The 71,621-nt window shown below is 49.1% G+C and overlaps 1 protein-coding gene across 3 annotated transcripts; it reads right to left on the bottom strand.

The window, feature by feature from the left end:
• Positions 1 to 12,708: 12,708 nt before the first annotated feature.
• DUSP22 (dual specificity phosphatase 22) lies at positions 12,709 to 67,611 on the bottom strand. Of its 3 annotated transcripts, XM_081145644.1 has the most exons (8): positions 67,307 to 67,611; positions 57,796 to 57,829; positions 50,069 to 50,151; positions 28,341 to 28,390; positions 18,015 to 18,089; positions 15,523 to 15,694; positions 15,007 to 15,079; positions 12,709 to 13,181 (listed from the first exon to the last, which is right to left on the bottom strand). In XM_081145644.1, exons 1-8 carry the CDS (start codon positions 67,325 to 67,327, stop codon positions 13,135 to 13,137), a joined length of 555 nt encoding a protein of 184 aa, XP_081001770.1. In that variant the 5' UTR covers positions 67,328 to 67,611; the 3' UTR covers positions 12,709 to 13,134. The 3 variants fall into 3 exon arrangements, with proteins under 3 accessions (XP_081001770.1, XP_081001769.1, XP_081001771.1); XM_081145643.1 differs by lacking the exon at positions 12,709 to 13,181 and having other exon boundaries at positions 13,848 to 15,079; XM_081145645.1 differs by lacking the exons at positions 12,709 to 13,181; positions 50,069 to 50,151 and having other exon boundaries at positions 13,848 to 15,079; positions 67,307 to 67,548.
• Positions 67,612 to 71,621: the final 4,010 nt, after the last annotated feature.

Below are 71,621 nucleotides of genomic sequence, written 5' to 3'. Positions count from 1 at the left end.
GACGTGGTGTGTCCAGGAAAGGGTTTTAAACCACTTGGGACCTCCTATTGCCCTCTCAAACTTCTACCATGGTGAAAACACAAACAAAAGAAAACCCAAACCCTCCTTTGGTGCCCATGAAATGACTCTGTGTGACCAGTCAGAAAAAACCTGGGGCCTCTTACTGAGCACAGGGCTTCTTGGGAAAAGTTTGGCTGCTGCCGGTTTCTGTAACGATGTTTACTGTATCCGCCCTTTGCTTCGAGGCAACTGCAGACTGGGGCTGCGGGCATGAGGGGCTGGGCTGCCACACCCACCAGCGTCCTGGAAAGTGGCCGGCAGGATGCCTGCTTTCCCTGATCAACTCTGGCACGGGCACTGAGAGACCACCAGGGCGGTGTCTGTCCCACGTGTATGTGTGAGATGCACACATCATAATTCTGCACTGACGTGTTGCTGAGCAGGATCCAGGCACCAAACGCTTTATAAGCAGGCATCTCCTGGTGTATGGAAACAAGAACAAGGTGACATCACTAGAGAAGGTCATCCAGAGTGGTTTGGCTTTTTTTTAGATTAAATGTTGCCTACTACCTCTTTTTGGCAAATAAATATAAGCTTCAGAAGTAATTTTGAAATGTTTTCTTTTCACACATTGACAGTCGTCAAGCTCTGTGGTCAAGCTGAGAAGCATATGCTGGGACCAAACAAAATCCTCACTACCTGAGAGGTGCAGGTTAGGCTACTTCCCCAAATACCACGCCGTCTTTTACTTCTAAAGAACATTGTCATCTTCTGCTTTCTGATCTTTGAGTTTTAAACTTACAGAAACCAAAATGGAGGAGAGGACTGGCCCAGCATCCTGACGAGGTTTGCGCCAGCTGAGAAAGTCATGCGTCTTCACCTCACCCCTTAAAATCACGCACTTACTGTCTCTTTAGCATGGTTGTCAGAACTGGTCTTCAACTGCCCCACTGCTTCTTGTCCTACCCAAACTTGTCTTTTGAAAAAGTCATTTTTTTCCATAGACTTGAGGTGGTTTTGTTTGTTTGTTTGTTTGTTTTTTTACCTCTGGGCAAGAGGAGGTGAGCTCTACGGGTAAAAAGTATGTTAACCTATATCTGATGATTTGGTGTGAGACTGAACAGCTCTCATTGATCCAGAGCTGTGTTCCTTAGGCTCTAACTCAGCATTCAACCTGTCAGGCCGCAGAGCCCCAGGAGCACAGGGCACCCCTTCCGCTTGAGGACTTCTTTCTGTCCTGTCCGTCCTGACCTCCCTCCTCCCTCTCCCACAGCTCCTGCCTTGCTCCCACCGCTTCCTGCGCCCGCGCCACCCTCGGTTCCTCTGGCTGGGTTTCTCTTAGCTCTTCCAGCGCTGTCCCTCCCAGGCAGACCTGACTCTACCTGCTGCCCCTCCAAATCCAGATGCCACTCACTGGCTTGTCCAGGCCTCTTCAGTAGATCCCGGACACAACCAATGCAAATCTATGTGCCTCAGAGATGATTTCAGATTCAAAGTCCTCGGGGAGCGCAATTTTCCTGCATAAATGTATCGTGTGAAGACATCACTCTCATAGTTAACTGTGGCCTCTTCATTATTCATTTCCACTTTATTAATTCATAAATTAATCCATCGAGAACCGACTATGGCAAATGATAAAGCTGCCCGACCTTTGTCTCTAAATTATTTGGCAGACTGCTCCCATGAAGGGCTGGTTTTCCATTGGTTCAGCACAGTCCGGGGCAAAGAGTGTGGGGGGCAGGCCCGAGTTCTCCACCTGGCCCTGCTGTCAGCAGCTAAGTGTGGGCGCCAGTGATGCCACGGGTTTGCTGGGAAATGAACAAGTATTTGTGAAGACGCTCTGTAAATGAAAACACTTGATCAAACAAAAGTATAGAACTGACCAAACAAAAATAATTTTCTTAATACCATTGTCAACTTCTTTTATTTGGGGGGGAGACAAATTTTCATAATCTCAGAAAGAAGCGGTTGGACAGAAAATCCAGAGAGTCTGGCCTTTCCCCCGAGAGCCCTGAAGAAGAGATGCTGTAAAGAAAACGTGCGCACTGGCTATGCCTGTGCCAGGACCCAGGGTGCTCGGTGGGACAGGGTCCGCCCGCGGCCTGGCCGCAGCTGCTGGCCGGGCTCCTCGCCGGCGCCGCGAGCCTGTCTTTCTAGGCAGGAGCATCAGTATCAGGAGTCGCATCTCTAAGAGAAAAGCTGCTTTGAGCAGCGCTTTAACTGGTGCCGTGAACTTTGTCCAGAGCTGGTGTCACAGCAAACAATCAGCATCAAACTCTTCTGAGAAGTGAGTGCAGACTGGGAACAGCGGTGAACGGGGAAACCCGGGAAGCGCAGCGAGGCCGTCAGATGGTCAGCGCGTGGACCTGGGTGGAAGGTGACAAGAATAATGACGTTACGAGAAATATCCTCATGAAAAACCCAAGCCACAGGAGGTAGGTAAAGCCAGAAAAGGGGATGAGGGGCTCCAGCTGGGCTGCAGGAGCAGTCCACAGACGACAACCCTTTCCTCTGCACCCGAGCAGCCCCGAGCTCGAGTGGACACGGGGACCCAGCTGCGCAGGGGTCTGGCCCGTTGCTGAGCGCAGGGTGGCGTCACCAAGAAGTTTCATCAGTTGACTTAAACACAGAAAACGTGCTGTGGGCACACAGGGAAAAGGCTGAGCTCCAGGTGGGTCAGACCAGGTCCTGCCTCTTGCACAGCTGCTCCGATGTCTACAGTTCCCAGGGTGCTAATGGCACGGAGCAAGGAGGGTTCCAAGCATAGTTCTAAAAATGGGGTGGGTGGCTAGTGAGGAATTGCTCATCATTAGAAGACTTGGCCCATCTCACTAAGCACAAGAGATGGAGACCATGTGGCTCCTTGAACACGTATGCAAGGAACCAGGAGAGAGGTTGTGGGAGTGAAAAGCATAGACGTGCCCTGGGGTCTAGGTTATGAGCTGGAGGACAAGGATGGAGCCAGGGGCCTTCAGGGGTCCCTGCCCCATGCTTTCTGGACCAACAGCCTGAACCAAGCAAGGCCCCTGGGAGGCACTGCAGCAGGTGAGTCAGCGAGGGCCAGAGAACAGCAGTGCTTTGACAAGAGTTCATGGTAGAACAGGGTGCAAGAACTGTGCTCCAGGCCCACCCTCAGGCCGCCAGTCCACTGGCAGAGGCTTGGAGCTTAAGTCAGAGAACCACAGGTGGTCTCAGCACAGAGCAAGGGCACGGTCAAGACTGGGAGTTATCAAAAATCTACCAATTTTAAATTAGGTCCCATCACCAAAGACAGGTATATTGTGATTTTTGCAATAGAGGAAGTAGTCTTAATAAATTGTCTGCACATAGAATTATTTCGATTCAGACTCTCCGGGAGGCACTGGGGGAGCTGGCAGTTTAAAGATGCACTTCACACTGGCAATTCTTTGACAAGGGGAAAGGGGGAAGCTTCAGCCCCATGTGGAGTGTAGACTGTTGCATACTGAGCCTCACAATGGAGGGGAACCACGGGAGAGCACAGGAAAGCAGCCTTCCCACCAGGGTCCTCAAACATAAACAAAAAACTTGCAATTACCTTTGAAGAAAGAACCGGAAAAATGAAAGGAACCGGTGAAAAGAGAATCCTCCCTGTCCTTTATTTCTGTCTCTAGAGTTGGCCAAGTCTCAGGAGATGTGAGAAAACCAAATGAGAACAGAGGGCAGGGCACCCCGTGGCACTGGCCACAGGAAAATCAGATGGGCTTCCAGGGCCCCCATTTCCTAAGAAAGGGGTGTTGATATACAAAGAAGACAGTGAAGCACATAGAAAAGTTGGTTTTGTTTTCATGAAGGACCTTGTAAACACAGGTGCACACTTACTGAATTTCACCCCAGGTCACCTGTGTATGGAATGAAACAAAGACTAACAAGGGATGGCAAAGCAATACATGCAGTGAAATGTTCTCGTATTGAATTTTATGTTTATTGTGCCAATATACAAATGAGAACAAAAATAAAGTATCACAGTGGAAAGAAGAAAAACTCATGTACTAAGAGTTTTTAATTACAATGACGAATATTTTGAAAAATGAGGAAACATAAACCTGTATGTTGGTCTATCACATTGATGAACACTTACAGTTTGTTTTTCAGCCTTAACTTCTGCAAATTTGTAAGTGATTTTGTCAAAACTGAACTTCTCTTTAGGTCTGATTATCTATCTTCATTCATCATTGATATAGAACACTTTTGCTTTCTTGAATTTTGAAAAATCTCTTTTACGTTAAGAAACAGATATACAAATAGTTAGGGAAAGAGTTAAAGAAAAGGATGAGATTAGGAGAGGTTCATAACAACCTCATGTCACATCAGATTCCATAAACAGCGTGTCTATGTTCCTTCGGGACCACTTCTAGTGGTGTTCAAATATCTCTGCTGTGACGACATTGTACAGACAGGCAAACATGCAGTGGCAGGCAGAACGCGGCCTGAAGCGACTGACCACGCTCCTTCCAGCCCCTCCGCGAGCAGGGCAGAGACGCGGCACTGCGGGAGCTGGCACGGGTGCCCGGGTAGCTCCAACGCCACAGCATGCGGAATGTACTGGAAAGAAGACTGGCTGAGTCCCCATGTGCCGGTCCTGCCTGCTGCCTGGGAATCACCACATTCCCTTCTGCGTAGAATACACTGTTAATGAGAGGAGTGGGGACATTTGGAGTTTACTGTTAACACTCTACAGGTACAGACACAGACACTATTTAGACTTGAAACTTAGATCAGCAGAAGAATTTCTGCAGGGAGGGGTATTTTATCACTGGCTATTTCAGGGGTATTTTAGGATTGCTGGCTCTTGGTAATAAAAAATAGATGAACTTTTAGTTATTTATTAAACATGTTTTTATAATGTTCTACATCTGTACTGGGAGTGGAGGGGCTCTGCTGCAGTCCTGGTGGCCGCTGAGGAGGGGCAGGTGGGATTCCCTAACTCAGGCTGTTGCTTTCCTGCTTCCTTCCTCAAGGCACCCCGCTCTGATGTGAGGGGGGGCAGGGGAGGAGGAGGGAGGGGAAGGGGTGCACTGCAAGGCTCGCAGAGGAGCACTGCAGTTGAGTGAAGCATTTGGAAGTCCTACTGTGAAACTGTGGAGAAGGGTGTGCCAGGTCGCAGGTTGGCACCGGGTGACCAGGAGAATGGCCAGCTGCCCCTCCCTGGCGAGCACCCTAAGCTCTGGCCTCTCTGTGCCACAAACCCCGAATCCCCAGGTCACTCCTCTGGGCCACCAGCCGTGCCCGCCCCCAGGCTTCTCAGGCTCTCTGCCCCGTCAGCCCAGCCCACTGCTGTTGCAGGTGCTACCTGCCAATAACCTTTTGCACCCCTAACTCTGCTTCACTTCTGGAGAACTCAAGACCAGCACCAATCGTCACTACCCCAAAGTGGCCACTACCTGCCTATGCTGGCCACCTCCCTCGGTAGATTCGTCTTTAGACACGTCCCAGGGCATCCAGTGAGGCCCTGATGTCTGCCCCCTCTACCTCCAAACTGCTCTTCCTGCCTCCAGCCTGTCCTGTCCTGCAGGAGCCCAGATCAAACTCAAGTCCTCCCATGGCTGCCCCCAGCTTACAGGACAAGGACTTTCCTCGGCCTACATCGGGCCTCTGCTTCCCCACCTCTAGCTTCCCTCAGTTGCCTTCCCTAGGGCTGGCCCGAGGGCGGCTTCCAAGTCCACTGTATCCACTCCCATCTCTGCTGTGACTGCATGCGACCCTCTGTCCAGATGCCCTTGACCCTGCTCCCAAGGCCTCTACCCCACCAGGGCACTCTCCATCCAACATGCACCTGGTCTCCGCAGAATATCGGGAGTGACTGCCTGCTCCTCCCAACTCAGTTGGAGCGCCTTCAAAGTCAGGGTGCCTGCCCAGCTCTCCCCTTCTCTCCTGGCAGTCTGCCTGGTGCAGCTGGGAAGCACTTCACGAGTGGCTCCCGTGCTGGACACTGGTCTCCCCTGCTGTTCACGGTGAGGGTCTTGTCATGGACACGGATGCCACTGGACCCTGATGGCCTTCCCTTGGCAGGTGGCATCCCTCCAGGCCGCTGTGGGCAAGTATGGCAGGCAGGCTGCTTCTGGAACGCTCTCTAAAGATGAAGCCATGACTTCAGAGAGCAGCTGCTGGGGCGAAGCACCAGAACATTCAGCATTGGCTTGTTGACACTCAGATACTTGGGAGCCGGTGGCACTTCCTCAGTGTATTGCCACACCCATGGCTGAGGGCCAGGGCTGTCTGCAGTAAGGCAGTTGCTCTGTCTTGTCCCCCAGAGGCTCTCCTGCTGGCCAGTGTCCCAACTACTTAATGGAAACAGGACAAGAAGATCTGGGATGGGTCGCTTGTACCCTGCTCCCCCCAGCCCCAGCCTCTCCAACACTTCTCATGGATGCACCCTGTCCTGCTCTACAGGGCAGCCTTGCACATTTCTGCTCTTACTAGGCTCTGGAAACCCCGTCTCCCAGCCCTGCCCCTCAGCCCCAAGCGTTGGGAGGGGTCCTGCCAGTCTCTGGTGGCTTTAGTGTCCACTCTTGCCCCTTTGCTCTGTCCTGGATGAGTGTTTCCATTTGAGTCATTTGAGTTGACAGCAAATCCCTGAGCTTTTTGCAAAAAACTCACCAGATGTCAGAGTTCCTCAATCTGAATAATGGTGGCATGTCAAGGATAGAAGACTGTCTGCCGAAGGGCAAGGCACCATCCAGCACTTCACACACGGGACATCTGGGGTTCCTGCCAAGGGCCTCCTGGGGCCCCGCACAGCCCCGTACTCTGCTCCTCCCCCAGGCTAATCGGAAATGCCGTCGGAGGTGTGCGTGGCAGCCACAGTGTGCACGCGAGGGGGGGCTGGGGTGGAAAAAGAATGGCCTCTCCCTGGTGCCACTCCTACCTTCCACCTTACTCTCCACCCGCAGCCTCCAGTCGACCAGAAGCCCATCTCAGAAAACAACTGACTCGATTGTCCATGGCTGTCAGCCGTCCGTCAGTCCAGCCTTCCGGCGCTGTCGGCGTTCGGAAAGGGGGGCTGAGGTAGAGGCCCCCGAGCCACAGTGCTTGGGTGCCAGTCCTAATCTGGCCACTTTCTGGCCCTGACTGCGTGATGCTCAAGCCCTCTGGAATTTGGTTTCTTCATCTGACAACGGGGGTGATATTAAAACTTACCCCACAGATTGTCCTGAGGGTACAATTTCAGGAGTCTCATGCCGGCTCCTGTCACCAGTGTTCAATTACGGTCGACCAGCATGAGGCTGGGTGTTTTGCTCTCTAGAAGAAGGGCCTCCAGGATTAGAAGGGGCTTCCTAGACACACAGAGTGCCACCAGGAAGGCTGTGCCACCAAACAGGGTGCTGTCCAGCACTGCTCACCCTTTCCAGGGAGTTTCTTTCATGCCAGTCTTGAGAAGAAGTTGCCACATGTGTGGGTTGGCTCCCCTGGGACTTCCCCAAGGTGTTCCAGAGAACCAGACCCAGCCAGGCTGGCCTGCCACGTGACCACCATGCCCGCCTGGCCACTGGTTCAAGACCTTGGCTTCATCCCCTAAACACAACCCCTTCCCCCCGCCTGCTCCACGGGGACCTGTACCTTTGTCTCCCAGGTGCAGCAAGACAGGAAGAGCCCGTCTGCTGTGAGCCAGTGAACAGCAGGCAGGAGGTGGGTTTCGGCCAAGCCCTGCGCACAGCGGGGATGCAGCTCATGTTTGGCGGTGAGAGCCGCGGCAAAGCCAAGCAGGGCTCGCCTCCTCGCCCCTCTCCTTACCCTTCGTCCCCATGTCACTGTGGCTCAGCACAGACCAAGCAGGTGGAACACCTGACCCTGCACATGACAAGCCTCTCTAGGGACTCCTGTTCTGAGGAAGCTCTGGGCCACTCGGGCCTCTTGCTGTGAAGGGCACACCCTTTGCAAAGCAGAAGGTGACATTTGTCTGATGCACATGTAGAAGTCTTTTGATGTTTTATTTTCCAAAAAGGCTCCCCACCAGTGCCTTGGGGAAACCCAGAGCCGAGCAACAAAAGGCAAACCTGCTCATCAGAAAGTACGGTTCCTGTTTGTGCTGGGTTTGGCCACTTCTGGAGGTGGGTGCCTGAGGCAAGGGGAAGGCAATGGATGGTGAGTGCACCTTGAGGGAAGAGGGGCCACACAAGGCTGGTGGCATGCGGCCTCGGCGCATGCTGGCTGGAGGACGGAGCACTCCGGCGGCCACTGCGAGATCACCTGGTCTCCTTGGCTCAGGCTGGGCGAGTGAGCAAACACTGGGGTCAGCATTGTTTCCAAAAGCTGTCTCAGTCCACACTGCTCCTAGAGGGAATCGTTGACCCTAAAAATCCCCCCCTTCCCCAGCCCCCATCTAGTTTTCTTAAACAGGCCTCTGTACAAAAGATCCCACACAAAAAGTCTCCTAAATAAAGTCAACACCACACTCAATTAGAATATCCACGGCCTGCACTTTCAGTCACCCGCTAAAATAGCTCTTTTGACACCAATTCTAATGAACTGAACTAGAAGCTTCAGGAACCACTAACTCTTTATGACCAGCAGTTTGCATAGAGCTCTGTGGCCCAAATGACCCCAACTGCAGATGTTCAGACATGTGCTGGAAATCCTCCCCCAATGGAAAGAGACACAGAGCACTTGTAACCTTTAGTCAGATGCCTGTTAAGGTGGTTAAGCCTAAACTGCAAAACAGACACTAATTTTGATACCAGCTGAAATAATTATGCCCAGTCACAGTCACGGGTCTCCAGCAGGAGTAGGGGAAGAAGAGAGCAAAGCGTCTAGATCTCTGTGGGTGATGAAACAGGGCCGGTGTGCTACCCGATTCCAAGTACGTGACAGGCCCAGCCTGAAGCCCAGGAGCCCCCTGGATCCTAAGAAGGGATGGGCCTGCTCAGGCCTCCAGGACCAGGCAGAGGCAGCTTTTTATTCTCGTTTCTCCCTTGCTCTGGGCAATAAAAAGGGAAGGGAAGAGGAACTTCCCTCCGAAGTCTTGGTGATTTCTGGTTAAATACATATATAAACACAGCGTGTTGAAAGAACATTCTTGATAAAATTATTAATAACTCGAGTCAGGATGGGAGGAGTCGTCTATGGGATCACAGGGTTTGGCAGGGTTCCCCATTTCTGTGACTAGAGGCGGGTCTGCACAGCAGCCTGTATGACCAACTCAGCTCTGACGTTTTCCTGGGAGCCCAGGTACCTGAGCCCCTTGATGTTGCAGACAGGACCCCCCTGAGGGTTAAGAATTTCTCTAAAACAAAATCTAAAAATGATAAACAGCTATTCATGCACACCGATCACTAGATTCACAGGCTGCCTGTGTGTGTGAGTGACGTGCTCTGGAAGCTGCAAGTGGGCTTCCCTGCTGAGGTGGAAACTGGAGAACCGGAACCCGAAACATTTAAAAAGCCGCTAGTGGGAACCACCCTCGTGGAAGAGAAAAATGCTGTTGAGGGTTGTGCGGACAAGCAAAGCTAATGAAGCTATTCCGAAAAACGGGATTTAAGTCAAAGAATCACCAGGGGCAGAGAGAGTATATCAACAGGGTGGTCTGCCTGGCACCCAGGAAAGGCAAGTGCAGGTCAGAATGCTCCCGCCCGGGCTCTCGGCTCCCTGCCCAGGCCCACAGGACAAGGCCTAGTGACTAACCTGGCCTCCAAAAAATCTTTTTTTATACTTTAAAAGATGTTTCATTCCTTTAATTTCAGATTTATTCACACATAACTGACATAACATTGTGTAAGTTCAAGGTGTACAATATGTCGATTTCCAAAAATCTTGATGAGAGACGGCTTGGCTAGGGGATAAGTTAGTCTCCATAAAGCTAATGTTTTATCTTTCGCAATAAATTAAGAAATTGGACATCTGAATTCTACATTAACTGTCGCGAGTCTGGTTCTGGGGAGTCTGTTCTGGTGCATGGACAGACTTGAACACCTGGTCGAAAAGCTGGGCCACACCCAGGGATGAGCACCAGGGAGGCCCAGCCATCCCTCTGACTGACCCGGGCATGGCAGTGACCTCGGCATGGCAGGACCTGCACAGCACTAGCGCAGTGCAGAAGCCGTGTGAACCTGGCCCAAAGCCCTGGGAGGGGTCAAGCCCCAGAGAGCGCCAGGCCACTGGCCCTCACTCCTGTGCCACGGTCGGCACCACAGAGTGCTTTCTTCTCTCTCCCCACCTTCCTCAAGCAGCCTCCATGGCGCTTCTTCATCTCCACACCTGACCCTGTTCAGGGTGCCACCTTCTATCACCTGGCGGGCTCTGCCTGGCCACCTGGTGGACACGCCCATTCTCCACCCACCCACCAGAGGCACCTGCTTGCCTGGCACCTTCAGCAGCCACTCCTCTCCTCGTGCCCCATCTGCAGGGTGACACCCATGCTGCCACGAGGCTCCAAACTAGGGAATGGGAGCTGCAGGAAGCTGGCAGGCACCTGACCTCTGAGCCTGGTGGGCTCCTGGGCTGGTGGAAGGAGTGAAACAGTTGCTGTAGAGCAGGGAGTAAGCAAAAGGCTGACAGTAACAGCTTGGCTGAGCAGCCTTTGCTGTGTCTGCACCATTCGCCAGGCTGCCCACGTGCCATAGCGTTCTCTGTGCCACTGGCCTCTGCCTGGACTCCCCTTCTCCCATTCTGCCCAGCTAATTTCAGCATGTATGCTTCAGGTCTCACACGAGGTATCACTCTGAGATGAATTCCTGAGCACCCTACCCACCCCCCAAACAAATGGAGTTTCTCCATTCCGTGTCCCACACATGGCACTGGGAGTACCTCTCTAGTCCTCACGACCTGCTCTGTAACGTCCAGTCTTCCGAACTGCCAGCCACCAAGTAGTTCTGAGAATCAGGAGTCTCTGTGCATCTGGCAGGTATGCAGTGAGTACAGTGAACCAGCGAACACCTGAGTGGAGTGGAGGTGAGTGCAGTGAGCGAGCAGACACCTGAATGGAGTGGAGGTGAGTGCAGTGAGCGAGCAGACACCTGAATGGAGTGGAGGTGAGTGCAGTGAGGGAGCAGACACCTGAGTGGAGTGGAGGTGAGTGCAGTGAGGGAGCAGAAACCTGAATGGAGTGGAGGTGAGTGCAGTGAGGGAGCAGACACCTGAGTGGAGTGGAGGTGAGTGCAGTGAGGGAGCAGACACCTGAATGGAGTGGAGGTGAGTGCAGTGAGTGAGCAGACACCTGAATGGAGTGGAGGTGAGTGCAGTGAGGGAGCAGACACCTGAATGGAGTGGAGGTGAGTGCAGTGAGGGAGCAGACACCTGAATGGAGTGGAGGTGAGTGCAGTGAGGGAGCAGACACCTGAATGGAGTGGAGGTGAGTGCAGTGAGGGAGCAGAAACCTGAATGGAGTGGAGGTGAGTGCAGTGAGCGAGCAGACACCTGAATGGAGTGGAGGTGAGTGCAGTGAGGGAGCAGACACCTGAGTGGAGTGGAGGTGAGTGCAGTGAGGGAGCAGACACCTGAGTGGAGTGGAGGTGAGTGCAGTGAGGGAGCAGACACCTGAATGGAGTGGAGGTGAGTGCAGTGAGTGAGCAGACACCTGAATGGAGTGGAGGTGAGTGCAGTGAGCGAGCAGACACCTGAATGGAGTGGAGGTGAGTGCAGTGAGTGAGCAGACACCTGAATGGAGTGGAGGTGAGTGCAGTGAGGGAGCAGACACCTGAATGGAGTGGAGGTGAGTGCAGTGAGCGAGCAGACACCTGAATGGAGTGGAGGTGAGTGCAGTGAGCGAGCAGACACCTGAATGGAGTGGAGGTGAGTGCAGTGAGCGAGCAGACACCTGAGTGGAGTGGAGGTGAGTGCAGGTGGCCCAGCTGTCTTCACTGGAGGCCGTGATTCTGAGTTGCAGGCTAGAAAGGATCCATGTGCAAAAGTCAGTCACAGAAAAAACAGCCTAGAAAACTTGCCAGGCCTGGACCAACTCATCTGGAGCGCCCAGGCCCAGGCAGCAGGAGGTTGCTGCTTGCATCTTAAGTGTCACCTGAACACCTGGTCTGGTCACAGCCGGAGAAGGGGCCTCTTCTGCCTCTGACATCTAAGCACAGTTGACACTACCTTAACGGGAGTGAGCATAAACATATATGCCACAAACTAACCATGCCATGGCATCTCACCACCAGGGGCTGCCAGAGCAGCCCACACCTCCCAGCCACCCAGTCCCCTGCCAGGAGCTTCCAGGCAATGGAAGCAGAAACTTGGAACCTATGGCAAGCCTGCCCCTTTTAGTCCAGGGTCCACGGTCACCTGCCTGTAGTTCAGGCCACAGCCTCCCAGGCCCACTCCGGATTTAGACAAGGAAAATGTAGGAAGTCTACTTAAACTGCTCTGAGCCAGTGTGCGGCTTTTCACATTAGAAGATGAGATGGGATCCGAGAAGCTGTGTTCAGCAGCGTGTGGCAGTGCTCCTGGCCCAGGCCAGTCACATGGGAATTGAGGTCACTCCAGGCTGCCGGACACTCAGTTCCCATGCTGTGCAGCCAGCGCACAGCTCAGTCTCCAAACTTCTTCTTGCTCACATGGACGACTGACTTTTCTCCCAGGGAGAAATTAATTCATGTTTCCTAATGTCTGCTGCCCCCCCCCCCTCGGAAAACAGCTCTAAAATAAAGCCAGCATCACTGCTGGGGGAGCAGACCCCGAACCTGCTTTGTGACCCTCCCGGGCAGAAAGGCATGTTGCCCACGCCTCCGCTAAGGAAGGATGCTCTGCACACGGAGCTAATGTGGCTAAGCTGCCTTTTATTAACAAAAATGTGTAGCTGTTGGTAAATGCCACCATGGAGAACACGAACCAGGATAAGACACCAAGAGGTATGCCAGCTGAGAGGTTGGAGCAGCGTTTACGGGGCACAGCTGCCATGAGCAGCAGTCAGGATGACAACAGCAACTGCGGCCTTGCGGCAGGACCCCGAGGCTGCCACACAGGCACTAAGGTCACCGTAATTAAGGCAGAAACATGTCCTCTTGCTACAGAGCATCCTTGGTGCTCAGCAGGTAACAACACGATCACACAGGTGCTCAGTTTAAAACAACAGATAAGCTCACAAATCAGTTCTGGACACTTAAAATAAACTCTGGGTTGCTTTTCTTTTGGCAGCACCAGACTAAACTCCGTGGCTTTGCTTTATCTCAGGCTTCAGGGACCTTACAGTCTTCTGAGAAAGGCCCAGTACTTCAGGACTCCTGGGGTGGCTGTGGAGAAAGAATATCGCTGGCAACAGAGGTTAAAGCAACACTTCAATTCCTACAGGAGTATATTGTGATGTTCACAAGTGTACACATAGTTCACATTCAAGCTGACATCCTAAATACTTTTCTGGTTAACACATTTATACGTCTTTTTGGTTTAAGGGAATAGTGTACTTTACAGGCGAACTGTTTCATCTGCATGTGGGTAAGTCTGTGGCCACATTTCTGTTCCCACTGTGTATCTGGGGCCTGTGCAAGTATGGGGTCAGGAGATGTCCTTCTCCGGAACCCCCTAACATGTGACCCACCCTCTAATGCATGGGAAACCGCTCCTCTTACTCAGGGGCCCTTTGTGTGGTCGAATCAGAGAAACAGAGAGCAGCACCTCTGCAGGGAGAGGGAGGATAGGTTTCTATCCCATGGCTCTGCCATAGCCCATCGGGACCAGTAGGCGGCCAGGGGCACAGAACCGTTGCAGATGCAGGTACTTGGCCACCAGCTGGCCTCAGCCTGAATATGGAATTTTACCCACCAGAAAGCATTATTGGAGCCCAAATCAGAAACTTTAAATAGCTCAATGATACGGGCCCTCTCCCCTTTGGCTTCAAAAGTAGTCACGACCAAACATTTTCAACTACAAGGCAGAGTTGATTGGAACCACGAAAAACACCTTTTCAAAAAACATTTAATGAGGTAGCTGAGATCAAATATCAAATCCACAGCATACACAAGGTGCTTAATAACTGCATTTTTAAATGCATTTTTAAATGCAAACTGCTACAGTGTCTAGTAAGTGCTTTCTTCCCAATACCTACAGGTGCATGCAAGCCTCTGGAGGAGGTCCCTTGCAGAGTGAGACAGCAGTGGCCAGGAGTAAGAGAAGCTGGACTGGAAGTGAAAGGCAGGGCATGCTGGGCACATGGCTGAATTAGTAGTGCTGCCATGGGACTAAAATGCAGTGGGTGCTACAGGGAACAAACACAATGTAGAACTTGGGGACACAATGGGCTGCAAGGGGACCTGACTTGAAGCAGCAGGAGCCCAGGACTGGTGCACCATCAGTAAGTCTAGGTGATGCTCAGAGCACCGTCCGCCACACCGTCCAAGGCCCCAGAGCCACCCTCAGATGGAGTCTGGCCTCCTGCTGCCCTGCCATGGCCCTGTGTTCTGGGGCACCTGTGTTCAGCCACCTGGCCCCTGGTTCCCCGTGAGCTCACAGGCACAGGCTCTGGCTGAGCAGTGTTGCAGGTGCCGACATGAAAGCCTCATCCACAGCGCCCGACAGAGGGCAAGGTGGCGACAGCAGTCCTGGCGGTGTGGACTGTGACAGCCACACTGCTCTCACACCCACACACGCAGACGCAGACGCACACACACACGCAGACGCACACACGCAGACGCACACACACACACGCAGACACAACACATGCACACACTCACACGTGCACACACGCACACACACAGACACACGCATACAGACACAGCACAATGACCCGCACAGAGGCGTGCGGCGGTGTGGGCAGTGGGCAGTGGGCAGCCTCCAGACAGTGCAGCAAGTTTTGGGGGACAGAGTAGAGGGACCTGAGGCAGGGCTGGGGGAGGTCCTGGGTAAGAGCCTGGGTCCACCTTCTTCGCCACCCTCCCTTCCTGTCCTCCGAGGCGAGGTGGCACCCAGCACACAAAGCGCCTGGCAGAAAGGTGGGCACTGGATTGCAGCGTTAGGTCTCTGTAGTATAGTTGCTGTAGGCCAGAGGAGGCAGAGCCTGAAAGCTGCTCCCCCTCCAGGCGCCGGGCAGGGCCTCCGTGCTCCCGTGCTCTTTATATTTACCCAGAATGTTCCTGGCTTCTTCTGCATCCCTCAAAGGGCTCTCTCCATACTCCTCCTTCAGCCACTGCCGGTACTGGAGTTGAAAGAAAGCAAATGTCACACACACACACCTGCATGCACGTAGGCTGACGCATTACATACAAACTGGGAAGTAAATGGGATGGGGGGGTCACGGCTCTGTGGTTGGCTAGCCAGGGTCAAGCAAGAGAAGTCCCTGCTTCTCTAGGGTTTTGACCGGAGGACACAAAAGCCAGCCAAGCCGAGAACACGGCACTTGACCCAGAGGGAAAACGGAGCTCACATGGGGCTTAGAAGATGGTAGGGGGTGATCGGCTGGGGCCAGGGCTGGTGAACTAGGAACCAGGGAGGACTTCAGTGTATGGTGCAGCCCTTGGCCCAGCTGTCCCCTGTGGGCCTGTCCAGCGTTCACCTCCATGCTTCTAGGGGTGCATGAAAAGACTGCAGCACCTTCCTGGGTCCTGCTGCCTACACCATGAGTCCCCGGAGCATGGTTACCTGATGGACTTCATGCTTCTCAAACTCCTGGAGCTGCCTCTGGAAGCCCAGGTTGGGGTTGGCACAGGACCGCCCTGCACGTACGGTGTGCAGGGCATCCTCCCAGCCAAAGTCCGTGACGGTCATGATGTACGCAATCACCAGAGTCACACTCCTGGAGACACCGGCCAGGCTGCAGGGCCAAGAGAACCCACGAGGGAGGGGAAGATTAGGGTCCACAGTCTTTTCCGATCCATTTGGAGGAAGGAACTCTGTGGACCTGATTTTAGAGTCTTCCTGCCTTGGATTGTGAGTGGGCAGCAAGCTTGTTGCTTGGAAATCACTCAGAACACACAAGCTCCTCCTCCCTCTTACACCAGAACCTCAGGCATTCTCATCTGTATTAGCCTCAGTTTTACAGACTTCCTGCTGGCTCTGGCTCTGGCCATTCAGTGCTACGATTTGCTATCACTCCTGAGCTCGTCTTTAGATAGTTCCCATTTCCCCAGACAGATAAAATTACTAAACACATCCACACTGAAGGAACTTGAGGGGTCTGGTATCCAGGCAAGAAGTCCATTTATAACCTGCAGCACTGTAGAAGGCGTTACATTTTTAAAATATCTGACTTTCAGGGATATGGGAGGGCTACATCTATAACTTGAAAACCTATTAAATACAGAGCCTTACCCGATACCTTGTGTCCTTTGGATACAACCAGGCCGAACACCTAGAGCACACGCACACAGGCTCTGACACAACCAGTCAGAGCACCCGGAGCACATGCACACATGCTGACACAACCAGAGCACCGGGAGCACATGTACACGTGCTCTGACACTACCGGGCAGAGCATCACCGAGCACACTCACACACGCTCTGACACCACCCAGCAGAGCTCCTGAACACATAAACACGTCCTGAAATTCAGCCAAGGCGTAGCTCTGCGGGCAGCAAGGGTTACGTGTCTCTGGCAGGCTGAGTAAGGGGACCGATTTTAAATGCATATGCAAATTCAGGTGGTCAAGGCAGGGCTATGCTGTGTCAGACTTGGAGCGTCGTAGCAACGGTTTAGGATGGGGAAGTTTAGCACGTTTCTCATTTTGAGAAAAGCCTCTCTTCAGATTTGCACAACTGTATGAAATAGAAATTCCTAGAATATCAGACCTACAGATAGTTAAATATAAATAACAACAGTTTGGTAATGATGCTAATAAACCACTTTGAAGTGATGGCTCTCCCTAAGGCTTTATCCTAGAACTAATGTGAACTTTGAAGAACTACATCCCCTCTTGAGTGGAACCCTTGAGCCCTAGGAGCCCAGGTAGAGGAAGCTCAACCTGTCTTTATATGGCTCTAACCACACCCCCAAAGTGCTTTAGAGCAAATGGAAATGATGCTGTGAAACCCACTATTTATATTTATAACATATCCCACTCTTTTAAAAGGTAAAATAAATGACCACACTATTTCAAGAACTTTATAAAACTGTAGAACACCCTTTTTAAGCAATCAAACGATCTAGTGTCCCTGCTGCCCCATTAGGGGTTCCTGGTCCTTAGAACAAATGACAATTTCCATGAGTGACCCTCTGGATACCATGCAACGGATCCCCTGCAACCACCAGGCCTGAGCCCAACTCAGCGCGACACTCCCGAAGACACCATTTTGTGTTTCCAGAGCGCTTCACTGGGGACTCAAGACTGCTGGTCAGCATCAGGCCTGGTCAAGGGCAGGGAGGGACCTGTAGGCTGCGCTCTGACGGCCAAGTGCTGGCTCCACACCTGGCTGCTGCCCCCTACGCAGGCAAGTTATGCTATCGGAATGAAGACTAGAGGAAATAAAATGAGAGCCGACACTCTGCGGCTCACCGAGTGCCAGGCTTGGCATGTGCTGCCTTGGCTCCACGTGGTCTGACACCTTCCTCTGCAGTGTGTATACGTATGCATGTACACATACATGTATCCACATCCACATAGAGCACAGCTGACTCCAGGTGGAGAGGTGTATGTAACTGTTTAATTCTCAGTCTATTCAGACAGATCCTTTCAAAGCAAACACATGCAAAGCCCCAGTCTACACGGAGGAAGCAGTCTCTCTGGTGCTACAGTAACCCAGCTTTGCCCACACGCGCAGTCATGGCCCTGCAGGAGGAAGCGCTCCAAGGCACCGAGGCCCAGGCGTGACTCGAGCCTACAGTATATGCCCTTGGTGGGGGCTGCTCTGGCAGACAGCAGAGGTGTGCCAAGAAGGGTCCTGCTGTCCAGGCACCTGACAGCCCACAGAAGTCCTACTGCAAAGATGGGAATCCTAAGTGAAAATGAAGTTTTAGGACTTTTTCCACAAAAGCCAATGGTGTCTAACAAACAGGAGGGTCAGGTGGGGTATGTGCTTGAGGTTCTGAGACTGGAGAAAACATTAGGAGGTAAGATAATTAACCACACAGTAAAGCCCTGAGGAGAGACCCAGCTGAGCAAGCAGCTGAGCTGCTAGCTGGCAAGAGGCATACGTACCAGTGGACAAGACAGCCCTCTCCCCGGAGGCGACACTCGTGAATGAATTTAATACTCTCCTTGAAATGTCTTGTCCTGAGGGGAAAAAAAAGAGAGAAGTGACATACGTCTGTTCAACACATGACGAAAGATAAGTCCACCTGAGGTTTGTGAGAAAGGTCTTCCTGGCCACACTGTGGGGTGGAGCTGCCTCCACATCGGCACAGCAGAGGCCTGGGGGGACTGAGGCCTGAGGGGGCTGAGGCCTAGGAGGACTGAGGCCTGGGGGTGCTGAGGCCTGGGAGGACTGAGGCCTGGGAGGACTGAGGCATGGGGGCCTGAGGCCTGGGGGGGTTGAGGCCTGGGAGCGCAGAGGCCTGGGAGGCTGCCCACCTCTGGGCTGCTCGGAGTTTCTCTGCTACCCCTGACCAGTGGTCAGTCTGGCCCCGATACTCAGCACCACACCAGCAACCCCACAGCCACTCTGATGAGGAAGGTGTCCATGTCATGCAGGCTCCCCAAGTCCTAAAAGCTGGTTTCCTTCTGACCATCTAAAAAACCAGGCAGTCTTCCACACGGGCCTCCTCAACTAGGGCAGGTCCTGTATGCGTGGAAGAGAAGAGTTGCGTGGAAATGACAACTGCAGCTCCAACGCCGACCCGCTCAGCATCTTGGTCTGCGGGGCCTTGGAAAGCCCTTGGCTCCCTTCACCTCAGCAATAAAGTGGGATAGTGTCTTACATGCCGAAATGCTTTAGAGACTCTACAGTCCTTGATGGCGACGGACCATGATCCTTACTTCTGTGCCTTCATGTTGCCGTTGCCCTTTCTCCTGCCACTCCTCAGCTGTGTGCAGCAGCTCCACTTGGGCTCTGGGAGGCTCAGTGGGTTAGGTGCATTCACTCCAAGGGCACCGACAGGGTTAAATGCTTTACAGTGACCTCTACCTTTGAATGGCTCATAAAGCAGCAAAACCCCTAGCGCTGCCCATGGACTGAATTCATCGCCCTGCAAGCTCTGAGTGCCTGCTACTCACCAGGGACTCTGCTGGGCTGCAGCAGACTCGGAGATGAGCAGCCACCCACGAGGTCGCCTGTCTCAGGAGGGTGACAGGGCAAGTGCATTTAGTAGGGTCTGGAAACCCAGCTGCGGCACCATGAGTGCAGCCAGGCACTGACTGCAGAGGAAGCTCTATGAACTAGTGCAGGTGCCCAGATGAGGAGGACAGGTGGGCAGTGCAAGAGCATGCATTCAGGCCCACACCTTTCAGCAAACACAAGCGCGATGTTGCCACCCGAGGAAAGTCCTAGGGCCCAAGTCAAAGGCTCCAGGTTCTCACCTGATCACCAGAGCTGTGCAAGGCATGCTTCTGTTAAATTTCCAGGGACGAATGCTCACAGGTGTAAATCTGCAAAGTGACTCAGGGCATTGCAACTCTACTCCAAAGATCAGCTTGGTGCAAAGCGGGCAAGGAAAGATTCCTGTCAGAATCTTGACATCAAGTGTTGGTACTGAGAGTCCTCAGAGCGGGTATGGAGTCATGACGCTGAGTGGAGGGGGTGTGGGCGTGGGCTGACGGGACCGCAGGATCCCAGCCCGAAGCCAGGCAGCAGGCAGGCGAGGGCTTGGTGCTCAGTTTTCCCAGCCATGGAGAACGGGCAGTGAACCCTCTGGTTCTGCAGGTGGTGGAACATCTTTGGCTGCACTGACCTGACCTGGGCAGCAAAGTGCACAGTCTCAGAACCCCCTTTTCCCTCCAGTTCTGGTCAGAGAAGTGGAGGGAGAACTTGTAGTGGGGACTTCGGGGAAAGTCTCCCCCTCTTAATGAAAGGAAAGTGATCTCTGCGCCAGGTTTCCTGCCCAGGCACTGGATGTAAGAATGTGCTTAGAACTGCATCAAACGCCTGGGACCACAAGGGACGGCTCTCGCGGCGGAAAGGCAGCAAGAGGGACAGGCGGGCACCAGGGTGCTCCTGCCCAGGCCTGGGAGCATCCACCTTCAGGCTTCTTGGTCCAGGAGTTAAGTAAATAAATGTCTTCATAACTTAAAAGTCTGCAGTTGGCTCTGTGGCTTACACAGTGCGCTAGTTCTTCCCTGGAGGTAACTGCATATGGCAGAGAGGCCAGGCGGAGGCAGGTCTGACTAGATCCGGCCCGGACGCGCGGCCCAGGCCCCAGGCCCACCCGACTGGAGGCCAGCGGCTGAGGGTGCAGTGGGAGCACATGTCTGTCACCAAGCCGGCCAGAGGGGGCATCCAGGGGAGCCGGAGAAACCCTCCAGGCTGCAGCCTGAGCTCCCGCCTGTCCTCTGTGGAGAGCCGCATCTGAGACAGGACGGGCGGGGAGAACAAAGCCACCAGAAAGAGAAGAGCACACCGAAGAATAAAGGACAACGGTCTAAGTAAGTGCACAGATCACATCGCCTCGCCTCGGAGCACTGCACGGCCGTCCAGTCACACCGTTAACAGTGCTCCGCCCGGCAGGCAGGCCTTGCTGTCTGGGGACATGGTCGGTGTGGTGGCCATCACTAAGACCTTGCAAAGATTATAAGCGAATCCTTTTACTGAAACTTCGGAGCGGGAGCACCTTCTTATGTCTGGTTTTTACACCTGTGTGTCCCAAACTACAAGCACAATGGAACCTGGGTCTTAAATATCGTGGGGTGCACCTGGGTTCAAGCATCGGCCTGGTCACATCGCAGAGTAAGTGTGTGTGGGGTGTGGGGGTGGTCACAGGGCAAATCTAAGCTTGGGCGAGCCCAGAGACAGGGCGTGAAGTAGCTGAGGGGCCGAGGACGTGCCCCTACTCTGCACCCACCAGACCCCTGCTTCTCCAGCTCTGAGGGCATCTAGTGCAAGTGCAGGGCGAGCCCACGATGGCTCCTGTGCACCCTGCAGAGCCTAGGGCACACGGCCCAGGAGCAAAATGATGCCAACCAAGGGCCACTTGGAGCCCTGCCATGAAACTGGCTCATAACACACTGGGCACGAAGCCAGGCAGGCAGGCATTCCTAGAAATGCCTTTTCCAAGAAAAGCCAGAGGCAGGCGTGCTCACTGTTGGAAGTGGGGTTATTTCCAGGGAAGCCAATGACATAAGCCCAAGCCCTGGCCACTAAACTCCCTCCTCCACAGTGGGAAATACCCACAACTCTGGTCCTGATATTGCTCAACCCTCCGACGTGAAGCAGAAGCACAGCCTGAGGCACCACTGGACCACAAGCTATTTCCATAAGCACAGGTTCCCCATTCCTGCTCCTCACTGTACCTTTGCTTCCATGCAAAGACCCGTGGGAGACATTCTCTCCTAGGCAAGACAGCTGCTGGTCCAGTGGGAAAGCACAGCCTGCATGTGCTCCACACTCACCCAACAATCTTGCTGCTGCTGCTGCTAACCAGGGGCAACATCTGGGCCACATGTGCTCCACACTCACCCAACAACCCTGCTGCTGCTGCTGCTTCTAACCAGGGGCAATACCTGGGCCACATGTGCTCCATACTCACCCAATAGTGCCTGCTGCTGCTGATAACCAGAGGGAACACCTGGGCCACGTGTGCTCCACACTCACCCAATAGTGCCTGCTGCTGCTGCTGACAACCAGAGGAAACCCATGGGGCAGGCAGGGGGGCACTTCAGCCAAGATGTCCCCCATGGGGCTCAGCAAACCACTCTGCAGCTGAGTGGTTCTCACCCCACCAGAAGCAGCAGGAAGGAACATTCCACACCCCTAGACACTGGCAGGGCTTTTCCATCAGTGTCCGGCAAAAGCACACAAAACCACCCACATTTATATTAGCAATTCCCCAACTTCTATATCTCCTATACTGTCAACATTTTAAAAAATGGGGGAATGTATATACCATATTTTTCTTTTTTTTTTTTTTTAAATATATCTTTATTGATTTCAGAGAGAGGAAAGGAGAGGGAGAGATAGAAACATCAATGATGAGAGAGTCATTGATCGAGCCCGCAACACGGGCATGTGCCCTGACCGGGAATCGAACCCAGATCACCTGGATCCTAGGTCGACGCTCAACCACTGAGCGACGCCTGGCTGGGCATATTTTTCTCCTTTTAAAATGATTTTTTTAATTTTAAGTTTCAGGTATACATTACAATTTGACATCTGTATACACTACAAAGTGGTCACGCCCAAAGAGTCTAGTTACCATCTATGACCATATAATTGACCACCCTTCCCCCCCTTCACCCATCCCCCACCCCATTCCCATCTGTAACCACCAATCTGTTCTCTGTGTCTATGAGTTTGTTCTGGTTTAATTTTTTCATTTTGTTTTTTAGATTCCAAATCATGTAGTATTTGTCTTTCTCTGTCTGACTTATTTCACTCAGCACATTACCCTCTAAGTCTAGCCATGTTGTTGCAGATGGCAAGATTTCATTCTTTTTTATGGCTAAGTCATATTCCATTATATATAAATGCCATGTATTCTTTACCTACTCATCTATTGCAAATAATGCTGCAATAAATATAGGGGCGCAGATATCTTTTTGAATTAGTGTTTTCATATTCTTTGAATAAATACCCAGAAGTGGAATTGCTGGTCATAAGGTAGTGTTATTCTTAATTTTTTCAGAAACCTCTATACTGTTTTCCATAATGGTTGTACTAACTTACAATCCCACCAACAGCGTACAAGTGTTCCCTTTCTTCCACAACCTCCCCAGCATTCGTTACTGTCTTGTTGATAATAGCCACTCTAATAGGTGTGAGGTGGTATCTTACTGTGGTTTTGATTCGCATTTCCCTAATAATTAGTGATGTTGAGCATCTCTTCATACGTCTGTTGGACATTTGTATGTCCTCCTTGGAAAGCTGTCTATTCAGATCCTCTGACCATTTTTAAATCAGGTTGTTTGTACCTTACTTTTTCATTCTGGAAGATAAGGTTACTTTAAAAACAAACTATTTTTAAAAACAAACACACAAAACAAAACAGACAGCCTCTGTACCATCTAGTACAAAATCACTTCACCAAGAATAGTTCGACACTACAGACACTAGGAAGACAGTCTAAGACTAAACAATAGTTCAAGCTGCTAAATATGGTGAGCCTTATGAAAAAGATGCCACACATACTTCCCACATATGCCTCATTTCTATAGGCTGCGAAGTCCTTAGGAGCTATGTGTGAGCAGGTGTGTATATGTTCTCCCGTGTGCATGCACACATGTGCATATGTTTGGAAGGGCTACCAAGGGCCACATAGGTCTGATCTTGCAAAACTGATTTTTAAATAATGAAAATTAAGAAAAATGTAAATAAGAGAGAGTACAGAGGATATCAGCTGAACTAAAGAAAAATACACAAAAAGAGACGTAGAATAAGGTCAGAAAGTTTTGCTGAATTTTTAAATATGAGATCTCTGTACTGCTAATGCCTATTCTGCTAACAGAAACCTCAAGCAATTCAGAGACCTGCTTGGATTCTCCACCCTGCAGACGCCACAAAGGCTCTAGGGTCACAAGGCAATGCTGCCGACTCCACAGCACTTGACAGGAGGAGAAAATGAAAAACCAGAGTTACCCCCTTAATGATGTCTACATACAAAGTGCCAATTTAATGAACATTAAAATAAGAACGAAGCCCTAGCCGGTTTGGCTTACAGGTTGGAGTGTCAGCCTGCAGACTGAAGGGTCACGGGTTCGATTCTGGTCAAGGGCATGCGCCTCGTTTGCAAGCTCGGTCCCTGGCCCCGGATGTCAGGGTGGGTGCAGAAGGCAACCAATCAATGTGTCTCTCTCACACTGATGCTTCTCTCTCTCTCCCCCTTCCACTCTTTCTGCAAAGCCATGGGAAAAATACCCTCAGATGAGATTAAAAAGAAAGAGTGAACAAAACAGGCCACCACGCATCCAGCCACTCTCTCAAAGAGCATCAACATTCCTCACTCCAATACACAGCAAACATAATCTTATTTCTGGAGATGCTTAGTGTTCGTAAAGAACACATTTACTTATCTCACCTAACATAAAAACTGTGTGAGAGTTATTTTATAGTGAGAAATAAGGTTAAAATAGCTTGCCTAAGAAAGCACAGAGAGAAAGCAAAGGCAAGTACTTCCAAAGCCTTAACTCACCCACCCACCTCCAACGGCCGCCTGGAGAACACACAGTATGTGCACTTGGTATAAGCTCCAGGATGTCTCCAATTGTGACCAGTCATGCAGAACAGGCAGCCTGGATCTGGCAGTTATTACGAGGACGAGAACTTGAACTTTCATGTGTCTTGACTTCGCAAGGCAAGGTGGTTGGGGAAACAGCTAAAATCTTAATGTGTTAATGTTATCTCAAACCAGGTTTCTGCATGTCAAAGCCCTGGAAGACATAGGGAATCTGTGAGCACTGAGGCAAAGACAGAACACTGACCTTTCTGGGCAGTGGGTTTGCAGCAATTGAATCCCAGGTGACAGCAATTAGTCTCAAAAGGTCACAATCCTCTAACTAATTAAGCACATTAGCTAGAATTCCTGTGGGTCTAGAAATTTGTGGGTAAAGAGTCAGGTTATAGCCCGGCCAGTCGTGGCTGAGCATCAACCTAGGATCCAGGAGATGGCAGTTCGAAGTTCGATTCCCAGTCAGGGCACATGCCTGGGTTGTGGGCTTAATCCCCAGTTGGGGGCGTGCAGGAAGCAGCCGATCAATGATGACTCTACTCTCTCATCATTGATGTTTCTCTCTCCCTCCCTCCTGTTCCCTCCCTCTCTCTGAAATCAATTAAGATATATTTTAAAAAAAAGTTTTAATTATATCCAAAGTTGGAAATAATTTTAAAAATCTATAAGTTTAAAACAATAAACAATACAGTTTTCTAGAATTTATTTTGTCATTAAATATAGGAACTCTTGCCCTGGTCGGTGTGGCTCAACTGGTTGAGAAATCATCCCATGTAATAGGTTGCCACTTTGATTCCTGGTCCAGGGCACATGCCCAGGTTGTGGGTTCGATCCCCAGGTGGGGTGAATACAGGAGTCAATGGATCGATGTTTCTCACATTGATGTTTCTCTCTCTCTCCCTTCCTCTCTCTCTAAAAACAATAAAAAAATATTTAAAAATCTTACCAGTCTTGGCCATTAGCCATTATTATTATTACAATATCCTCTACAGAAAAGAAAAAAAAATAGGAACTCTCAGGCATCAGAATTACAAGGGGCTGGATTACAGAACTACCAGCTCTAACTGGGTTACCCAGAGAACATTTTCCAAGGGAGGGACGTGACACCTCTCGCTTTTGTTCGCAAGAGCATAAGAGTATTTTGTCTCCTGATCACCCACACTGGTTGATGATACAGATATGAAGGTCCACTTCAGTCTTCATATGTTCCTAATACTTACAGGCCACAGGAAATGAGGCAGGTCACATCGACTGAGTTGCAACATTAAGTTAGCAGTCTGATTGTATTATGAAAGCATGCTCCATGAGATGCGGTCCAATAAAATGTAACAGGTAAAGAGAAAAGCTACCTTCTAGGCTGTCTCAGCATACAAAGTGCACCCACAGTTCAACTTAACTCCACAATCTTCACCTAACTTCAGTAGTGCAAGAAATACTTACAGAATCATGGACATTGACATGCCCCAAGCCTTACTTATGCATAAGCTTTGCTATTACTAAGGATTTAAAAAGAAAAGTTTCCCCAAAGAGTCACAGGAATGCCTGTGTGCACAACTCCCAACAGCAGGGCACCCGTTTCTCTGCCTTTTGATGAGCTATGGTCTTGACCTCCATTTCCACCTGAAACAGAGGGGCTCTTCTAAGACTTCACTCCGAACAGCAGCAATGGTGCCTTCTCTGCACAGGTCTATCATCAGCCCCAACCATGGAATCCCCCCCGGAAACTCGCACCCCACACTACACACTGCACTTCCACCCAGATGGAAGCAGAGGGTTAAAGGCAAACCACACCTTGTAACAACACCCTTGTACATATCTGGGGCGCATGAGAACTAATTCAAATCTTATGGGTTAGTCCTCTGGCCCAAGGTAACTATGACTGGGCTGATGCTGCCAGAAGCAGCTGCACCCTCCTGTCACCTGGTCTCTCCACACAAGCACACCCTCCAAGTAAATGAAGCAGGCTTCCTGAACCCCAAAACTTATTTTCAACTGCCTTTTCTGTAACTCCCAAGCCATGGAAATACACTCTTATTTTCAAAAGTGCTTCGAGTTCACGGAAACATTTTCACATACATGATCTGACTCCAAAAATCCTAATGGTAGTCCCTTTCAGATGAACGAACTGACTCTCCCATGGCAGATGGAATGGGCTTTAAACTTGAGATGTCTAATTCTAGGTCCACTGCTTCCTTGTCTACACAGCCCAGGAACACTCACTGCTCCACCTCCATGTGGTGAGTCAGGTCACGGTCCTGGAAAGCCCAGCACTGGGCGTCTGCTATGCTGAGAGCCCTGGGGGCAGTGCAAGTGCAGGTGGTCACTTGCCCTGACAACAAGTGCCCAGAATGTGTGACAGCTTGATTCTTCCAAGGAGTCAGCTGGCCAATCAGGTACTGACAAATTCACCAGTATGTCAGAACCTCAGTTTGAGATAAGAGCAAAGCAACTGTTCTAAAAATAGCCACCATAACACAGGCAGAAGACTGCTGTGGCGTTCAGAGAAAGGCAGTACTCACTTCCTTCCGTACACACATGCCCTCCAAACCACTTCTGTTTCTTGACACGACTCGTAACCACGGAAGTTCTCTAAAGCTTCTTCCCCTCCTTCCAGACTTAAGCTACTACTGTTTTCCTAGTGATCTTAGTAAAATCCTTCCTCCACCCATCTTAAAGAATGACTTTTCCTGGGAAATATGGAGTCACTTTGAAAACATGAGCCCTGGATAGAACATATTTGCCCTACTTCCAACCTGCCCCTGCCCTCTCCTGGTTTAAGTCTATACCACCTGTGCCCTGACCTAGCCCTCTCACCCTTCCTTCCCCACACCAGTCCATCTGACTCTAGCCCCTTTTGTCTTTTTTGGTCAAATAGGTAGATCGCACAAAATTATTGCATAACCTATGATTTCTCTTCTCTGCAGCAGTGAAAAGTCAAGGTTGGCTAATGGTCCAATTTGATAACTTTCCGAGGATGGATACTCGGGATCCCACATGTAAGATTCCGTGGTCTACACTTCTGGTGTGTAGGATTTGCAGGCAACAGAACGTGGGAAGCATGAGGAATGTATCCCAACAAGCCTACAGACTCCCAAATTCACAGCCACCACCAAACCTTTTAACTTCCCTGATAAAAAGCAGTAACATGTAATTCTAAGAGGGTCAGCACAAGGCCAGCCTGAGAGGCAGAGGCTGGGGCCTGTGGGTGCAGTGAATGGCGAAGTACTTTATTCCTGCCCCCAGCCTCTCAAGTCCATGCTTCAGCAAAACTTTAATCCATGTCATGGCCTTTCTGGGTCATTTCTGGAAACTGAAGAGTATGAATGTTAGAGCCATAACTGCTGTTGGTCTCCAGAGACCTGTCCCCCATTCTGTCAAAGCCCAATCTTATGGTCTCCATGCGAGTGCTTGCTGGAAAAGATAGCAATGGCACATTTCTCTTTATAGGGACAAAGTGGTGTCAAAGATGTATAAGCTGTGAAGAGAGAGAGGGCTGGACTTTCCTAAACCAGAAAGATCCATCACTCGACTCAGACTTTACAAGTACACTGAAGCACAGAGTGGCCACTAGCCACATGTGGTAAGAGTACTTGAAATGAAGCTGGTGCGACTGAGACGCACTGCCGGCGTAAAGAAAGCCTGCCTGGTGCTGAAGACTTAGCATAAAGAAAGGATGTAAGGTATCTCATGAAAAAAAAATTAAGCACCTGGTTGAAATGACAGCATTTTGAATATATTGGGGTAAATAAAACATATTACTAAAATTGTCATCTACTTCTTTTTTACTTTTTTAATGTGCCTCCCAGCAAATTTAAAATTACAGGTGTGACCTGCATTGTGCTCAGTCTATTTCAGGTGGACAGAGCTGCTAGACAAAACCTACCAGGGTCTGCTTCTAGAGAAAGGATGGACATGCTAATGGTTTGGTATGAGGTCTTCTTTTTAAAAACCAGACTCTTTTCTAGGCCTCCCGTCAGTGAGTGTTGTACAGAGAGACCGGCAACAGCAGCCCGCCTCCAGCTCCAGGCTGCCAACTTGGCAGGGCAGGCAGCATACACCAACGCAGGCCTTAGTCCCTCCGGTGAGGCAGAGGCTCTGCACAGCAGCAAGGGGCTCAGGGCTCCCACACTTCACGCTCCTTTAGTTATCTGACATCTTTACAGTCCTTTAATCATTTTTAATACCCCTCAATAATACAGAAAACACAACTTACAGGTTTTGAGATGGTGAATCCGCTGCTGGAATGCACAGGTATTTAACCCCCTGCAGGATGATAAAAAATAAATTAAAAAGATGATACCCAGTATAGAAAAATACTTAAAGGAACTATCCACTGAGGTCAACAAATAAAAAATAAAAAGGAGAAGTTTTTCACTCATCTTTTGTTGCCAAGGAACTGGGGGAACTCTCTAATTAACGCGCCTGGTTACGTTCCATGACTGTACAAATGTTCATGCTCTGGCTGGGAAGCGGCGTGTAGACCGGGGCATCAAAAAGCCAAACCACTGGGCACCTCCTTCCCGGTAAGTGGTACAAGTTCCAGACCTCTCCCCTTAGATGCCTGTTCACACGTCCACACTGTTGTCTATTCTATGCAGGACCCACTGTTAGTAAAAACCTTCACATGATAACTAGAAGTGATAACATATGGTACAGTTCTATCAGATCTCAGTATGAGGGGATTCAGTTTCACTGATGCACCCGATAGGAGCTGTTACACACCATAAATAATGTGATTTATTTTGCTCCCTTTCCAGAAAAGTAAAAACTTATTTACAAAACTAATAGGTTTTTAAAAAGAATAAAAACAACCTTCATATAAAAAAACTATTAAAAAAATCTTAAAAATGTTTATGTAAATTCATGCTGCATAAAAATCAGGCTCACTTTCAGTTTTATTAAGAATCTGGTTGTTTCTTCTTCAAAGGGACTTAAAGTATAGTTTCAAATGTCTTCAGTGTCAAGTGAAAATACAAAGTCTAGACATCTCAGCAACCCTTGCAAAAGACTACAGCTGGATAAAGACTTAGCTGGACCACTGTGAGGCCCTCCTCTCCTGGTAGCCTGATCTCATGTAGTCTACGTATATAGGACACATCAGAAACTAAACAATAACCAACCGAAGGGAGCAAATGACAGACAGACATGTAGGACAGTGGTGTAGACAACCATAGGTCCCTCAACAGACAAAGTTATAAAATAAGGTCTTCTAGATTTTTGAAAATTTTGCAGTTGATCATTAAAATTTTACTATTAATTCCTGTCATTAGGAATATCTGCTAATGTAGTTTTGTAACAAACATCTAAATTTGTGGCTGCCCCAAACCCTGTCACAGCTCCATATTTTTTAATTCCCACCTGAGTATATGTTTCTTGATTTGAGAGAGAGAGAGAGAGAGAGAGAGATATCAACCAGTTCCCTCCCTTACACATCCTGACCAGGAATCGAACCAGCAATCTAGGTATGTACCCTGACTGGGAATCAAACCCACCAACTTTTTGGTGTACAGGACAACGCTCCAACCGACTGAGCCCCCGGCCAGGGCACAGCTCCACATTTTGATGCTCTCCCACATAGTGAACCCCACTTTCCCAATATAGAGTTCACACCAACGACACTTCTCAACCTCCTTTGCTATTAGGTTGCAGACTCAGGGCTGAGTTTCGTCCTCTGACACACTTACACCACACAGATTTGGAAATGGGACATGGGGAAGTAAGACAGGTACATAGCACCTGCCTGGCAGGTGCAGATGGCGGCAGAGGCACTGGCAGAGCTCACTGGCCAGTTGTATGATGTGGTCTGGAGGCTGTTCCCAGAACTTCAGCTGAAATCCTGTTTCTCCAGCCCCTCTGAGACCATCGCTCTTGACAAACCCCTTCCTGCTGAAATGGCTCAGAGTGAAATATGTTTTCTGCGATGAAGACACGAGTGATACAATTCCCCTTCCTGTCTCCCAGTGTTATGAGCAGCCAGAAAAAACCATTTCCCTACTTAGTTCCCACACATTTTTTCCAGCTCTGAGTCAATCACTACATCTCCCAGCAGAAGCTCCTTTGGTCTTGAAGATGTGCTTCCCTCTGCTTGTCTGGATGGAAATGCTTCACAGGAGCCACAGGCTTTAAAGCGCAAGGATAAGAGGGAAGGATCATCTGCTGGAAGAACGCGGAGCTGCAGGCTCTCCTGCATCGGGCCTGCTCCGCCCTCCAGGCCTCCCGGGCTCTGCCCTCATTCCCCACTGGGTGCTGCGCTTCCTGCAAGGACCCAAGCAGCTGCCTGAAGTTCCCAAGCCCCGCCCGACTCAGCCAGCAGAATGGAAAAGGAAAGTACGCTGTAAAAGTCATTTCACTCCTTCCGTCCACAGAGGCCACTCAAGCTTGTTGTGTGGACCACACTGACCACTTCACACGTCTGTCACTGAAGTGACTTCTTTCTCTTACTCCTAAGTGAGACCTGGCCACAGACCAGGCCCAGAGGCTGTGGAGCGCTTCCTCCCAGCCTCTGCCCCAGCCTCTTGCAGAACCTCACTTCGGCTGGAAGGACTTCCAGGTTCCCGCCTTCCTTCCCTCACCGTGATCTTCAGTCCCGGAGTCTCCCCACGGAGGCGGACCCCTCACAGTGAAAATGCCTGCCCGCCACTCTTGCTGGTCTGAAGTCAGCCCAGCCATGTAGTGCAGGAGAGAGAAGGAAAGGAAGAAAGAGGAGAGTGCAAGGAGGGAAGGCTAAGAAACTTAGCTGATTAAGAGCAATAAATGCCAACAGCAGTGTGGTTAGAATCACTGTTTCCTTTAGGCGTCCATGGGACCCCAAACGTGTCACATTCCCCATTGTGGTGCCTGATGCACAAGGAAAGGGGCAAACTGCAGAGATGACAAAGGGGATCCCTCCCCTTCTGAGCTAGATGACTAGGGGCAACTGCGGTCCGTGGTAGGCTCCCCCCTTCACTGGCTGGGATTGCGTGCGGCATGTACAGCTTCCCATCTGAGAAACTTCACGGGGAACAAAGTAGCTCCTGGCCACAAGTTTAGGCAGGACAGAGAAAATATAAAAGATCATGTTGTCTCCCTGGAATGGTGCCTGGCACACAGTAGGCAGGCAGTCACTAAATGTCTGCTAGATGGTGAGAACAAGGTGAAAACTAGTAACACGATCACACTGTAAGAATACTGCACAGGAAGGAAAACGCTGTCAAGCACCCATGCCTATCCCTCGAGCACGGGAACAAGGCAAGCCCTACGGCCTCGCCGGTGAGGGCACGCTGCATGGACCCCCAGACTCCAGCCTCCTGCCTGCTCCACTGGGATGTGCTCAGAGTCCCCTCACTATGATCTACAACGAGAAGGGAACAACCTATGCAAATGCAGTAAAGAAAGGAGTCAAAACTGTCGAAATGCTCAGCTGCTCGCTGCCCAAGAACATCTATTTATTTTGGCTTAGTCATTAACAAAGCATGAGAAGTATCTTTCTTGGAGGCCCAGACTGCAGAACATCAGGTACCTGCAAAGGCCTCGGATGCCTGCACACGCGGACAGTTCACGGCCGTTACTTACTAATTCAGAGAGCAACAGGACTGCTGGCAGCATGGAGGACCACAGGGCTACGAGAAGTCTGGATGACCCTAAAATTAGCCCAGTAGTAACAGACCGGCTCTGCAAGTGTTTCACTGTGACTGAATTGACTTTTCATTTTTGGACCCAAACGAAAGACCATTCCCTAGTGCTGAGGTTTGAAGAGACAGATAGGGGAAAGGATGTCTATGTCTTCAGCCAAATCATGGAAAGTATAACAAACTTAATTTAAAACAAAAGAACATAAACATTCTAGAACAACCTGAAAATTTCACAAGTTATAAAATAGCAGCAGCGTTTCCATTAGCACAGCATTTGTGGTATTAACTACTTCATATTACCTCTAATATTTAAAAAATCCATAAAACTAAAATCGGTTATCTTCTTTTTAAAATAAGTCTTACTAAATAAATAAAAATTCAGTACTTTCCATGATGTTTCAAAAAGTGATTGGTGGGCAGCCAATTAATATTAAACTTTTATGTAGCTAGTAAAAAAAACCACACACAAAAAAAACCCCAAACTGAGTCTAAGCTTTAAGACTGTCATGATTTCTATGAAGGAAAAGGAAGAGCAGCTAATTTTGTTTGACTACATGGCAATTTAAATGGCCTGACATGTTCAGAGAATGGAGTAAGAGGGGGCCAGAGGGAGGAAAAGGCAGGGAGTTCTAGAAAAGCCTCTCACACACACTGACCACATGCACAGTGAATATTCACAATACCAAGCAGTACATCAGCTAGTAGATACGATGTGGGAAAGAACAGGAAAACACAGAAAGTAGGAGTTACATGAGATCTGCTGAGGAAACCTCTTGGATGAAGTTTTTGCATCAGGGTTTGAAAGAAACAACAGCCATCACTGGCTGAGAGGACAGTTTAGAAAGTATTCCAGAGACTCTTCTTGAACAAAAGTTAAAGCTCTCTAAGTGCATATTCTCAAAAGTTCTCATATGTTCCGTTCTCTGTTTCAACAAGCATAGTAACCACCAAAAGCAAGTTTTGGCCTTTGTTTGGGCCTGAAACTAAAGAATACACCTAAAATGGTACGCAGGCCAGGACTTAAAAGTAGGGGAAGATTCTGATTTCAGGACAAGTAAAAAGATCAAACTCTCGCTTGTTTCAAGTACAATTTCTAAAATTCACTTGTCTTTTCTTTCTGAAACATCGTAAGAGTCATCTCAAGAATCTCGTTGACATTCTACTTTTGAAAAGAAAGATAAAGCCCTTCAGAATCTGTGTTCTCTCTTTCAGGAAAGCTAACAAAAGCAAGTTAGAGAATATACTTATATTCCCTGCAATGACCCATCAAAACCTAAGGGAGAATGTAAGCAGAAGGAGAGGGAGTTTGCTGAGGGCCAGAATCGGGAAGTCTTAGCAATGGAAGGTCACTTCAGTTGCTAATAAAAGTGACATGATTAGAAAACTTGGTTTTTCATCCTATCTCATCAAATACCAGAGCAGCATGGGTGTGTACACAGGAGAGATCCTCCTAGAGAGGTGGCACTACTTCTTTGACAATCACATTTACGACATATCAGGGTAGTATGCTGAATTGGACTTTGCAGTTCCCAAACACAGAACTCTTTATTAACACTGATCATCTAACACCCATTAGCGAGTTGAGCAAAATAAACTGGGGACCCTATTAAGAACTAATTTCACAATACTCTCAAAAAATCTGACTCCAAAAAAGAAACAAAAAATTAAAACAAATTTAAATTTGGACTATCCCACACCTGACCAGAAGCAAGACCACAGCTTATAGAGTAGTCCCTCCTTATCTGAGGTTTTGTTTTCTGTGGTTTCAGTTACCTATGGTCAACCACAGTTCAAAAATATTAAATGGAAGATTCCAGAAGTAAACAATTCATGAGCTTAAAACTTGCTTAAACTGCACACCCTCCTGAGTAACGTGATGAAATCGTGTGCTGTCCTGCTCCATCCCACTTGGGATGTGAATCATCCTTCATCCAGCATGTCCATGCTGTAGACACTCCCTGTCACCAGTCACCTGGTAGCCGTCTAGGTTTATTAGATCATCTGTCAAGGTATCGCAGTGCTTGTGTGCAGGTCACCCATATTTTACTTCATAATGGCCCCAAAGTGCAAGAGGAGTGATGCTGGCAATTTGAATACACTGAGAAGAAGCCATCAAGTGTATGTATGTATAGGACAAAACATATTTTATGTATATATGTGTGTCTGTCTATCTATCTATCTATCTATCTATCTATCTATCTATCTATCTATCTATCTATCATCTATCTATATGTATATATAGGGTTCAGTACTATCCCTGGTTTCAGGCATCCACTGGGGGATCTTGGAACATATCTCCCTAGGATACGTGTGTTAATACAAAAAAAAGGCTCCCCCACCCTTGAGACAACCACTCTTTGCACTTCATTTTATTATCAACCTAAAGGTAATTTGACCCTGAAAATATCAGTCTGGCCACACTTGTGAAGACCAAGAGATGGCCATCACTGGCTTGAACTTGTTTTCGCTGCAGATGCTGGATCTGACAACCTGTCTCCTTCCCCAGGCCCCTTTGCAGAGTGCTGCGCTACAGAGAAAGCAGGCAGAAACTCCCACCTAGTTGTGCATGTGGAAGCCAAACCCAGTACTGGCATGTCCGTTCTATTATTCCCGAATTTAAGAATTTTCACACAGCCAACATTTTAAGAGGAAACGGTAGAATACAAAAATATGCCCATAGTAAGATTACGTCTGCAAAAACTTAGGTATGTCTGTGGACTAAGAACTGGAAGTCAGAGTAAAAAACACAAACGGTAAGGTCCTGGGGGTGAGATTTTTGGCCATCCCTCTTTTTAACTATTTGTACTGTAACAAAAATCTCACATAAATAACTGTGGAAAATGAACAGAGGATAGACACAGTCCTTTATCTGTGCAACATAATTCATGTTTTAAGTCTACGTTCTAAGTTGAAGATCAATTTTCCTAAGGCACCTATTTGCCACTGATTCTTCTTGCACCTGCTAAATTTAGGAAACACTGCCACAAATAACAACTTCCAGGAACTCTGTGGTGCCTGATGGGCCGGAGAGGGGGAGTAAGGGCAGAGTGGAGAGACAAGATTTAGCCCTGGTTTGATTTTGTGCGAAAAAAATGCAAATGAGAAACCTCTAACACCTGTTGACTTCTTTCAGGTTAGTCAAAAAATGACATACATCTGACTTGTCGGATCACCAGATGAGGACCCGAATGCTTATTTTTGCTCGAGCTATTTCAATGAAAGGCTAAAGCAGGCACAGTCAGCACATCGGATTTCCTCGAGGCAATAGGGTGGGTTATGGGAAGAGAGCGAGGGAGGTGCAGGCCAGCTCAAACTCACCACCGAAAGCCCTCTTCTGTGATTTCAGTTCTGTCTGAGGACTTGCTGATGTACTCAGTGTGACTCATGAAGAAAGCAGGGCCAGTTTCAGCAACGTCTCCAAACCAAGTAATGGCACAGTACCACTTAATAAATGTTAATGCTAGATGACCATATACAAAATTACTGTGAATAAAAACCGATGCTTAGGAGTTATCAGGAGAAATCAGCAGTAGAAACCTCAGGAGCCTTCTACAGGTACAAATGTAAATTTTCATCCAGTCATGTCTGGGATGCTAAAAAAAAGTCCAGCAGGTTCTTCCTGTCTGCAAAGTGAAGATGACCCTCCCCAAAGTCCTGTAATACCTGTCGGCAGCGGCTTATCTCCTCATCACCCCTCATGGTCTCTCCCTGACACTTCCCCTAGCTCACCAAACTCTAGGAGTCCTGGCCTGCTTGTGAGTCTCCCCAAATGCCTTGTGCCTTCCTGTGCACTCCCCTCCGGGTTCCTGTGGTGCTTCTCTCTGGAACACCCTTCTGCAGGACTCCTCCCAGCAGCACTTCCTCAGGGAAACCTCTCAGATATAAACATCCCGGGCCTCTGCACAGAGCCTTCCCTGCCCTCCCCTCCTCAGATGTGCTCCAGCTCCCTGTTCTAAGTGCCCACAGCACCCACCACACACGAAGACAGCATGAAGGCACTCGAGGCCCAGCACAGAGGAAACAATGGCTTGTTAATGGTGTCTCTCCCCTCAGACCCCCAAATCCTTCAATGCGTAGATCCTGTCTTAGTGATCTTTCTTTCAATATTCTAGCACTCTTCTCTTCAAACACCATCAATAAATGTCTCAAAGGAAGGAATACATGAGAAGGGAGACCCACTTTTAGAACTTTAAAGCACAGGGCCACCAATCCAATGTGCCCTCGGAGCATTGTTCCCAGGCTGCACAGAGACACCTGCAGCTGGCTCCAGGGTCATGGTCAGGTGGGCAGGCCAGGTGCAAGTGGTCTTAAAGGGCTAGGCCTCCATCTTTAGTTTTCTATGTGCTCCAAATGGTCTCAGCAGGATATTGTGAGTGGTCTCAGTAACAATGGAAAATTATAACTAAGGTGAAGGCAGCAAAATGCTCCGAAATTTTCAGGTCTTGCATTAAATTGTGGACTAAATGGCTCCAAGCTTTGGACCCAACACAGGCTCCTGGAAGACGCTGGCCCAGGCATTAAGGTCTATCCCAGCTATGCCCTGGTCCCCTGGCGGTGAAGACCAGAGCTGGCAAACTGAGACCCATATTTACTGGGACACAGCCACATCCGCTCACTGACATTGTCTCAAGCCCTTTTGCACTGCAGGGGACAAGAGTAAGGGTGCCACCACAGAAACCGCAGGGCCCACAAAGCCCAACAATTACTGCCCTTGATAGAAAAAGTATGCCAAGTCCTGGTCTAGACAGTGACATTTCACAGTCATTCTGCTGACTGGAGTCGTTCTGTGCATCATATTTTCCCTCAGTGTTTAAACATCTGATACAGCACGCCACCTTCTTAGAACTGTAACCTTCGACCATCAGCTGTCCTCAATTCTCTGTGAGTGAAAGGGACAGAGGGGTTTCCCTAGGACATAGGACTTGTTAACAAGGACATTAGATGCAGTATACTGAGTGCAGTTCTAGGTGCGAAGGAAGTTGTGGAAGGCGAGTTGTCAGTGACCTCCACCTTGATGGCAGTCCTCGGTTACCGGCAAACGTGGCACCGCACACGCCAGGCACAGAATGTGGACAGCAGGCGAGCCAGGAGAACCAGTTCAGAGCCACGTGCACTCTCCTGTTGGTCTCTGAGACCTGGACCAGTGCACCTGCCAGAGCCGGCTCACCTCGGCAAGGTGATGGTTTTCCTTCTTCAATACAGCTCTCCACTCAGGGAGCAACACAGAGCTGTTTGAAACAGTGTTCGTAATCTCTTTCACAGGTTAGAAACCAATGAGGTGGCCGACTCCCTCACTGTCACAGAATGATTGATCACTGAAGGCGAGTTGTCGACTTCACAGACTGCCACTTATCCTCAGACTTGTACATAATCCACAGCACTTAAGATTTTTCTAAATAGCATTTATGATCCCTTGGGCTGAATGTCACATCCTCCATGCGGGATCAGACCCTAGAAATGGTTTCGAGAAAGAAGCAAACACTGATACAGAGCAGGGAGCTGCCAGAGAGAGCTGGTCAGTCCTCCATGGGTGGGCGAACAACGTGCAAAGGGTGGACATGGCAGAGGCCAGAGCTGCCAGGAAGGGCTACGGAGCTCAGAGCTGGGGTACAGAGAAGCAAAGCAGAGAAGAGTAACATCCCATTTCTCCTGAATGTGAGGAAGCTCAGCCTCTATATGCAGGTGAGGTAGCTCATTAGAGACTGCACTCAATCCCCATAGTCCACGGTGCACTCACACACAGCAGGTAAGGTGGGCCACTAGACTGCACTCAATCCCCACGGTCCATGGTTCACTCACACTCAGCAGGTGAGATGGGTCACTAGACTGCACTCAATCCCCATGGTCCATGGTGCACTCACACACAGCAGGTGAGGTGGGCCACTAGACTGCACTCAATCCCCATAGTCCACGGTGCACTCACACACAGCAGGTGAGGTGGGCCACTAGACTGCACTCAATCCCCACGGTCCACAATGCACTCACACACAGGAGACGAGGTGGGTCATGAGACTGCACTCAATCCCCACAGTCCATGGTGCACTCATATATAGTAGGTGAGATAGGTCATTAGACTGCACTCAATCCCCACAGTCCATGGTGTACTCACACATAGCAGGTGTGACGTCTTCTATTTCCCTGCTCTGCTCTAAATGTTGGCTGGTCAGTGTTCCAGGTCCTTCCTTCAAAGAGGCAGCACTTCACCAAGTTCTCTCTCCCCATGGCTGCCACTGAAAACAATCCAATGGGCTATTTTTACTCTGACAGCTGCATCCTCTTACACTGGGCACAGAAGGAATCCCCAGGCCACCTTGGTTTAGAGCCTGTGCGAGGGGAACTCATAGGTGACAGCAAGCACGGGCCACCAAGGAAGCTGGAGGCCTCTCATTGAGGCCAGCAGGACCTCGAGGTGAGTAGGTGAGGCCATTCACAATGCCACTGCAATGCAGAAGCAGCAGTAAGAGAGGCCTCCATCAGAAGAGGGGAGAAGCCTTGGCCTAAAGGAATATTTTAAAAAATCCAACTCCAACACTTTGTTAGCTAGGAGATTTATTCTGTCTTTAGAGCACAGGTTCAGGGCGTTCTATAATGCAGTTTAAATGAGCAATCATTCCCAGTAGATTTTAAACTGCCTTCTGCTGGGGTGCGGTGAGGTGTTCTCTATGACAATGTATTTCATTAAATAGGTAAATTCAAGTCAGACCAGTCTCACCACTGCTAGGCCCTGACCGCTTGCTCTCAAGGCCAGAGCACCTGGACATGCTCTCTAAGATATTCTGCTTAGAGAAGTTTCCAAGACCAGGGGCTCAAGCCAAGGTGAGGACTTCGGACACCTCACCCCATTCACACAATGTCAGAAAAGCAGTCCCTTTGCAGCCATTAAAATGCTAAAGAGATGGCCAGTGGCAGCTTTCCCACCTGTCCTCTCTCTCTGGCAGGTGGCTGTGTTTCTTGTTGAAGAAGACTTATAGGGATGCTGAAATTTAACACCTGTAGCTGTGGTGATAACTGAGAGGAGAGAAGTAATTTCTCAATCCAAACCTGGGTTCAACACCAAACTCTGCCCCAGCACACACACAAAGTTCTCTGAACACCCAAGAGTCAGACACAGCAAGGGGCACACTGTACCCAGCAATGTGGGCAGGACCTGCTCATGCAGGAGCACCGCAGTGACAACAATAGCCTGGTGCCGCTGCTTCACTCCTGGCTCTTAAACTCAGGCTGATCACTTCCCTTGCAGGTGGCAACCACGGTCCACCTGCAGTCCCTGCCAGCAATGCATTATTATGAGCACCTGAAAAACGACAAATTTGCTTAAACCAGACTTCAGGAAACCAGGCCACCTTTAAGTCATTATTTTTCTTGTAGCTACAAACAATGATGGCACTGAGAGTGCCATGAACCTGCTTTGGGTTTTAATCAACCAACCACTTGTTACTTCTCAAATGTCTGACTGCAAATGGGAGGCCTTTCACAAGGAGACTGCCAGCAACCCTCCGCCACGCTGCCAGGACACCCAGGGCCACTGAGGCTCTGCAGTCACACACTGAGCTGTCCAGCCCTGGCACCAGGACACACTGCCCTCCAAGGATACTCGCCTTGGTTCTTTCCTCAGCACTAAGCTGCTTCTTTCTTGTAAACTCCTTGGAAAACTGCACCCCTATTAAAGCTTTCAGATTTGCTCCAATGTCACTTCCTCTGCCCCATCATTTCCTCTGTCCATAGCACCTAATGTGGCCAGGCACTGGAGCCTTCCTATTAAGGGTTAATGTCCAAAGAACTGCAGAATATCTGCCCAGAGCTAATCCTCTCCAACCCCTCTGTGCCCTGGGGTGCCCCTGCAGGAAATCCCCATGACTAGACTCAACAGAGTTGAGACAAACTAGAACCCATCAAGGGGTGTGGCCTTAGGAATAATAATCCAGATGTCTCCGCCTCACAACATGTGGTGGCTGATGGGATCCATGTTTATGTGCTCTAAGTGTTACACCACCACTCAAAGCTAGATGCTTCCACCTCCAACATGCTGTTCATCTCCTAGCCTCCCAGACACACTGCAGGAGCATTTCTTTCATGGCTTTGTTCAACCTCATGGGTGGGCGTAGCTGAGGATGCTGAAGTCTTCATCTCCAGCCTGGATCTCTCTCCTGAGCCCTGCACACACATTTCCATCTCACTGGGAATATCACATGGGCATCTCACCCAGAGCCAAGCTTGGTCCTTCTTCAACTCCGTCTCCGCCTCTGGAGCTCTCCACTGGTGGCAGAGCTGTCCTTCCAGTCCCCCAGCTGTGACCTCAGGCACCCGTAACTCCTCCCCTGCTTCACCCCCACATCTCACCGCAAATAGACCCTCTTCTCCATTTCAGAAATGGTTCTCTATATTTTGAAGCTGTTTTATAAGGTATCCCCAAGTTCATGGCTGGTATAACTTCTTAATGAACTCTTCCCCTTATTCCAATTCTTTTCTTTTGCTTTCAATTCTGTTCGTCTGATAAAACTACTGCTATGCCCCCTTCCCTTGGGTTCATGCATGCTACAGAACACTTTCCCATCCCTCAATTTTTCAACCTTGCTGTGTCACTTTGTGGAAATGACTTCTAGGAAAAAAAACCTATGCCCCAGGACCGCAGTTCAAACCCTCATCCCTTCTGACCAGGATCACTACACTAAGTTCGCAACAGCTTGCTAATACTAACATCCCTCACTCTCTCTCTTTCCCTAGTCAAATCCTGGAGGAGAAATCTGAATGTGTCACCTGACTTTGTTCAAAAATCTTTGAAAAGTCTCTGCTTTGCACAAGATACAGCTTAGACTCAACCTGACAGAGGAAACCCTTCTGAGTCCGCTGTGGGCCTACCTTCCCAGCCAGCCACCCTATGGACCTGCTCCTCTGGGCGCCCACTAGTCCCAGAACACACCTGGTCTCTGCACGCCTGCCCTTGCTCAAGTCCGCCGCCTGTGCATGCCCTGTGCCCACCATGCGTGCTTCCTTACCCAGGAGCCCCACTCCAAGGGTGTCTTCACAGCATTACTACCTACAAACCTCTTAGCGTTTAGGCTGCACCAAAGTGCCACTCCCTGACAAAGCCTGATGGCCTGCAGGGTTAGCGGTTCTCTCCTGGGCCCCCTAGGGATCCTCCGTCTGTGATGTGTTTGCAACTCTGCAAGGTTGTTGTAAGGATTTCTGTGCCTGTCCCATCTTACTGCTGGGCCCATCTTATCCCTCTTTGTATTTTATCCCAAATCCTTGCTATAAGGTAGTTACTCAATAAAAGTGCTGAATCTGAGGGAGTGACTCCCAACTTAGCTAAAAGGAGGACTGAAGATGTCACCACTGTCACCCCGCCAGGCTGAATACCTCCTTCTCGCTATGAGCAGTTGACTTGCATGTCCCCAGTGGCTCTGGGCTTACTTCCCCGTTCCTGACTGGCCTGGAAGGGCTCCAGAGGAACAGCTCCCCACTGAACCAAACCATACTAGTCCTAGGAGGCTGCTTCAACAAGTCTCCTTACCAAGCCTTTCCCAACCCCAAGCCCAGGGCATGAGGACCTTGTAAAACAGACAGTGCCTCTCCCACACCACCCACACCATGCAGTCCAGCACTCGCGGCAGCCCAGTTGCCGCTGCGTCAGTGTCCACTGCTACTTCCGCTGCACCCAGAGGAGAGCCCATGTGCTACCTGCTCTCCTGGGACCTGGGGTTGGAAGTCCTGGCAGATCCTGCCACTGGAATATTCTCTGGTGAGGACAGGAGGGATGCAAACTAGGCAAGCCCATTGTGGGAACACAGCACTTGGCACATAGGGAGTCAAAAAAAGTGGGACCAGAGGGGGCTCAGCAGGAAACGCTCCAAAAACTTGGACTCAACTTAGAGAAAGAGTCTGCGGAGAGTGTTTTGAGGGAGTCTTCAGGTATGTGGAGATGCTGGCCAGCAAGTGTGAGTACTATAGAGCAGGTCCACAGCTGAAGTATAGAGGGCTCTGGGAAGCCAGGCACAGGAAGATCTGCACAGGCCTCTGCCATTCAGAGAGCAACAATTCCTCTCTAGAACCAAGGGAGAACTAGAAAATTTCAAGCCCCTTTCGGCCCACTTGCGTCACCATTCTGGCTTTGGAGCTCCACTTTAAGTGAGCTTGTCTGAGGGTCAGCAGCCAGGGGGAGCAGCCTTCTGCACTTCACTGCCCCACACAGGAGCTCAGGCACCGCTTGACTCGAGAAAGAGCAATTACTAGACAGTTTTCGATACCTACCATAATCATTTCTATTTGAGTCATTTCTATTTAAGTCTGAGGTTGGCTTCAAACAAATTTACCTCAACCCAGGATATTCAGCGGCATCAAAGAGGATTTCCTAGAGAGGCAAAGACAACGGAGGCTGACTGGAAACAACTGTTGATCTGAAAACCATTCCAGGTCAGACAATGGTTTGTCTTCAAAGGCCCTGTACCTCATCAGTGATCTGACAGTGCAGTCTTTTTTGCGATGCCAGTAAAATAACTGAAATCATCCACACTGGAAACACCGGCCAGTCCAAATAGGAAATCTTGCCCAATGTTTCGAGCTACATAACTAGGAGAACTATGAATCCCAGAAAAGGTTATAAACTCATTCAACTGAAACAACCAAGTAGAAGCAGAACATAACTGATACTGAAAATGAAATCTATACATCTGAAATCTGTGTTCTGGGCTATCTTCTCCTTTTAATGATGAAGATGACTGATATGAATGCTTTGTACCTACTGACCATGAGCAACAAGGATGTAGCTTGTCTATGTCACGCATTCACATGTGAATCTGTGGGAAACACTGTTATTAAACACAGAACCCACTCTAGCCAAGCTGAACACCCAACCTACCTGTCATCATCACAACACCAAGAGTGTGGCCACCAACTTGCCTGTGTTCCTGCCTTACCTTTCTTCATTCAAAAACATACTATGAAGATATCCCATTATAAAAAATAAATAACAGAAAAAATGAAACTCATCCTTCCTATCTTCCTCTCCTACCCCACTTCTTTTCACCATTCTTAGGGGTTTGACATGGTCCTCTCAAACCCTTATGTGTGTGCATTTACACATCTATATGACATTGGAAATATATTATTGATACTTAATTTTCCTTAAATGGGGTCATATTAGAGATATTCTACAACTTGCTTCTTTTGCATAAAATTGCTCTTTTTCTGTGCACAATATAAACTTTCCTCTTCTTTTTGAATTGCTGTCATAACTGACCACTACCCTCTGCTGACCATGTGGGTGGGCTCCAATCTGTTGCTATTACAAACAGAGCTGCAGTGAACAGCCTGGCCCATACCTGTGTGTACAAGACAAGATACCTGGCTTTTGACAATTATATTTCTTGTGCCAGGGGAAGCATGGCTACAGCTCCTGTGATGTGAAGGTCATGGACAGGATGGACCCATGGGTTCTGAGAGCTGAGGACTGACATGGTCACCAGGTAGAAAGGCACAGCTGGGGGTGAGGTTCTGCAGTCTGACTGTGTGGCCACCAGAGGAGGACCACAGGTGACAAGGCTCTCCCTCAGGAGCCAGATAACGTGCCCCTGTGCCTGGAATGTTCTGTCAGCTTTTCATGACCTGGCCATAAATTCCCTGAAATCTGAGGCATGTCAACCAACTCTGCCCCTATCTTGAGCATGCTGTCTTGGCTGTGGCAAACCTTGGACTTTATTATTCACTGACTGTGTCTTTGATGGACTGACCTCCTTGTACGACCAAGCTTCTAACGCAATCCAAAGTAGCTGAAGGATCTTAAGAGATGAATCAGAAGGTCATAGGAGCTTCACAGGGGAGTCTCAATTGTAATAACTTAGAAGAGGTGATCCTGAACTATAGGCCCCAACAGTTCCATAGAACAGGACATCTACACCTGCCAATGCTTACAAGCGAGAACCTACACAGACAACCCACAGAGATAAAGCTGCACTGAACTGACCAGGCCCTCTGGCTTCACAGGTTACTATGATTAAATCATTCTTGCACAGCTCTTCTTTCAACCCTCACTCCCACCCCAGTGACCACCAAAGACATGATATCTCACTTTGGAGTGGAGCTGAAAGTGCATGTGACCCTTCTTCTCAGCAAGCATCTGCAGAGGGCCCTGTGAAGCAGCCAGGCCGAGTGCTGGAGGAGAGCAAACAAGTCCAGTGTGGCCCCTGCTGCAGCTGGCCTGAGACCAGCTCAGGGGCCCGGCAGAGGTGGTAAGGAGCTTGATCAGCAGACAGAGCTAGGCAGCCATTTGACACACCATAAGAAGCTGTCACAGAGCATACACAATTCACAACCCAATCAACAGTACAAACGCAAATACTGCAGAGAAAAGGGAAGGAGCCTGAGGTTGGAGGGCACTGGGAGTGTCCTTAGAAGGAGAGCTGGAAACAACATTCAAAACATACTAGGGGAGGGGAGCACTTGCGTGAGCAAGACCAGGGTGGGAGAAAAAGTGCACAAAGAAGCACAGTTCTTTATACTTCAATGCCATTTAAAAGCCGGGTTTTGGTTTGTTTTACATTTGGGAAGCCAAAAAAACTTCTGAGGGAGAGAGAGGGGGTTGGTCATCAGGCAGACACGTAGCAGGGGCACAAGGTCCTTCCAGGAGCCCCTCAGTCCCTTGGCACCGCTGTCTAGGAAGACTGAACATCTGGCCTTGAGTCATCTGGCTTATGAATGTCCTCATAAGCAGGTCAGCGCAAGAGCAGTACAGACATGTAGATAACAGCAAATATCAGAGCCAGGAGAAGGGGCTAACTGCAAACAAACAATCAAAGGAAGCTCTGGGCCTGGACACTTCAGAAAAGAATGTCTTTAATGTCAAAGGAAAGATAAAACAGAACCACCAGGAATAAATGCCTGCCTGCGAAAACATCTTATTCTTAAAAAATGATAATAAAAGGCTGCAACTTATAATATAAAAGTCACGCTTGAAACTGCAAAGAATATCCAAGCTGAATTCAAGCTGAAAAGACCTACCTGAGGGACCTACAGTGCTCTGATTTGAATATACAGGATAAACCATTTCATACGTGAATGCATGGAAAGCAGTTACCAAACAATACTTCTCCTATTTCAATCCTAAAACACACACTACTTAAAAATTAAAAGTCTTTGGGTTATTAGCCCAGCGAAGGAATGAGAGAGCTTTTTAAAGCACTTGTTAATAGTGAAAAATGGTCGTTTCCTGCAGGTGTTCTGGTTAAAGACCCAGAATGAAAAATGAAACAAACTGAAATCTTTTACATGAGAAAGACAGTTCTGCTCCTTTCCTCAGGGGAAGGGAGAGACCTTTCATTACTCAACATTACTTCCTCAGCACCTAGAAACAGTGGAAGGGTTCTGATTTGAACTCACCGTCTCTGGCAGGAGTTTTTACCACCACTCAAGTCTGAGGCCATCAGTAGGCACCAAAGACACAGCTCACAAATGAGAAAACACTTTGGACCAAATGCAAGCGACCCCCTAACCAAGCCATACATATGCAAACAGAGGAGGGTCTCCCACTCATATCTTATGATTACAGGGCTGGGCTTCATCCCTGTTAAAACCATATATGTGGCAACCATTTCTTTCCTCCTGGCTCTGCCACTTGCTGGGATGTGACGTGAGCCAGTTGTCACTGGATGATGCTATCTGCTTGCTGGCTCACTAGTTCTGGCAGTGGACGTGACAGGTGTGGCCTGTGGTGTCAGGGCACCACTAGAAGTGTATGTCTTGTCACTCTGCCAGCTTCCCCTGGCTAGAATGCTACCAACCAGATTTCCCAAATTTCCAAGGCCTAGTCAATTGCCTGGTCACTACAAATGCCCCCAGACTCACATGGCAAAAGAGGAGCCTTGTTCTCAGAGCCCCACAGCCTCTTTTCCTACTCTGCCAGAGCCAGGGTCTTTTTCACTAACTGTGATTATTATTAGTATTTCTAAAATAACCACAGTACATATCTTGTTCATACACTAAGGGTTTTGCCAGGGTAGATACTGAGATTTACTTCTGTTATCTCCATCACCAGCCCTGGGCCTGGCATGTAGGAGGAGCTCAAGAAATGAACACATCATTAACTCCCTGCCTCCAAAGGGAAGAAATGTCTGGACAAGAGACTCAGCAGTGTGAGGAAGGCACCTGAGGCAATAAAACAAAACAAATATATTGCTAATAAAAAGTAAATAATAATAAAACTCAGTGGTGGTGATGGTCTGGCAAACACACTTTCCTACACTGCTGATCAAGGCACAAATGGTACACCCTTTCCAGGGCTGATGTGGCAACATCTACTCATACTGTTGGCAAAATCAGGGCACCAGCCGCGCTATCAGAGGACCTCGGCAGGAGGCACACAGGAAAACCTCTAGCCCGAGAGAAGATCCGAGTTCCTACAAAGCCATACACCAGCCATGGGATTAAAAGCGAGTCCCTGAACGTCTCCAATCTTCATCTTCCTCATGCACAGTGATGGGGACAAGCAGGTCATCCTCCCTAGGACCCTGCTCAGCTGGCATGAGAAGGGAGTCCAAGGTCTTCAGAATTTCCTGTTAGTTTAGGGCTGACTCGAGTGAGTACAAAGGTGCCCAAGTTTCTAAGAGCCTTCATTCTGGAAGATCTATTCCTCAGACTCTTCAGAAGAGACAATAATGGAAGCCTCAGGCCTCCCTCCCTTAGCTGACCACCTTCCTTTACAGTTCAGAGCATGAAGAACTCGTTTCATCCACCACAGGAGCATTGGAGACCACCTGGCCGCATGTGATGACCAGGGGCCACCAGGCACTGCAGAGGTGAGAACAGCATCATTCATTGTCTTCCGCCTGTCAGGTTGCTGGGAATAGTGGGAGGCTCTGCTAATGCGACGTTGGAAACCCCCAATAATTACCCAAATGATGGAAAATCAGATCTACTCTAACTAAAATCAACCAAGTTCCTTAGTCTTTCCTAAATAAAAACGTTAAGTGCATAACAACTAAAGACGTCGTCAACATATTCACAAGGACTTTCATGGTGGGTGTACTTTACAATATTGTTACTGACCAGGTACTGCAACAGGTGACACCTAAGAGGATATAACAGCATGAAACCTGTGTAATCTTCCTTTCTTCCCATCCCAACCACACCAAGATGTCACAGAAACCCATCCTAAGACAGACTCCATTGGTAATGAGGTCAGGTTTGGCACTACCTCCTCGACTAGTGCCCTTGGCTTCTCAGGTGTCTGAACGTTCCTCTGAGCACGCACCTACTCAGGAGACTCGCCCAGATGCTATGGGGTAGCAGGTCCTTTCCAGGGTCCTCCTTACTCCTTACTCTGGATCCCTACGACCGCACACAGCAGAACACAGTCCCACAGAGGCTGTTAGGTGGTGTGTCACACAGCATTCACACACGCACGCTGGTCCCTGCTTAGACTGGCCAATTCTTTCGTGCAGAACCTGTCAATCTTATTCTGTCAACACGACTGTGAATCTTCCAGAGGGGTGTTAAATTCCCTAAACTCATTTATCTTTTGCAAAGCATCACATTCCAGGCCTACTGTCTGACAGGCTATCCTTTGAGAATCCTAGGTAAGTCCCTGACCTCTGAGCTCTGTTTTAGAAACTACACTGAACAATACGACCCGTCCTCTCTCATAGCTTCCATCACAATAAGAACTGACCCAAAGATCCCCAAGTCCTTTGCTAACTGATGCTAAGCACCCAGTCCTTTTATTTTTTTATTTTTATTTTTATTGTTAAAAGTGTTACACATGTTCCCCTTTTTCTCTCCCATTGGGACCCAGTGCTTTTTAAAAATTTTTAAAAATATTATCTTTATTGATTTCAGAGAGAGGAAAGGAGAGGGAGAGAGATAGAAACATCAATGATGAGAGTCACTGAATGAGCCCACAACCTGGGCATGTGCCCTGACCGGGAATCGAACCCCGATCACCTGGATCCTAGGTCGACGCTCAACCGCAGAGCCACGCCCGGCCGGGCGGTACCCAGTGCTTTTAAACCCAATCAGATGTTTGTTGGAAACAAACCAAAGAAGTACCCACAGTGCACTGCCCAATCCACAGACAGCTACAGGAGCCCAGGACTCACATAAACTCCCTCCCTCTTCCAGCCCCACCCCAGACCAGGGCAACAAAGAGTAAGTCAGGGGTCATAAGATAAATACACGTGGTTTTAAAGCTCTTAGAAAACGGAGCAGGTCCAGCTCTCTGCTCCCCCATTTCTTCCGCCTCCACTCTTTACTAGGGCCCCTCACTTCAGCCCTGAACACAGTCTACCCTCTCACCTTCATCCCTGCCTCACTTCACTCTGGGCCAGCAGGACACGGGGCCGATGTAGAATGAAATCCACCTGTTAATTCCCTGACCTATCAGGCTGGTGAGAGCCTGGCCTCTGAAACTGGAGCTGCCATGTAAGACAGAGGCTGCCATAGACCTGAGGCAGGGGCTAAACAAAGGTCTGAGCCGCCTGGTCCCCGCCTGGTGAATCTCCTCCATTCCAACAACTCGGTGTGAGTGTGTCAGTTCAAGTAACTTTTGGTGCCTCAGTTTCCCCTAATTGTCACACCAGAGAGGCTATTTTTACATTTTTTATAAGAATGTATTCATGAATTACTTGTGAAGTTAAAAATGAACACAACCAAAGGGCAACACTATACTGTGTTATGCTATAAAACTGGTCTAAGGCTTAATAAATATGCAATCACAGGAAAGTACGTTTATCACGCTGAGGGAGTAATAGCTACAAAGACTACAAGAGGATGTCACCAAGTACGAGGTCCTGTGAAGAAAGGGACAGTTTCTCTTTCTTTTTCCAAGGTGTAATCTGTTCTTGTAGACTGAGATATACAGGGAATAAGAAATGCGCATTGTATGCCGACGGGAACACGGCTGTCCCCAGCTGTGAGGGCTTTAGGCAAACAGTGGTCCCCGCACGGGGCTACAATCCCCCGTTTCACTTCCCAGCCCTCGTTTCCCATGTGTACAGTGAGGGGCGGGCAGATCGGGGCAGGAGCTCCTTTATTTCTCATACTTGAAGATCTTGTATCTAGCAGGGTTACAACGGGACAGATTAAGGGCCATGTTCCATGGAGTACAGAGTCAGAAGGTGGGCTTGGAGGGCGGGGGTGGGAAGGACATCTATGTCATTCATGAAAATAAAGGAAACCTCAAGCCTCATGTTATGATTTAAAAGGAAATCAATCATGACCAGTTTATGTTTAACTGTTTATGTTTAACTTATTGTGGCCATAGCTTGGCTATGTTTTACATACAAACTATCTTCTACAGATGAAAAGACGGAGTGGCTATCTTCAAAGAAATCTTCACGCTCCAAAAAATGATGTGCTTTTTGTTGTGTGGTTTTCAATGAAATCTTGCTGCAACACAGATTATAGCACCTTAACAAAAACCTGTGAGCTAGAACAACAGAGGGAAGCACCAGTTTACAGATCTCAAGAAATCAGCTGAGCTCTGTTTACCGCCCATGGTTCTCTGGTTCTATAATATTTAATAAAATCACTTACTATTCCACATCCTCATTTGTTTTATACTAACTAAAATCTGGCAGCTCTAATGGCTAAGGAAAATAGATTTACAATAAGAAATATTATCTATTCTTGTATAATATGAATTTAAGTGGAAACAGCTTGAAGTAGGATTATTTCTTTCAGAACAAATCACTCCACTCTCCAACACACCACTCTACAATAGAAAAACACAATATGTATTACAACCATACATTCACTATTTCTGAAAAAGAGGTAACTTGGGCTCTGCCAGGTCTAATGAACAGAAATGGATTTGGCTCCTGGACAACTCCAACAGTCCATTAGGGTAACGCTGAAGGCAGTTTGGGAATTAGTGGACAGGAACACACACTTGTTTACCCGAAAAACGAAAACACAGCAGCTTCTACACTGACAGTCGCTGGACCAGAGGAGCCTTGGAAAACGTCCAGTGACAACTTGTCTCCCATTGTTTTTTATTCCTAAATGGAAATGGTATATAACAGCTTACATGGAAGAAAGAAAATCAGGAAATGAGTAGCCGGATTCTTTTGGATTCTAAAACCAGAGATAATTTTGAAAGGAATGAAATGGGTTTGAAATGTCCCTAATACCCAGAGGGCAATAACCAGTGCCAGCTTATTCTTTGGCACAGAGGCAAGAAAGCCAAACCGGCAACGCAGCAGGAGAGTCAGAACACCGCACCCTCCACATTCCACAGGCAGGCGTGAAGCTAAGTCGGCCCAGCCCAGCAATGGGCAGCAATCACCGGAGCGTGGGGGCGGCATGTGGCTGGGGCCCTGCACCCTGGCACACGCCCTCTTACCTCTAACATGGGTCTGGCACTGTCATGGACGGATAGGATATGGGTCACCTTGTTCCTGCTCAACTGCTCTGCATCTCTGGCATCTGTCAGAGAAAGAGGACAGACGTGTCAATACTCCGCAAGCGACTCCTCCTGAAGTCGAGCCAGAAACCCCACAGAATGACCTACATGTTTCTTCCTTGAAACTTCATAACTGACCATGCCCAGGATAGTCTAGCTCTAGGGAATTCAGGGCTATCTCTTCCATGTGTTTCGCAGTTAATGTAGCTCCTTTCTGACAGGTACATCTTTTGATGCACAGCCGTGGTCTAAAACTTGAAAGGTACTTAGATTTATAAACAATGTAATGATTACTGCTGTTTAAAGGAAGTGAACCTATGAATCATTTTGTAGTTGGCATTTGTTAAATTGTAGACACAACAAAACACACAACACTAAAGTCATTTAAAATATATTAAAAATTGCTTCTTAATGATTAATAATTCAAGTTAAAATCAAGCATAAAAGACCCACTTACTGTGTAAGAAATAGGAACCTGCCAGAAATGACTCTACCCTGATGTCAAAAGCAGGGATGGGTCTGGAAATGCAAGCAAGACTATGGTTTACACAAATTCACTTTGGGCAAAAGTAAAAATGGAGCATTTTCTAAAAATGCCAAACAGAACTGCCCATAAGTTATGAGTCAGCTATTAAATTATCTGCATATGAAACTAAGGAGACACCCAGTTACATTCCTTTCCCACATGCCCACGTGCAGAGGGAAGGCTGAATAAATCTCCCCACAGTGGAACCCATCTCTGATCTACAAAACAGGGTCCAGTGAGAAACACGGCGTCACGTGGCCTGTCCCGGCCTGGGCTGAGCTTTTTAAAATGATAGAGGGTAAAACAGACCAAAGGTCAACTGCTTAATTTTCATGTTTCTGGAGAACATTTAATGACATGGGAAAATGCTCAGGATATAATGTTACGCAGATGGTAAAACAGGTACAAAACAATAGATACAATTTGTAAAAATACATAAAGAGACACACACGGGGATAAAACTGCTCTAAGGAATTAGCCCCAGACGTGATCATCTTTAAGAGAGGAAATTACAAGTGTTTTCAATTTTTTTATTTTTTATACATTTTTGTGTATATTCAACATAAGTGGTTCTAAAAGTTTAACATGCTTATTAACTATCTGGGGGACTTGTTAAAAAGGCAGAATCCTGGCTGCAACTTAGGTCAAGGCCTATGACAAGGCCGAGGAATGTGCATTTATTTTATTTTCTTTTTAATCCTCACCCAAGGATATTTTTATCAGTGCTTTTCAGAGAGTGGAAGGGACAGAGAGAGGGAGGGGGGAAGGGGAGGGAGAAGGAGAGGGAGAGGGAGAGAGGGGGAGGGGAGGGGGAGGGAGAGAGGGGGAGGGGGAGGGAAGGAGAGGGATGAGGGGAGGGGGAGGGAGGGAGGGGAGGGGGAGGGGGGAGGGGGGAGGGAGAGAGGGGGAAGGGGAGGGGGAGGGGAGGGGGTGAGGGAGAGAGGGGGAAGGGGAGGGGGAGGGGAGGGGGGAAGAGGGGGAGGGGGAGGGGGAGGGAGAGAGGGGGAAGGGGAGGGGGAGGGAGGGGAGGAAAGGAGAGAGGAGGAGGGAGAGGAAGAGAGGGGGGAAGGGGAGGGGGTAGAGTGGAGGAGAGAGGGGAAGGGAGAGGGGGAAGGGGGGAGGGAGAGAGGGGGAAAGGGGAGAGGGAGAGAGGGGGGAAGGGGAGAGTGGAGAGGGGAGAGGGAAGAATACCCATGTGAGAAAGACATATTGACTGGCTGCCTCCTGCATGGGCCCCAACCAGGACCAGGGATCTGGATCGAGCCTGCAACTGAGGTACACGCCCTTGGCCAGAAATCAAACCCCCCCTTTGGTGGAGGGTTGACGCTCTGACCACTGAACCACAAGGCCCAGGGCAGCATCAGTGAGCTCTGAATTAGGCAGGAACTGGAATCATTTAGGATCCCACAGGCAGCCAGCCTCCACACTGTCACCAAAATGTGATTTTCCAATTACTGCCAGTGTGTATGGGAATTCACAAGTGAAACAAGAGCAGCTAGCGCTTCCAGGGTTCAGGATGAGACAGAGGGGGGGCAGGAGGCGGGAGAGACAGAGCAGCAGTGAGCTCTCCAAAGCTGGCTTGGGACACTGGAGGGCAGGAGCTTCCAGATTCCGATCCTGCCCAGGATTTAGATTCAACGGTCAATATCTGTTTAAATATATTTTATTCTTTTCTCAAAAACAGCTTTACTAGGATAATTCATATGCCATAAAATTCACCCTTTAACAGTGTACAATTCAAGGGTTTTAGCATATTCAGAGTTGTTTAACCATCACCACAATCTACCTTTAGAATATTTTCATCACCCCATAAATATGCTTTTGTAACAATGATTAAGATAAACAACACAAAGAGTGGTTTGGGAATAAGATGGCATTTGTGCACACAGAAGACCACTCTATACCACAAATGAGACACTGACTGCTAGACTCCACAGAAAATGGCAGCCCCTGGTGGACCACGCTCCTGTGTCCTTATAGCACCATCCACACTGATGCGGCACTTTGGGCTACTCTTTCCATAAGCACAGGCTCCTCCCACAGATTTGAGAGTGCATAAAATGCTTCATCACAGCTACTGATGACACTGGGCTCTGCAGGACTCTGCACTGTTGATGGTTTTGGGTGGCTGCCTACAACCACGGGCACCGTGGGAATGAGCTATGAATGCAGCTGTGAGATTCTGGCCATGGTTTACCAGCTTGCTGACGTGCACACGCGTGAGCCTGGAGATGTCACACTGCTCTATGAGCACAGAACCATAGCACAGGACTCAGTCCTGTGCTGCTCAACCCGGGCTCCGTCAAGCAGAAGCTGGGCATCGCCTGGAAGCACACTGGAAATGCAGGCCCACTACACACCTGCAGTGAGAACCTGCACTGGAGTAAGAGCCCTGGAAGGCTGTGCGCAAGGTACATGGGACCCCGCCCACCAGAACGTTAGCGCTGTTTCTAGGCTAGAAAACAATTCACAGCCACTTGTATCACAAATGCAACAAGTCGATATTAATGTCATCAATGGGAAGACTACAGGTTAGAATTCAAATGGAAAAAACTCTACAGGAAAATTTGCTGACCATGGTTATCGCGGGATATGAGGTTTTGGGAATTTTTCGCTCTAACATATTTACATCATGTTTGGATTTTTATTTTATTTTTTATTTTCATTTTATTGACCTGAGAGATGGGAAGGGGGAGAGAGGGAGAGAGAAAGAAAAAGAAAGAAAGAAAGAAAGAAAGAAAGAAAGAAAGAAAGAAAGAAAGAAAGAAAGAAAGAAAGGAAAGAAAGAAAGATCGATTTGTTGTTCCACTTATTTATGTAGTCATTAATTGCTTCTTGTATGTGCCCTGATGTGGGATCGAACCCTCAACCTTATCCAGAGGACACTCTAACCAACTGAGCTACCGGGCCAGGGCTCAGGTTTGGATTCTTGAAATTTTAAGTTTATTTTAGTTGATGAGTTCACACTTCTAACAAGGGAAAATTCAATAGAAACTGCATTAATAAGTAAAACGAGCAGATAACCCCTTACTGGTAAAAACAGCTAACCATGTTCTGTTCCTCTCTGCCAGCATCTCCCTTGGCCCCTGGACCCTTGTCGCCTGTCCCCTTTTACTCTCCAATCTCCAACACCCTCCCCTCACCCCTGACATCAAAATGACTTTGAGTTACAAATTACTATGCCTTGTAATCACTTCTAGTTATAAACTAGCTGTTATTGGGTCCAATCTTTAAGTGGATACATCTTCAACTGGTGGTGGGGGCCAGAATGGGACAGTTCCCACCTCTTCCCTTCTCTATCAAATCCTGGCTCTGACATTTATTTGTCTTGAGCTTGGGCAAAAGTTTCTGTGCTTCACTTTTCTCACCTATGACATGGGAAAATGGCGAGAGTACCACCTCAAAGGGTTGCTGGAATTACTAAATGATACACAAAGCTGAGAGCAGTGCCTGGCTGGCATGTGGTAAGTGGTATTGTTGCCATCATCATCATCATCATCACGACCAGATTCAGTCCCAAGGCTGTGGTATGGGTCTCAGTCTCCATCACAGCTGAATGTTTCCACACGCATGCTTACTTCCAAGACATCTGATTCTCAGCTCTCACTGCACACCCAGCTCTCCCAGGCTACGCTGGTAGCGCCCACCACAGATAACACTGACAGCAGGTAATGTTCAGAAGCTCACCATCTCAGCCTCATCTGACAACCAGGAACCATAGCCATTCTCACTGAACAAAAGCTCTGGGACCTCCAATGTGTCCCCGCATACATCACCTGCACACACAGCCTGAGCCGTTTCCTACTTTTCTAGATTTCTAGACGGCTTCCTGTGTCTGCTCACAGCCACTTTTGAACTTGCCAAGCTGTGAAGAAGCAGCTAACCCCACCCTCTTGGCCTAGGGAGTAGTTGACCTTTGAGTTTCCACTCCCTGCCTTTGCTCCTTGTGTCTGGGCAGACCCAGCTGTCACTTACAGGCTTCTCAAATGAGAGGATCTCCTCAAAGATAGGAATCCAGAAGTCAGGTTTGTCTGTGGGTTTTCTCTAGGTGGAAAAATCCCCAGGTGTGGGAAGACTGTCTGTGATTCATTGCAAAGTTAAAGTGTAGAGGATTTCTGATGACGGGATAGAGGAGATCTAGGCCTGAGGCGCAGTGCAGTGAAAAATAAAGGTCTCTCAGAGAGTAAAAGAATTCCATTAATTTTTCTGTATACATTTCTATACTGGTGGTTGTGTTACAGTAGGCATGCATTATTTGTAATTTAAAAAGAGAAGAAATGACTAAATGAGACATCATTTAGCCAAAGCACAGATGGCAATTGGACTCACTGTCCAGGAGAAGCCATAGTCCTCTCACCTCGGGTTGTATACCTGCTGTCTAACGCTTATCTGCACCTACTGCACCCCTGGCACCCAGTAGGTGCTTTATGAGCCCACAGGAGGTGCAGGTCCAGTTTCACAGATGGGGAGGGTGAGCAGGGTCGGATCCTGGCTGAACTGCCGCATTCCAGGCATGAAGCGGGTGCTCTGGCTGCACCGTCTGGCACAGGCCTCACTGGCCCCAGGGTGGAGGTGCTCATCCCCTCACGCACAGGCTGCTTAAAGTGTAGAGGGCAAACATCTGGTTTGTGGGCTGTGCGGTGGATGAATTTCAAGACAAGGCCCCCCATAGCTTCTCTCCACTCTGCAGGACCTGCTCCCTGTGATTGAACCAATGAGGCCCAGGACCCGTGTCCATGTCAGACTCAGCACAGTGCCCTGCACACTGGGCACTTGCAACAAGTTTGTGGAACAGAGGAATTAATTCACAGGCAACTATATGGACACAACACCCTCTCCCAGCTTCTTATGTAGATAAGTCTGACATTTGATGATTGTTTAAGAAATGCTTGGTGGCCTGGCCAGGCGTGGCTCAGCGGTTGAGCATCGACCTAGGATCCAGGTGATCGGGGTTTGATTCCCGGTCAGGGCACATGCCCAGGTTGTGGGCTCGATCAATGACTCTCTCACCATTGATGTTTCTGTCTCTCTCTCTCCCTCTCCTTTCCTCTCTCTGAAATCAATACAGATATATTAAAAAAAAAAAAAAAGAAATGCTTGGTGAATTAATATGTGAATAAAACACAACCACATACTAATGTAAGAATAACTAGAGGCAAAGACAAAACATCACCACCTGAGCAAAGACAGGTATGGGTTGCTGCAGGACTCTAACGGGCGAAGCCTACGAAGCAAGCATCCTGGGGTTGTGAAGGATTCCTGTCACTGAACATTTAGAAAATAGGTACAGATTTTAGTACAAGAAGAGTTAAGTATTTCCTTAAGCTGTGCATAATGCCACTCTATAAGAAAGTAACCTATGTATAAGGATAGAACTCTCACAAATTGTTGGCAGAAGTATTTCATTTGGTTGGTATTTATTACAACTTTTAAGTTTAAAGTTGTAAAACTTCACCTAGTAATTCTACTTCTAAGAATTTATCCTAAACTCTGTTTCAAACATGCAGACATTTCCTTCTCCCCATGAAAGTGGTTAATATTACCTCACTAAATAAATTGCTAAAGATATTGCTCCTGAATGTGTTCCAGCTGCACGGGGCACCTACCGCACTGCACTCGGGGCTTTTTCAGAACTACAAAGCTCACTGACTTAGGAACCCCAGCACTATTTTTAACGCTTTTAGTAGCAATTAGCAAGCAGCCAGCTGTCAGCTACCTGTGCTTAATTCTCTTTGAGGGGACTAGCAGCGCTGGAGCCTTCTGGGGAAAGGGAAGCAAACATTATGAAGAGAAATCACACAGCTTGTTTCTACAATCAACTTGATTCTGAACTCACAAATTTAGGCAACAACCAGAAATTGACAGCAGTGTGTTCTGGCCAGCTCGAGGGCGGAGTTTCAGATGCCTATGAGGAAGGTTGGCTCTCACAGCCCGACGAGGCTGCTTGTTTCTGCAGGTTTCCTCCATGCTTTCCCTCCTATTGAGTACACCCTGTCTCCACGCTCAGGAGCCAGCCTTTTCATTAAACTCAGAGCGTCCACAGCATGGGCAGCCTGCCCTCCTTGGAAGTCAAAAGCCTGTTTGCCACCATGTACGTGGCTCCTTCGGTTTCTACTCACCTCTATGACCACAGAGCATTTTGAGACAGATAAGCTAAAAATAAAAAGTCAACAGCTGACAGCAAATCAATAAATACATACTGAATAAGCCTCAGAGAAATGCGTAAAAAGAAAAGTCAACACAAGATGAGAAGAATCTGCTAAAGATAAAACTGTCTCTTATTTTTCCCAGGTGATTAAAAAAAAAGGTTCTAAAAATTTATTAATAATAACTACAAAAAAAGTGATAAAAGATTATAAATAAATTGCATGGCTGCTACATGTATCTTTCAGCCATCTTCTTTAGATCACGTTCCCACGTGTGCAGGATTAAAATGAAGGTCAGAGATCGAACTGGAACCTGCAAGCTCCGTACCACTCAGTCAGCACTGGCCAAGGGGTCGAGCATGAGAACCAGGGTCCAGTCCAGCAAGGGCCTGGCACAAGTGGTGGTCACGTCCAGCCCAGACTTTGAATAAACTGAGTTTACAGCTTGGCTCAATCACGTGTGAGAAGGCTAACACTGACCTTTTAAAAAGTAAACTTACCTTTGGGTGGAAGCAACCCAAATGCCCATCAACAGATAAGTGGATAAATAAAATGTATCATATACACATACAATGGAATATGACTCAGCCTTAAAAAGGAAGGAAATTCAGACATATGCTACAGCATGGATGCACCTTGAGGGCACTGTGCTGAGTGAAACCAGCCAGACACAAAAGGACAAACACTGCATGATTCTGCTTATATGAGGCTCCTAAAGGAGTCAGTCATAGACATGGAGAGTAGAATGGTGGTTTCCAGGGGCTGGAGTGGCAGTGTTTAATGGGCACTGTCATGTAGTAAATGGGTGTTGAAAGTACTAACTTCCAGTTGGGGAAATGAAAAGGTTCTGTGGGTGGATGGTGGTGATGCTTACACAGCAATGCGAATGTAGTTAATGCCCTGAACTGTACACTTACAAATGGTTAAAATGGCATATTTCATATTATACATATTTTACCACAATAATACAAAAAGAAAAGAAAGAGAGAACTCACCTTTGAAGTTGCCAATATACAGGCCAGGCAGGATCTAGGGAAGACACAGACCAGAGGTGAGTGTTTCAGACCTGAAACTGACAGTGCTTTGCACATAGAGGCTGGGCCCTCACCAGAATAGCTGGAGCACAGCTCAGGCTTGTCTCCTGCCACATCCACTCCCAGCACCTCCCTAGATGGACAGCACGCACAAGCGGGCATCCTATCTCCGGGCACTGGCCTGCCCAAGTAACCTACAGATGATGGCATGCTGGTGCCCACTGACTCATGGAACTTTAAATACTCAGAAATCTAGGCATATACATTCTTTTTTACAGGCAAAAGGAAAGAAACCATTATTTGTACAGTTGATCCTGGAAAATATATGGAGTTTGTATGATGCTGTCTTTTAAATGCCGTCTTTTAAAGGTTAAAGACCAAGATCCCCCACAACTCCTCCTTTTCTCACTACACCCTGTACATGCCCTGCACCTCCCTACGCACCTGCACATTCCAGGCTTCTCTCACAGCTTCCCAAACCCGCCCGCTACTGTCTGAGGCCTTTGTGCAAACTGTTGCCGCTGTTAGGCAGCTCTGACTCCTGCCCAGAGGTCTGTCCTGCTTCAGTGCCTGTGCTACCCTTATAGTGATGCTGTAACGGGGGCACCACTAGGTGAAGGTCTGTGCCCACTGCTGGGCAGGAAAACTCTCTGGGCAGCAAACAGTCTGTCACTCACAGCTAAATACCCAGCTCTGACCCAGGGCTTGTGCCATGAGTATCACTGAATAAAGAATTGCTAAATGAATAAATGGACTGTCTAAGTGGGCAAGTTAATTAAGAACATACATTTTCTCCTAAAAGTCTACTTCCCCTAAGACAGTGGTTTTCAAACCAAACTATCCATCAGAATCACCAGAATCTGTTAAAAATTCAAATTTTTGGACAATCCCCCAGCCCCAGCTCCCATATAAAATGATTCAGTAGATCTGAGAACTGGGGATTGTATTTTTCACAAGCACCCCCCACCTTACAAAATATGAAACTAGAAACTAATTTGTCTTGCCAAATTAGAAACTCTGAAGTCCAATTAGGGACACAGCTTTGGAAGCTACCAACGTGATAGATTTCTCAGTGCACACAGCACACGAGCCTTGATGAAACTTCCCTGCAGACCCCCATGGCCCAGGCAACACCTTCATGTCAGCTCTGCCACCTGCAACCCTCTCTGCTCCACCGTCCCCATTCTTTGTGCACTCCTACCAAGAGATCTGAAAGCACCATGCAGTGAGGCTCTCAGGGCGTGCATTTCATCAGGTGTCTTTGTCTTGCTAAAAACTGCTGGCACTGGTACAAACCATTGCAGGGCCCTGACATACTCTACCCAAAACAGCCACATTTGGGTTCTGTTTTTGAGACCACAGACCCTGATGAAGGCCTTTCAATCCAGAAAAAATACACAAATGCAAATAAGCATCACAGACCACCAGGCAAGTCTGAGACTAGCAAAGTCCTACCCACTCTGAAAGCAGCAGCCCCATGGGCACTCCAAGGACCAGCTGGAGGTCACTGACAGGGGACTCCTCCCTCCTTTGGAGTCCACTTATGCCTCATTGAGCACTTCCTTCAACTCCTCAATAGCCTTCTTCGCCCCAATTTATTTGCTTCTTGTGGAACTTGAGTGCAGTTCCTGTGCTCAGCTTCTTCCGCCCGCCCCTCTGATTTACTGCCACAACTTCCTGGATATCTCCCTACCTCTGGAATTGACAGTTTCAAAGATTCCTCAACAAGGCCTCCAAGGTGCAAAGTTGATCATGTGATATTTCAGATTAAAATCTTAGGGCTCGAAGTAGTTATCAAGATGTCGCCTAAACTCGACACCTCAGCAGATGAGACCAAGGACTGAGGTTGCTATGTCTACAGCCTCTGCCCTATGCCTAGCACCTTCCCCAATCTTCCTCAAGGACACAGAGACACTGGCAGGCCCCCCACCCCAGCATCCAGGTTTTATGGGAAACTGCCCAATTTTCAAATACTGTCAACTACATTAAGAAAAACCACCTTAGCCCAGCCGGGCGTGGCCCAGCAGTTGAGCGTCGACCTGGGATCCAGGCGATTGGGGTTCGATTCCTGGTCAGGGCACATGCCTGGGTTGCAGGCTCGATCAATGACTCCCATCATTGATGTTTCTATCTCTCTCTCTCCCGCTCCTTTCCTCTCTATGAAATCAATAAAGATATATTTAAAAAAAGAAAAAAAGAAAGAAAACCCACCTTACATGCTGTGTCAGATAAGTAAAACGTGCAGGCTGGCTATGGCCCACGACAGTCTAATTTACTTGCTGCCTGCATATGTGTGAATATGTCTTCTCTAAACTCAAATGGTTTTCCTTGATTGTAGGTACTCAAGTAAATGTTTTTTCAATGAACAAATAAACAATGTGGGGTGAGAGGAGGGGAGCAGGGGAAGGAGAGATATGAAGACAACAGTGAATGAGGCCACGGGCATCAAACTTGCCCTTTTCCGCCCTGGCGGGCTTCCCTGTGCAGTCAGTGAGCCAGGCTGGGCTGGGCCGGGCTGGGGGAAAGCAGCACCCTGAGGGATGCCCGGGCAGAGAGCTGGCAAAGGCAGGGGTCTGAACTTACTAAAATCAAGGAGCCAACTTACTAAAAGTCATTTAAGATGCACATTCTGCATGCAGTTAAAATATTTTAAAGTAATATAAGGAGTGGACAGAGCTGTGTCAGTGAACTTTTAACTCCATTTTCCAGACCAGAAGAGTAAGCTAGAGTTTCAAGGGCTAGAAATAAAAAGCAAATTGCTCAATCTCAGTTTCTGTAGTTTCTGCCACATAAAATTACAAAACAAGATCAAGGAAGGCTAGAGGACTGACCATAGGCAGGGAGAAAAATCACATTTTTATTTTCAAAGAGAATAAAAAGCCCATGAATATTTAAATTTCTATACCAATCAGCTTTGTAATTCAAACTTAAAACTCAAAAAATTTTACTCCTACTTCCCCAATATTATTATTGCTAGCAATCTCTAAGTACAGAAAAGGAGAAAATGAAATGAAACAATTTTCTAGCAGAGAGCTGCTCACAGAGGAGCCCAGGAAGAGGAACACACTGCCCAGTGAGTTCACACCTGGTAGGAAGTAGGGACAGACAGGGAAAAAAGTCTGTAAATGCAACTTGGGATGCTTTATGACGCTAGAGGAACAAGTTCAGAACTGGTCCTAATCACCTTCAGGCCTTAGAAGCAACGGTCCCTTCCCTCTGCAAAGGGTGTTCTTCCCCCATCGCTCACACAGGTGGTTCCTTGTCACTTAGGTCTCCCATGAGATGACAGCTCCTAAGGAGGGCTTTCCTGACCACTGAAATCCCTAACACTCTCTATCACATCACCCTGCTTTATTTTCTGCGTCGCATTTGTCAGTACCTAAAATTATTTTATTTGCTTACTTTTTTGATTGACCTTGAAGCAGGGGACATATCTGTCTTGTGCCCTACTGTGTCCCAAAAGCCTGCCACCGAATCTGGCACACAAAGAGATAATCAATGAAGGAAGATGCTCTCTGGCAATGCTGGTCAAAAAATATTCTTGTTTTCTGTTAAAAGACTGTCTGGAGGTAGATGATGGAGGTAGATTCCTTCTGTAGTAATACTGAGACCATGCTACACATGTTCCATGGCTGATGGCTCATCTTAGTCAGTATTGTTCACATCCACACTTTACTAACACTTAGGTCACACAGAAATGCATAAAATGAGACCCTTAGCCACAATAAAAGATCTTAAGCACAAAAGAATACTGTTTCTAAGGCAGGATATATTCTGAGTTTACTTTTTAAACATTTCTCTTAGACTTCACAATGCCATGGAATCTAAGAATACCACCCAAACAGATGTAAGGGAGAAGATTCCTGATTAAGCAGCAGTACAAGGTAATGAGGGTGAGAAGACTTATAATTCTCCCTAGATCAGAAAGGACTTTCTGAATTTTGAAGCCAGTGGTGAGGGGGAGAACCCTGGGGGATTCCTGAGGGGTTAAATGTCATAGACTTTCTTTTTTTTTAAAATATATCTTTATTGATTTTAGAGAGAGGAAAGGAGAGGGGGAAAGAGAGAGAGAGAAACATCAATGATGAGAGAGTCATTGATCGGCTGGCTCCTGCACGCCCCCAACTGGGGATCGAGCCCACAACCCGGGCATGTGCCCTGACCAGGAATCGAACCCCGATCGCTTGGATCCTAGGTCGACGCTCAACCGCTGAACCACGCCCAGCCGGGCTCATAGACTTTCTCAATGCCACTCAGCTATGGACTTAATCAGTTTGTACTTATAAAAGGAAGAATCTGAGAATACTGTTGTGTGCAGTTATATGTCTTAAGCATTTGTTCCTTCAACATGAAATAAAACTACCATGTTGAAAAGAGAAAATGTCCAAGGGGTGGTGGAAAGAGGACAGAAAGACCACTATGATGGCATCACCTGTCCATCAGCCCCACATTCGCCTCCCACAGAGGGAGTGCCCTGTAACCTGCCTAGGACCAACCTGGGTGGCAGGATCTTCTTGTCCTTCACATTTATTTCCCACTACAGGGTCTAGTATAGTTTCTCAACAATAGCAGGTGTGCAACAACTTAATTTGATGAGTGGGTAAATGGACAAACAAATGAATTATGAAGTTAGCCAAGTCACGTGGGAATGGCAGCATCTAACAGCACAGAGATGTCTGACCTTCCCATAGCTCCTTCCCATACTAAACAGTGCTGTCAACCTCTTAGGCCCTCTTCTGCCTTCTCAGAATAATTCAGTTCCAGATCACACAGGCCTCAGGAGATTCTGGGTGAAAAACCCTAAGCCAGTGGTTCTCAATGGGGGATGATTTTGCCCTCCAGGGGACATCTAGCAGTAATACCTGGACATATTTTTGGTTGTCACATGGAGGGAGGGGGCTACTGGCATCTAATGGGTGGAAGCCTGGGATACTGCTAAACCTCCTACAATGCACAGAACAGTTCCCCATGACAAAAAGTTATGCAGCACAAACTCTCAACACTGCAGGGGCTGAGAAACCCGGGTCTACCCCTTGGGGGGGGGTTGCTCTTTTCCCCTTGAACTCTACTCCTTTTGCAAAGATATTCCCTTATCTTCCTACGGAGAAAAGAGCCATCCTACAGCAGGTATCAGCCATACCCCAAGGCAGATGCTATCACACTGTAACTACTGATGCGCCAAATCCAAGTGCAGATTTGCAATTTACAGTTTGCAACAATAACTTCTAATAAATTCTCATTTGCTTCTCTTAAGAATCTGAGCAGAAACTGGGGGAAGTAACATTAAACTCACTTTAGAGCAGGTAAGGAGACTAGATGAGCTACCCACCACCCCTATGAGTCGAGGGAGATAAAGAAATTGAAGCTCAGAAACATTAAGAGACTTGTTCAAGACCACAGCATGAAGCAGCAGAGTGGGAGACACTCCAAGTCAGGCTTTCTGATACCCAGTCCCTTTTTCTTTTACAATAGTGGCCTTATCATCAAAAAGTGACTTACTAATTGAAGTGCTTGACTCCCGCTACCGTAAGCAAGCTTCCCATGAAATACTGGGACAGCACCTTTTTCCATCAGGAAGGATGCTTTCAGAGTACATGGAAGCGAGGAGGAAGGAAGGGGCCAACAGATTGGGCAGCTGGGTGCTGGATGAATTGAGCCAACCCTGTAGTCAGTGGGGGAAAAGACACCAGAGCCAGAAGGTCCTCAGATCCTACCCTAGAATGGTAACACTTCAGCCCACTTTTAGGTCACTAGTTCAGGTTGATCAAGATAAAAACATGAACATGGAGAAGCACCTGGGGCCTATTTCTCTGACATAACACATGAGGGAATGGTAGTGCTACTTCAGACAAATAAGATGACAATGAGGAAAGTCGTTTTCTTTATAGGTCTTCCCCAAAAGATTTGGGGGTTTAGACACTTGAGAGAACTCTGAGTCAATTAGGAGTCTGTAAAGGCTCCACAGCAACATGACATTTGCATGCAATAGCCTGTTTAGTTTAACCCTAATCCTCACAGACATTTATTGGACTGATCCCTTTAGCAGCACAGAGAGCCACTTTGTGTTACCCCTGTGAAACCAATCATCTGCTTAGAGTCCAGGCTCTGCCACTCACCATGTGGGTAACTTTGGGCCAGTCACTTAATCTCTGTGTACTTCATCTGTAAAATAGGAATACAAATAACAGTACCTACTTTACAGGGTTGTGGTGAGGATCAGGGGAATTCTATGTGGTAAAATCTCAAGACACGGCCTGGCACACAATAAGTTCATTATTAGTGATTATAATTTTGGCCAGTTCAGAGAATCTATTTGGGAATTGAACAAAAGGCAATGAAATGATAGTTTTAGTTGCCTGCCTTTCTCTCCTCTGCTTTATCAATGTCAAACATGAAGAAAGAGAGGAGGTGGCTTTCCTATTTTGCAATTCATTTGGAATTCTGGGAGCTTTCTCAAATTATTTTTCAGAATTCTGGTGGCCTAGCTCAAAGGAAAGACTTCTAGTGACCTTCAAAATCAGTGGGAACTGGTTCCAAACCCAGTTCTGCTGTTTCCTAGTGCTAGGCAGGACCTTAGTCATACCACTTCATCTCTTCAAGTCTCCATCTCCCATCTGTATCAAAAGGATATGACAGGCTGACCTCCCAGGACTGCAGTGAGGCTTAGATTTTACAAACTGCAGGCACATGATATGAAGCTCAAGAAATGATAGATCACAACTGCTGTGTTCTTTCTGTATTTTCTCAGCATCTTCAACTGGCCAGAACACAGAAGCCTCTCTTCCTTATACTCTGTGTAACATGCTGTGTATACTGAACTGAGATGGGCATGACACTCTCCCACAGAGACTGGAACACATACATGCATAAGATCCTCCCTGAGGGCATGGAAAAGAAAGAAAAACTGCTACACTCAGAACAGTCACAATGGAATCTGCACTGTTTAGTTCATAAGTTTTCTTTGGTCAAGGATGACCAACTTTATTGAGACTGGAAAGAAATCTTGTCCCAGTAACTTTAGGACACACACACTATAAATGATGTTTCCAGTTCTAAGGGCATTGTACGTTCCTTATCAATGTCCTTAGAAAAGCATTTCTTTGGTTAGCACCTTATAATAATTCCACTGATCCTGGAAATCAACCATTTGTTTTTTACAGATAGGGAAAATACGAAGCCTAGTTCCAAGTCACACAGTAAGAAATAAACAAATTCTAGCTAAGGCTTTTAATTTCTGGCTTCTAGCAACCTACTTTCCACTAGCTAACCTTGTAACTTTGAGCAATTCATTCTGATCTAAGCTTAACCATCTCTACCCCAGCAGGATCCTTGGCCTGGCTTGAACGACACTTCAAGCTTTCTCTCATCACATCCTATCTGGAGCCTGTATTCCTCCCTAACCTCCCTCCTCCGCCACACACACACACACACACACACACACACACACACCCATGTTGTGTAATACAGTAGCCATTAGCCACAGTGGCTGAGTACCTACAATGTGGCTAATCCCAAATGAGATGTGATTTAAGTATAAAATATATACCAGACTTTAAGACTTAGTACAAAAAATTGTAAACCATTCTATGAGTAACTTTACATATTAAATACATGCTGAAATGATAATATTCTGAATGTATTTCAGTTAAATAAAATATATTACTAAAATTAACTTGACCTGTTTACTTTTTTAATGTGGCTACTAAAAAAAATTAAATATTTGGCTCACATATTTCTATTGGGCAATCACTGGTCTATAATGAAGGTTCTGTGAAGGACCTTGGTCTATGTCATTACCTTTATACTTTCACCCACCCCCTCAACTAGCACAGCACCTGACTACAATAGCAAGTCACAGTAAATATTTGTTGAATTAAGGACGTCTCTAAATCTGCCTGTACATGTTTCTCCCTCTCTGCCTTGGATGGTTAGGATGATAACATCATCAAGAAATTCATTACTTTCTTTGAAAGGTAAAATTATGGTATGAATATGGTTGCTTTTGCTGAAAAACCTGAAATTAATTTTGAACCCTTGGGCAATCATTTGTATTTTGAAATATGGGCTTTGAATTATAATATAAATGTAATAAATTAAATGCTGAAAGAGCTGGAGAGTCAACAATTTAAGTGGATAAAACTGTCAACAGAACCAAAGGAAAGCTGAGGTATGACCAAAATCACTGGGAAAGCAGGCAGGGCCCACAAACTTGTGAAAGCGGCTCTACTGTCCTGTGTTAATTTAAGAAGCAGCAGAAGACTCGTGGTGCTGATGGATTCCAGTACTAATGGGGACATAACAATGCAAGTGTTTATCCAATGGCAAGTAGTCTGTTCCCAAGCTTGATCACTGCCCTGCCACCCACTCCCTCCAACAAAACACCCCCCACACAACGAACAAAATCCCTCGGATATGCAGGCTCAAAACACACAACAGTTCTTTCATCAACTGGATCTGCAGGACACGAGAAGCAATGTGGGCAGGTGGAAAGAGTGAGGCAGGTACACGGCGCTACCTCTGCTGCGCTTTTCCTTCCCCACCTGTCGCCTAACACTCCCTGCCCCACCCTGACACTCAGGCTAAAGGAACCGAGTCAATGCTGGCCCCGGTGCTGAAACAAATAAAAAATTTAAGCCCCATTATGACACCCACGAACGTGAGCTGAGCGCACGCGGGGAAGCGGCGAGCGCAGCTCCCTGGGACAGAGGCAGGAGCCCAGGAGCAGTCTCTGACCCGGGCCGCTTCGGGGGCCTGTGGACTTGTCTTCGTCGTGCGCTTTAAGAAAGTTTTGCCAGATCACAAACGGTACCAAATCGCCAACCCTTCAACGTGCGGCTGGCACAGCACGCATCCCAGGCAGCTCCAGCTGCACGAGCTGGAGCAGGGACCGTGCGGGGCAGGGCCGGCGCCCGACGGGCGCACGGCCGGGAGGCGGGGGTCGGGGCGCGGGCTCCCCGGAGGCGCAGCCGCGCACGGGCTGCAGAGGCCGCGGGCCCGTCGGCTGACCCCCCGCCGCGGCCGTGCGGACACCGGGGCTCGCCCGTCAGGCTCCGTCCACGGCGGAGGCGAGCCTGCGCGCGGGGGGAAACCTGGGGCGAGGCGCTGACGGCCGAGGAGACGCGGTCCCCTCGTCTACTGATGACACCGCGTGACGCCCCGGAGCCGGCGGGCGCGAGGGGGGCGGGGAAGAAACCGCAGCCCGAGCTCGGCGCGTCGGCAGAGCGACGGCCGCCGCCGCGCAGGCGGGTCGCGCCCCGGGGGGCGGGGGCCGGGGGGCCGGGGGGCCGGGGGGCCGGGGGGCCGGGGGGCCGGGGCTGCCGCCGGAAGCGGCGGGCGGGGGCGCCCCGACTCAGCCCCCGGCGCCGCGCCGCCCCGGCCCCCGCCCGCCCGGGGAGGCGCGTGGGAGCGAGGCCCAGCGCGCGCCGGAGGGGAGGCCCGCGAGCGGGGGGAACGGCGCCGCCGAGACAGTTACCTTGTTCATCCCATTCCCCATGGCGGCCGAACGCGGCTCCGGCGCCCGCTCCTGCTCCCGGGCTCTGAGGGCGCAGGCTCCCCAGTGGCGGGCGGCGGAGGCCGCGGAGCAGGTGGGGCGGAGCGAGGAGGCGCTGGCGCTGGGGAGGAATTTCGGGCTCAGAGTATAAACAACCACCAGAGAATCTGGGCCGTCCGGCGGCGGGGCCGGCTCCCGGTCCCGCCTGGGCCCTGGGGCTTCCCGCTCGTCCGCCCCGACTCCCGAGCGGCTCGGCTCGCCCGTGCGCCCCGAGGCAGGCCCTCGCCCCCTCCCCGCCGGCTCCCTGGGACTCGGCGTCCGTCTCCGGCGGCCAGGGGGGAGGGGCGCGGACCCGGCTCCCGGCGGCCGGCGGCCTCGAACGCGCACGCGCGTCCCCGACCGCCGGGGGGCGGGGCCGGCCGCCAGGGGCGCGCACGCGCGTTCTCGAGCCCGGGCGGGGCCGGGCGCGGGGCTGCGGGAGCGCGCCCGGGTTCTCCAGCTGCGGGCGGGGGCGCGGGCGGGGGCGCGGGCGGGCTGGGCCGGGGTGCCCCGCCCCGCCCCCCGCTGGGGTAGGTCAGAGCCGCCCGGGCTTCCGCGAGCCTCCTCCCCGGGCGACGGGCGGGGCGGGGGCGGTTCCGAGCAGCCGCCGCCCCGCAGGGACCGGCTCGCGGGGTCTGGGGCTCCTCGCCGCGCCGCCCCGCCCCGCCCGGGGCTCCAAGGCGGCCGGCTGCGCCGGGTAGGGGATTCCTGTGGGCCGCCCCCGCCCACGGAGACCGAGAAGGCGCGCCCGCTGAGGAAAGGTGGGCTCGGTTACTCATCTCCGGAATGACCCCGCCTCCCTGCCCGGGGGCAGACGGCCCGTCCCGGACCTCGGGCCGGGCCGCCGCGTGTCCCCCTTAGACGCCGCGCGTCCCCGCTGGGGCTGGCGGTGCACGGGAGTGTGGCCGCAGCCGCGTCCGGAAAGCCCCGGGCCTTGCTGAGCGCCGCCGGGAGGCTGCGCCGCGATTCCGGCTGCGGGGACACCGCCCAGCCTGTAGCGAGGCTGTTCGGGGCATCTTGTCACCCCGCTGAGCTTGCACTTTTCCCCTGGGGGCGGGGTCCTCGGCACAGGGGCTTCTCGGTTCCATTTCTGCGCGCCGTGCCGGGCCCGGTAGCGCTGGGTAAGAAGTTGCCGAGGGGCACGGGCGCGCGCCCGGCCCGCCCCGGCTCGGCCCCGGCCCCGCTCGCGCGTCCCCGCCGCCGGGGGTCGCGCCCCGCCTCTCGCGCGGGCGGTGCCCTGGGCCCGGTGCGGGCGCCGGCGTCTCCGCCTCGGCGAGGCCCTTCCCGGCCCTGCGGCCTAAAGGACATTCTCCGGGCGCTGCCGTGCTAACCCTGCGGTATTCACAGCACTTAGAGGGTCACACATCCTATGTGTTGGCTGAGTTTTTATCAGTCTCCCTAGAAAGCAACCTCCAGAGTACCGGACCTTGCCTGGCTTACTCACTTCTGTAGCCAGTGGCTTGGCGCAAGATGGGGTTTGGTAAATAGTTGTTTAGTAAAGTAACGCATTTCAGGGGGCTGAGAAAACAGCCGTGAGAAACGCTGGCGTTTTGGAAAGAGCCTGCAGGCTCCGCCTTGGCCGTGTCCCTCCCTGTGTGCCACCTCCGTGAAGCAGCAGGTGCCAGCCCCACGTGCCGGCACCGGGCGCTCCCAGGCCCGGAGGCTCCCGCCTGCCGCCCGCGCTCCCTCCTGCGCCCCGCCGCCCGCAGCCCGCCTCCTCCCCTCTGCTCCTCACCGCCAGCATTTTTACTGGCTCCCTGCTTGGAGACAGCACAGCATGGTCAGCGGACTGCCCGGGGAATCCCAAGACGCACCTTTGTTCCTAAATCTCAGGGTGGTATTGGGCAAGATGATCGACTTGCCGTCCTCGGTGTAAGCGCTGGTCTGTGATCTCCGAAGGTCCTGTCCAGCAGTTGGCGAACGACTTCTGTCTCCCTCCATTCTGCTTGTGCTGCTGTTGCTTCCAGTAGCCAGTTGAACTTTCGAGAACACAACCAGTTCATAAGTTGGTACTTGCCTGTAAGTGGCAAATCCATACCCAGTTTCTCTTTTGTCATTCATTTGGAACATGTCCTGTCTCCTATTCAGTTCTTATAAACCTATTTCTCCGGTTCTGGTCATCTGCTTAAAGTCTCTCCTAGGCTCAGAGCCTGCCACGGCTAACTTCTAGCAGTCAGGATTGGAGCTCTGGTCCGCACCCAGAGTGGCTCTGTAAGATCCACATGCTCAGATTCTCTGTTTTAGATGTCACGTTCTCAATTTTTATTTTTGGTTAAGTGAGAAAAGAGGAGACCATTAACAGAAGAAGTCAGAAGAGTCAGATTTTTAAAATTTATTATTTTGCGTGTGGTGGGGGTTCCCCATAAAGGACTCTATCTCCCTGCATTCCTCTCCATCCTATCCTAGAGCTCACCCCACCTCCCTCCATCATAACAGTAATGATCAGTTTGTCAAGTCTTGCATTTCTATGACTAAAAAAGAAAAGCAAGAGTCTGATCCAATTTGGCAACACGTCTGGGGTTTCTCTCTTTCCATATGTCCACCTCAGAGCTGAACTTCTCCTGCTCACCCGATGGCCTGCCGCCTGCCAGCTCCTTCCTCCCTCCCCTCTTTTATAGCTCCTGAAGTTGGGAGAAGGGAAGGAAGGAAGCTCCTAGCCAAAGCTGGTGTGCTTCAAATCTATGGGAGTACCTATTTGCATCCTCATTAAAACTTGACATGATGAGCCTCGTGGAATTTCACTCCATGCACAACTCTTACTTCCGCTTTCCTCCCTGCCGTCTTTCCGTCAGCACACCAAACACCACAGACGTTGGCAACAACTCCTGAATAATTAAGCCTTCGTCTGTGTCTAGTGAGAAATGGTCTGTTAGTCATGTGGGCCAGCCGGTCGCTACACACGTGGTTAAGGGTAATTGGTTAGTGAGCAATTCTTTGAACTTTAAGGTGAGAGTGTGTGAAATCCCACAAGCAGAAGCTTAACCATTAGAGTCAGCCAAATCACCAGGGGTGTCACTGATGATTTCAGAGAACTGAGGTGAACTTCTGCCCGAGTAAGAAGTAGATATGTAATCTTCCTTGGCCTTTTGAACATACTGTACTCTAGAGGTTCTCAACCTTTAGCACTGCTGACATTTTGGGCTGGATGATTCTTTGTTGTGGGGCTGTCCTGTGCACTGTAGGCTATGTAGCTGTATTCCTGGCCTCTGCTACTTTTTAATAGTATCACTCCTCCCCTCCCTAACGACAATCAGAAGTGTGTTCAGCCCTTGGAGAGCCGAATGTACCTTCCACCACTGTTACTCGTACAATAGGGCACAGAAATGAAATCTCTCTCGTTCTCCCTGTCATCCCTTCCCCCTTTCTTTTTCTCGCTTGATAACCAGTTAAGTCTGCTCTAATAGATAATGTTAGTTCTTTGCAGAATTCTTGGGTCACACTGTCCAATAAAAGAACAAATTAAGAACAAGGAGTCAAAATGGAGAGCAGCCAAAGCGTGACTGAAAGTGAACGAAAGCTGGAGACTCATGAGTTGTGGGAAGGAGAAAAATGGTGGCGTCTAGAACTACCAGATCGGAAGCACAAAGCACCTTCTGTTTCTCCAGCACTGTCCAGAAAGAGGGTACCCAGTGGACTGTTGGGTCATGCACAGCAGCCTGACCATGAGGATGGGCCCCTCAGTGACCTCAACCTCCTAATGGCCACCAACTTCCAGCCCTCCAAGTAGTCTTCAGATTATGAACTTGTTTCCTCTTTACACTTGAGAGGTTTGGGGAGCTCAAATCTCAGAGCACAGAAATCTGGAGCTGTGGCATCAGAGAAGAGCAAGAAGAGTGGAGATCTAGGTGGGCCAGGGGTGCAGAGAGACAGGTTGGAGGATCAGGGAGGAGGTGAATGGAGAGATGCTGGCAGGCGTTTCATCAGGAATCAATAAAGTCATCAGCATGTAGAGTTTCTGGGAGGGTTGGCAGGGGTGAGGCCAGTCTGGGAGGAATGGAGTTATTAGGCAGATTATAGAGCAGAGGATCAGGCAAAGGGAAAATTACAGCCCTGGTTCCTAAAACTTGGGTGGAAGGTGACACCATTGTCAGCTTACAGGTTATAACACATATGCCTGTGTATTGTCAGTATAGCTAGTTTCCAAGTCGTAAGCTTCATTAGGGCAGGCAGGGCCAACTGTCACCGGTTTTAGCATCCAGCACCTAAACCAGTTCTTGCAGAAACTGTCAGATGTTTGTTCATGAAGGAAAGAAAACAC

This window comes from Miniopterus schreibersii, assembly GCF_964146895.1.
Source record: "Miniopterus schreibersii genome assembly, chromosome: 8".
In the NCBI taxonomy this organism is placed as follows: Eukaryota; Metazoa; Chordata; class Mammalia; order Chiroptera; family Miniopteridae; genus Miniopterus; species Miniopterus schreibersii.
Note: the sequence above shows the minus strand (reverse complement) of the source record. Positions and strands in the feature narration are given on the sequence as shown.

What these genes read in the sequence shown, in the direction of transcription:
- DUSP22 (XM_081145643.1), bottom strand. Translation starts at nt 67,327, where the DNA reads ATGGGGAATGGGATGAACAAG. An exon ending in GTATATTGGCAACTTCAAAG is followed by an intron (nt 50,152 to 57,795) that starts GTGAGTTCTCTC and finishes TTTCTCTGACAG; the next exon opens with ATGCCAGAGATGCAGAGCAG. An exon ending in GTGCCAGACCCATGTTAGAG is followed by an intron (nt 28,391 to 50,068) that starts GTAAGAGGGCGT and finishes ATCATCCTGCAG; the next exon opens with GGGGTTAAATACCTGTGCAT.